Below are 71906 nucleotides of genomic sequence, written 5' to 3'. Positions count from 1 at the left end.
GGGAAACCGTTATACTCGAGAACAGTATTTGTCAGCACGGCAGGAATCACCGCCTTAAGAAAACTTTCTGTAGGGCATCAAGATTACAAGGTGGAATGAACATGTGCATTCTTCTCCTCTCTCTCCAGAAAGTCCACTAACATGACTGTAAATACACGTTAAGTAGCGTAAATATACACGGATAAAGTGAACTTGAGAGGGGACAAGAGTGGGTGACAAAACTGACTTGGCAGGATGGAAAAAGCTGGAATTAAGCACCCACACTGGCAGACACAAAAAAGGAGCAAGCAAATTTGTTCCAAAGGAACGTGGAAGGCCTGGGACTTGGGGGTACCAGGCACTTGCAAGAGGTGAGTGCGTGGCATAAAGCTAAATACAGCAGGATTGGTTAAAAGTCTACTTTTCTCGTCCTGCACTGCCAGGACATCCCTTCACCCGCTTCCAACCTACCCTCTCAAGTGTCACGATGAAAATACCTTCAATATGAAAGAGAAGCAAACACAGTGTTTGGCTCCAGAGGGAACATTAGTCTAGTTCATTCCACTGCCCGTAGTGACCAGTCAGTGATGGCCATTTTACCTAGTTCCAGTGAAAGTCACCCTCGGAACCTTTTTTTTTTCTTTTAATGATTGGCACCTGGGCTAACAACTGATGCCAATCTTTTTTTTTTTTTTCCTGCTTTATCTCCCCAAACCGCCCCTGTACACAGTTGTATATCTTAGTTGCAGGTCCTTCCAGTTGTGGGATGTGGGATGCTGCCCCAACGTAGCCTGACGAGCGGTGCCATGTCCGCGCCCAGGATCCGAACCCTGGGCCGCCGCAGCAGATCGCGCGAACTTAAACCACTCAGCCACGGAGCCGGCCCCTCAGAACTTTTGCTGGAAATATTAAGCAAAAGACACATTCCTTCTGCCGGGATTGCTAACCCGGTAGCATCGAGCCTGCAGCTTCTGGTGGTTGTCTTTGCACAGGGGACAGCTTGCCTGAGATCAATGTCAACAGGAGAGCCAGTCCAAAAACTGGCAGAGGCAGATTCATGCAGGGCATTGTTGGAACACCAGTTACTGCGGGATAAAATTAGCCAACGCTTACTAGCAGTTACTCTGTGTCAGACCCTGTTCTAAGAGATTTACTGATATTAAATCAATTAACCCTCATGCAGCCTTATGACGTAGGCACTATAATTGTCTCTGTTTTCCTGATGAGAAAACTGTTTGGATAAGTAAGTAGCGGAGCAAAGATTCTAACTCAGGGTGTCAGGTTCCAGAGCCTAAAAGTTTAAACATTATACTGCATAATCCCTGGTGGGGAGTTCCGTGAGTCAACACACTCGTTTAAGTCAGCTGGAGGTGGATTTCTGTCCCTTCTGTCGGAGAGAGACTTAACCAGTCAACTATCTCGTCTACCCGGAAATCTTTACTGATGGGAACCTGACAAGCAGAGAAAGACTATTTGTGCAAAATACCTTAATAAACACTTCTGTCACTCGTTTTCAAGTAAGGAACTCTAGCGATGCGTTTGGGCAGCGAAAGTCCTTTCTCTGGAAACATGGAATGATCCAATTCTTGTGTTCTGTCTAAAGGCATATGTCCAACAGCTCTTATTTCTGGATAGCCCCCAACACCTAGGCCCACCTTTCCACCATTCGCCTGGATTTGCCAGCTACTCAGATTTCTGGTCAGCAAGGAATTTAAGTCTTAACCTCTTCCACTATTTCTGAGTTATTTCCTCGATAATAAACAAACTAGGACTTTGCCCAACTTGTCCCACTTGGCTTCATGAGATATATTTCAAGCGTGGTGAATTTTTATTGTCCCAGGAGCTCTGGAGTGATCCATAAAAAGCAATGATCCCAGAGTCCTCTCCTTTTTCATGCCTCCACTTTTCCTGAGGAAGTCCAGCCGTCCCCAAGGCTTTATGACCACCTATGCCCTGAGGATCCGCAAACTTCACAGGGCGTCTTGACTCTTCTTCTCAACACCATACCTCTCATTCCAATCTCCTACTCAATACGTGCAACTGGAAATCCCTTAGAGGCAACAACGCCAAAACAACCTCATTCTCTTCCACGTTGCTCCAGAAGCTCCATCCACCCACTTCTCTACCTCTATTTCAGTTCCGCTAATGGCATTATCATTCACTCAGGATTCGACAGCAGACAACTTGGCTTTTTCATCATCCTTGCCCCGGCTTCCATGTTCAATTAGTTACTAAGTCCTGACAATACTCCCTTAAATATCTCCCAGAGACATTCTCTCTTCTCTTCCCCTCATTGTTTCTTGGCAGAACTATTGCCAAGAGCTCACTAAATACCCTCCCACCTCCAGGTCATCTCCATTCTAATGTGCCCTCGCCATCGGGGAAACAGCACAATCTCTCTTTAAAAGGTGTTTCCGATTTGTAGAGAAAAGGGCACAGCAGATACAAGCAGTGAGGAAACCCTTTCCTGAATTCCTTTAAAATGCCCTCAAACAACCAATAAGAGCATGGTGTGATATCTCTGCCAACAAGATGAAATCAATCGCGTTCTGAATCAGGGCTGAGTTGACATTAATTGCAGTGTCTTTTGAAATAGATTTAAAAATGTATCGTATATCACAAGCTTGTTGAAAAACTTCAATTACTTTGCTATTGCCTAAAGAAAGACAAATCCCAATATATTTTTAAACGTTCTATTTGGAAATAATTTAAAACTTACAGAAAAGTTGAAAGAATAAAAATATTACGAAGAATACCTGTATACGCTTTACTCAGATTTACCTATTGCTAACATTTTACTTTATCATTTGCTCTATGTAAATATTCAGACACACCACACAATTATTTTCCAGAACCACTTTAGAGTATGTTGTATATATCACGGCCTTTTACCTTTAATAGTTCAGTGTGTATTTCTGAGAATAAGAGGTGTTTTTATGTCACCACTGTCCAGTTATCCTCTTCACTAAATTTAACACTGATTGAATACTTTTATCTAATCTACCGTCTGAATTCCAATATCATCAAGTGACCCAATAAAGTCCCTTATTGCAGTTTTCTTCCTTCTAGTACAGGACGTAGTAGATCACAGATTGCATTTACTTGCTGTGTCTCTGGTTTCCTTTAATCTGGAACATCCCCACAACCTTTCTTTATCTTTTATGACATTGACATTTTTTTTGTAGAGGCCATTTTTTTCTTTTAAATGGAACTTTCCTCATTTGGGTTTGTCTGATGTTTCCTCATGATGAGATTTAAATGAACCATTCCCCGACTGGATGCCACATAAGTAAAACCCTGTCCTCCTTAGGGTGACATGTCTAGGAAGCCCAAATATTTTCAATGTGGCATTCAAGGTCTCTAAATTTTGACTCTTCCTAGAGTCCACACATTCCTCCTTTTGATATTACCCATGAACCCTGTCTGACTGAACACCTAGGGATCAGCCATTGTGGAATCTGTTTGCCTGTCCAATATCCATTCCTTTGGGGAACGCCCCCCCAACCCTGAATTCCTTACTAATGCTGCTCAATCTTCATTTTTTCCATGGGGTAGATCCCACTTCTGTGGTTCTAGAGATATCATCAGGGACCAGGAATGGCCAATCAAGGTCCTTCCTCTCCTTAGCCACAGAAATGCAAGGATGGGCACATATCCCAAGTTGAGCTGTCCTGGGCTTTCTCCGGACTTCACAGGACGTACCTCTTTTCCTCAAGCCTTGTGAATTATAAGGAGTGCATGTGTGGATCTGTAGAGGAAGGGCAGCTTATTACAATACAGAGAGAGAGGATAATAAGGGAAAACATAGCTACAACTTGAAGTGTGTGTGAAAGAGAAAAAGAGAGGACGAGATATGTGATGACATCATTTAAGCAGCTGATTGCGTCATGCCTGTATCCTTCATTACCCAGGACTTTTCAGTTGCATGAGTGGGTAAATTCCTGCGTGGATTAAGCTAACTTGTCAACTGCAAGAATCTGACTTGATGCTCTTTTTTCATACTGGCCTGTGTTGCTGAAGTCCAAGCATGGTTACAGACTCAGATGATAATACACACACTTACTCTTCAACGTTGTGCACATTTATCTACAGAACAGATCAACATTTCTTAGATTCTGCGTTCACATATTTCTGTAAACACTGTTCAGCTTTGCTCATGAGTAGTCAGGTAGAAGACGTAAGTACATAATTATTTAAAATTATACTTTAAACAGAAAGTTCAATATGAATTCCTGAGAACCCCTACGATGTATCAAAGGAGGTCTCAGAGGAAAATTCATAGTTCTAAATGTTATGAATTTTAAATTATACAAATGAAAATAAATTATACTTAACTCAAGGAAAACAGATGGCAGCACTTTCCAAAGATAAAAGCAGAAATTACCAGATTATGAAATAGAAAAAAAAAAAGTTGAAATGATGAATACAACTCCAAACATGGTTTTCTGGGGGAAAAAAAAATCTGTTCACTTAATAAAGAGAAGAAGAATAAAATTCAAATTCTCAATATTGAAGAATGGAGAAAGAGTCTCACACAGAGGCAATCCAACTTTGCAAGAAAAAATACATGCCTAGAAAGCTTCAGAAGTGAATTCTGTCAAATCTTCAAGAAATAGAAAAGTCTTATGTCATTTAATCTGTTATAGAACATTCTTTTAAAGCATAATGTGATAAATGCTCACAGAGAAATATTAAAAACTTATCAGGGCACTTCAGCAGGAGCATTTTGCTAGTTCTCAAAATTAGACTATGGATTCATCAAATGGATGGGAGAGGGACGTTCATCCCAGGCAATGGGAATCTGGAGGGCAAAGGCTCGGAGGGATGAATACATGGAGGAAATAAATATTCATGAAATGACACAAGCCTGAAAAGAATGAAAAAAGGACTAAATGTCAGGACTAGGAATGGAAAATAGTCCAATAATCTGGAGTGATGGAGCTGATTCTAAAAATACCAAATATGATACTAAACTTTGGTAGATAAGACCGGGAAAGTAGTCACATCTGTGATGTCAGTTATTCAACACTAACTCAAAAGGACTCAGAAATATGACGTGGTTAGCAAAAAGGTGAAGAATCTTAGGTTATACTGCAAAAGTATACTGTCTAGAAAGAAGAAGATGATAGTCTCCCTCCACAGTGTTCTGGTCAGTACACTTTAATATAGTACTCAGTTTTAAAGGAATATTAATTTCTTAAAAAGAGAGAGAACATATCCAGAGGAAGACTAGGATAATGAGGAGTCACTCGGTGGAACGTGTTGTTTCGCTGATTCTCATTCTTTAGGGAACAACACTTCATTTTTCCTTAGGGAATCATCTCTCCCATCCCCATTCTTAGCCCATGCTGGGCCTTAAAATCAGCCAGAGCAATAGGCATATAATCCAGGCATGTCCCGTCACAGTTTTATCCTCTGGGCAAAAGCGACTGATTAGTTTTGAGGCTCATGATCACCAAATCAGGTCAGGACTTCAGTTGGAACTATTAGGAAAATGAGCACTTTCTGTTTGCCTTGCTGCATTGAGGGGACGTAAGTCTGGGGTTACTAGAGGACAGTGTGGCCATGAAGCCAGTGGAGAAAATATCACAGATGGAGAGAGACAGGTTCCTGATGTCATTAATGAGAACCTTGGTCCAATCGTTCCTGAAGCCAACATGAACTTTTCAGTTATTTGAATTTACAAATGTTCTTTACCTAGTTTAAGTTCAGTTTCTGCCATTTGCCGCCATAAGATTTCTACCTAATTCAGCCTTAAAACATGTCTTATGAGATACGAGTAAAGGAACTGTTAATTTTGAAATTGAAATGGCACATGGACATCAGGACTGCTCTCCTTAAACTCTCAAAAACCATTTCATTGACATCAAGAACAAGGTAAAGATGCTCTGCACACGAGCATTATCTTTCATTTTGGGGGAGGTTTTATAAAATACAATAAGACAAGAAAAATAAATGATTGCTGAACTATTGGAAAAGAAGAGAAAATTTTTTTTATCTTTGCTGATACGATTATAAATATAGAAAGTCTAAGAGTCTACAGACAAAAACCATTTTAGCAGCAGTTAGCTCAGGGCTAATCTTCCTCAAAAAAAACAAAAACATTTTAATTTGATAAAGTGGCCGGATGTAATATAAATACACAAATATCAATACATTTCTAAATTGAGCACTCAGAAATAAAAATGGGAAAAACATTCATAAATATGATAAAAGCTAGGAAATATTTAGAAATGCATTAAACGCAAAGATATGGGAATTAAATGAAGAAATCTATAAAATTGTATTTAAGAATATGAATGTAGATACAGTAAGTGGGAAGATAAATGTCCATGGATGGCATGACAACGTATTAAAATATCAACTATTTGAAAATTATCATATTAATTCAATATAATTTCAATTTGGATACCAAACTTTTGTCAATTTTATAAAATGATGGTAATTTTCACTTGGAGAACTAATTTCCCCAAATAACCAAAAATACAATAAAGAAGAATAGCGACGAATGACATGCCTTGCAAGGTATTACAACATATAATGAAATTATCATAATAAAAACAATGCGGTATTAACATAAACAAATAAATAGATGGGGGGGTGAACCTTGAGATAAATTGCATTATAGATGACAATTGTAAACAATGAAAAATGCCAGTAACCAAAGCATACTTTTATTTAACAAATAGTGTTGACACAACTGCCTTTTATCTGGGAAAAAAATGAAATCTGTTACTTTATACTCTATATTAAATTTTAGATAGATTAAAAATCTAAATGTAAAGAAAAAATAATATAGTTAAATCCTATGTTATAATTTTAAATGATATGCATCTCTCTAGATATTTAAACCACACAAAACAGCTCTAAAATTCTCTCCTAGCACTTTCTCTTGTCCTCAGTCTTATCCCAGCCCTCTGGTAGAAGAGGACGAGTATAAAGCAATCAGTCACACAACAAATTAAGGATTCTCCTGAGAACCTAGGAAGGTATCAGGGTAGAATGTTACCACCACCAATGTCTGCAGAGAATTGCTATAAACAACAATTAGAAAGCATTTTCATCCCAAATCTTATCTGGTCTCGGATCACATTTCTTTTTTGGTTCTCAGCAAGGAAAGAATTTCCTGTATCATTATTTTTACTGATTATCTCCTGCTCCATCTTATCTACAAATATACCATTTTTTAAAAGGAGGAAGAACAAATCAACTAAAGCAACTACGCTTCTTACTAAGGTGACACACCATTGCTGTTCCAATACATACTCCTGGGAGAGTCTGGGAAAAATGGAGGTGGAAGCATCAGAAGAGAGTAAGAAAACTCACACTTATTGTTCACCTACTACATGCAAAATATTTTTGACATCTCATCCAAACCACAAGCAGAGTAAGTATGTCATTCTTCCTGTCTCATAAATAAGGAGACTAAGGCTCAGCAAGGTGAAGTAATTTGCTCAAGGTCATTGTGATAACTTTCTTGATGAAGCTTCCTGACTGTTCTCTCCTTTCAGGACTCTTGATTTCTCTTTGAGAAACTATCCACCCCCATTCTGAGTCCTTGTGCATCCAGGGATGCGCACATGGCTGAGGCACAGCCAATCACTGTGTTTCCCTCCCTGGACACAGAGATTGGTTCAGAGATAGGCACGAGACCTAGCAAATGCTACCTTTGAACTCTGCATATACATAGACTGATAAATTCATCTATTTACTTAAATCATTTTACATTGGGCTGCTGTCCCTCGTATGGAAAATGTCTTGATTAACCGAGTCACCACAGAGCCAAGAAATGATAAAGCCAAGATATAAACGTCTTTCTTCTTGACTCCAAAGGTCATGATCTTTCTACAAAGCCCTGTTTCCTGGTAAAACACTCTTAGCTGGAGGAAAATAGTATAATTCACTCAAGAATCTGCTGTGATACCTGACACGTCCTCAGCCTGCTGTGAACTCTACACTGTCTTTGATTAGTGAAGAACATTCTGGGAAATTTGATGGAAATGAGATTTCAATTGTCCTGAAAAAAACAGTGAAGTCCAGTTCCCAAGGATTTGGCTTTATTCAACAGGTGCATGGTCCTGAAGCAAAAGAACATGTTAACATGGAAAGAACAATGGGCTTTGAGTCAAAAGAAAAGAAAGAGAATTCTGCTTCCACCATTCAGCTATGCGATTTGAGTCAAGAGGGTGCACTTTTCTGAACTTTAATTTTTTCTCTTCCTCCTGGCAGAGCTTTTGCGAGACGAAAATAAGATCTTGGCTATTAAAGTACTTTTATTTATTTTTTTAATTGCAAAGGGCTCTAATGTAATATTGTTAAATGTTGCTGGGGTATCTGGGTACAGTTTAGAGTTCCAATGCCATTATTACAACAGATAATCACCGAGTATTTAGACCCAGCATTAAAAACAAATAACATATTTAAAGAAACGAATATTGGTTAAAAAATAAATAAGTAGGGTCAACTTAATTGCATTTACTAATAGAAGAAATTCGCTCAAAGGCAGTCTTAGAAAGATAAAAATGGTGACTAGAAAATAAACACTGTATATCATGTTCTCTTTACAATATCGTATGAAATGGTAAGCTATGTAGATAACAAGATAAAATGGGTAAATAGAGAGAATAAGTTATAATAAGATTGAAAAAATAAATCTAAAAGATTAAAAATACCAAACAAGACTACATAGAACAAAAAGAAAAATATGATAAGGTAATAATAGGAAAAAGGAAGATATCATACAGCTAACGGAGTTGAATAACATACTAAGAGGAGCAGAAGGATTCAAGGCCAGGCAGCTCACTGGATCTGCTGGCGGTTACCGCGTGGACGGTGTGTGACAGGTACCGGGGGTTTTATGTCCCGTATCCCATCTATCCTACCAATAGCACTGCAAACCCAGGATCAACATTCCTATTTCACAAAGAGGGAAGCTGAGGCCCGGAGTGACTAAAAGATGTGCCTGAGGTGTCACAGCGCGTGGAAGTGCAGCTTCGACAGGAACGCCGGTGTTGGGGTTTCTAGAGCAGACTGGCTTCCTTCCACGCGACCCCTGAAACAGCTGGGGCTCCCCCTCAGCGTTTCCCCAAGGCTGGTGTTTGTCGTGGGTGTCACTGGGATTTCAAGAGAGGACTGATATCCTTAGGGCATGAGATAGTCTCGCAAGAGCCCGAGATCCACCCCCCATCCTTTCAGTTACAGCCCCATTTCCCCCCACCGGAACCGTGTCTTGGACACGCGCAGCCCCTGCGCAGCTGGCGTGGAGCGCCCAAGCCCGGCCTCAGCCAATCAGCTTATCGCATTCCCTTCACAACAGCGAGTGTTCCAGGGAGAGCAGTCGGCTGAAGCCGGCCAATCAGAGCCAGGGGTCTCAGATGGCAGGGCTTCCATTTGAGCTTAGGTTGTCGCTCGCATCCCACCCCATCCTGCGTATATGGTCGGGACTTCAACCGACAATATGAAGAATCACAACGGCGAGAGCCATCCACCCCACAAGGGGGAGCACCTGCCTGGGAATGGGCCACACAGGGTGCAAGACGGAGCCAGGCAGTGGAGAAAGAACCACCATTCTGCTGGCACTGCTTTACCCTCAGTCATGCCAACGCGAAGGCAAAATGCTCCCCGCACCTTACAAGCGCTTGAGCTGGCGAGCCCGGGGATTCCTTCCTCACAACCTAACATTTACAGAGACATCCCCTTGAAGCCTTACATCGCTGTGTGAGAAACCATGAAGGAAGCCAAGAACAATTCTCACGCCTAGCTTCAAAGCCCTAAGATGCTGACTCTCTGGGACCACGGACGTCACTGTCAGACCACCAAGGCACGAAGTAGGAGCTGCTGGCATATCTCAGACTACTTGGATGCTTGCTTTGAGGACTAGATATTTTAATTATGTGGCTAAGAAGAGCACGTATTCCCTTTTGTATTGGGTTTCAATAGAAAGCGTCAGATAAACCTGGATTCAGACATTAGCTTTGTCACATACTAGAGACACGAGCCTTGGGAAGTTAGTGGTTCTGCCCTACCACTGTGCCTTGGTACATAATATTCCCTCTACCTGGCACATGCTTCCACCCCTCTTCCACCTCCCCTGTTTGCCTGGCTGAGCCCTGGTCATCATCCAGATCTCAGCTTAGACATCACTTCCTCCAGGAAGCCCTCCTTAACTTCTCACCCTAAGGTCTAAATGAAGTTTGCCTTTTCCAGGTTCCCAGAGAACCTCCATTCTTTCCTTGTCCCAGAACTTGTTTCACTATTATAATCATCAAAAATAATCATAAATATCTAGTTCCCCCACCAGAATAGAAGCTTCCTGAGGGCAAGGAGTGTATTACAGTATTCACGATCTAAGCCCCGTCGTGAACTAGCAGGGTGCAAAAGTTTTACTGAATGAGCAAGTATCTCAGTCTTTCCATTTCCTCCTCTGTGTAACGGACATCACTGTAGCCAGCCTCACAGGACTGCTTGGAGATTTAACTCAGTATGTAGATAGCCCAGCACACACCTGGCACACAGTAGGTGCTGAATAAATATTAATTCCCTTCTACTTCGTTTACCCTTTCCAAGAAATGTGCGTGTTAAGGACTCATTCTTTGCTAATCAATAACTTGATCTCCCCGAGTGCCATTAATAAAAACTAATAAAAATCCTCACTATTTCCTCAAAAGACCAAGGCAACTCAGGGGTTAATGATCATCTGTCTCAGCTTGACAGTAATTCCTGGGTCACACTCACCGTGGAAAGCTCTTTTTCTCTCAGTAGCTGTCAACATGGAATAAAGTGATTAAAAGTGTTAAAAATCATATATAATAAATGGCGCCAATATAAAACTTAATGCCCCTAATATTTCCTCAGAGTTGCTACCTTTTCATTAATTGAAGCAAGAAATGTTCCACTTAGTTAAAATAGCTACTTAGTATCCTGCTCATAAACACATCTGCAGCCCAAGTTCACTGGTTCAGTGGGTTTAAATTAGTTGGTATCAATGTTATTGATGATACGAGGATTCAGAGCGCATGCTGAGGCTATGAGGAGGGTGATGCTCTGGGCTTCCGTATTCTCTGCAGGCACGGACTCGGGGCTCTGCCGGGGTGTGCTGGCGAGCTGACCGCAGGGTCTTATAACAAAAGCTACAAGGAGGACCACCACAGGCCACCTGATGGAGACCCTGGCATCACAGTGGATCCTTTGCTGCAATGAATGGAAACTGATCCTGCTGGGTGCCTGAGGGAGAACAACGTTGTTATTGAACATCTATCTTATATACGAGGCAAGGCAGAGCCCAGTGGTTAAAGGCACTGACCCCAGAGTCAGGCAGCTTTGGGTTTCAATCTGGCTCTGCCACTCCCTACACATCCTTGGGCACAGCACTTAATCTCGCTGAGCTGCTGTCTTTATCTGCAAAATGGAGATAGTAACAGCACCTGAGTCCCGAGGTTATTGTGAGGATGAAGTCCACCTGTCACTTAGCACAGCGCCAGGCACATGCCAAAGGTTAGATATTCTCCTTTTCCTAATACATGTGTGATGTCATTTCATCTTCACACTGGTCCTATTAGATACACATTATTATCCCACTAGAAGGTTCACTGGATTTAGAGCCAAAACATCTGGGTTCAAAAGTTTTTTAGACTGGCCAAAATCCAGACCACTGACACCACCAAATGCGAGCGAGGATGAGGAGCAGCAGGAACTCTTGTTCATTGCTGGTGGGAATGCAAAATGGTCCAGCCACTGTGGAAGACAGTTTGGCGGCTGCTCACAAAACTAAGCGTACTCTTACCAAGGACCCAGCAATTGTGCTCCTTGGTATTTACGCAAAGGAGCTGAAAACTTATGCCCACACAAAAACCTGCACGTGGATGGTTACAGCGGCTTTATTCATAACTGCCGAAACCTGCAAGCAATCAAGATGTCGTTCCACAGGTGAATGGATAAATAAGCTGTGGGACATCCAGACAATGGAATATTATTCTGTGCTGAAAAGAAATGAGCTATTAAGTCATGAAAAGACACGGAGGAAGCTTAAATGCACATTACTAAGTGAAAGGAGCCAATCTGAAAAGGCTACATACTGTATAATTCCAACTATATGACATTCTGGAAAAGGGAACACTACGGAAACAGTAATAAGATGCGTGTTTCACAGGGTTGGGGGGCCGGGAGAGAAACAGGCAGAGCACAGAGATTTTTTAGAGCAGTGAAACTATTCTGTATGATACTACGATGGTGGGTATATGTCTTGAGAAATGTGTCCAAAGAAATTTATGTTGTACACAGAATGTACGACACCAAGAGTGAACACTAATGTATACTCTGGACTTTTGATGATTAAATAAAGAAACCTGTCCCAGAGATAAAGTAGCTGTGTCACCTTAGCTCATGCATTCAATCTCTCCCAAAGTCATGTTCTTATCCATAAAATGGGAATAAATAACCCAGGTGAGGTCACTATGAGTTTAACTGGGGTCATGCCTTAGAAAGGGTAAGGGGACCAATAGGTCACTGGTAGACCCAAAATAAAAGGCACCCACAGTTCCATGGGGCCTCAGCTTGGGGAGGGCACCTGTTTCAGGAGGCACAGCCTGGGGCTGGGAGACCTGGAGGCAGGCACAGAGCCAGCGCTGATGGGAGGAAGCTGGAGTTGTTTACATTCCTGATTACAGGAACCAAGGCTTCAGCACAGCCAGGTGTCATTCCAACAGACAAGGTTGATAGGATGTGAACGGGCCCAGCTGCCACCACTCTGCTCGCGGACGACAGGCGTGGAGACGAAGTCAGATGAATTAGCCTGCAGCCTGGCCGTGCTGGTCAACTTCAGCTGTTTGGAGGCACAGATTAAAATTCAGTCTTGCAAATTCTACGTTTCTCCCAAAACCTCCTCGCGGTTGCCTTAGGTCTGTTCCCCAGAAAGGCGCCGCCACGGGGAGCAGTGTGCAAGTCAGACATTTGGCCGGTGGCCTCAAATGCGGTCCCCTTTCCCACTCCAATGGTGAAGTTCAGGAAGGAGCAATGTACTAAGAGCACCAGCTTCAGAGTCCAAACCCTGCCACGTGCAAGGTGTGTGAACTGCCGCCGATCATTTAACCATTTTGGAATTCAATTTCCTCATCTGTAATATGGGAATAGTCCTTTTAGGGTTGCTGTGAGGATAAAGCACTTACAGGCACATAGGAATTTAGCTCAATAAATAGTAGTGAAAATTATTAGCAGTGTTGCTTTAATGGGCTACCTTGGCAAGTTCTGAGCCCAGGCATCCATCAATTTGTAGTCCGCGCCCTACCAGCCGGCAGCCGCTTTAACTAGACCGATTAACAACCTGTTTCTGATCAATGATTTATGGCTTATGTTTCCCTGTTAATGAAATGTAATTGCCAAGCCCGAGATGTAACGCGGCGGCAAAACAAACCACCATCTGAAAATTACATCCCTGGTCCCATAAGTAAAGCGGCAGCAACATGCCGGAATGCCTTATGATCAGAGGGAACGTCACCAGGCCTGGCCTTCGAGGCGCTTGTTCTGTTTGAAGGTGGAAGAGGTACTCCTCGCCAGTGTATTCTTCTCCATAAAAATTAACGCTGTAACAGGACGCCAAATGGCTTCAGCTAATGTGCTTTTGAATGAGGACTAAATTTTATTCATAAGCATCAGTGTCAGGACTAAAATAACATTTTTATGGACACTGCAAGCATAAACAGCAGTGCTGACTAAAACAGGACTGCCACTGAATTGACTTGTTTCCCTCCGCGTGGCTGCTCAGACAGCAGGGGACTGGGAACCAGAGACCCTGGCCATGGGTCTCGTTTCTGGTCTCTCCTGTTTTGTGACATTGGGGGCAAATTAACTAAAAACAAAAATGAAAACAAAGCACTCCCCCTAACCTTCAGCCTCATCGTCTGTAAAGGGGTAATAATACAACTGACCTCCCAGAGATATTGTGAATATTAAGCTCATTTATTCATTCATCCATAATGCCAGTTTCCAGGCTTGGTTCTGGGCACACGGAAGTAATCAAAACAGAAACAACTGCTTGTGTGGAACTTACATCCCAGTGGGAGAAGACAGACACTAGGAAATGAATAATTACGTTGGATGCTACGTTAGGGAGAGGTAACTGTTACTGAGAAAAATTAACTGAAAGAAGGAGACTGGGGATGCTAATGGGCGGTGGAGGATGCAGGCAATTTTAAATAGAGTGGTCAAGAAGGTCATACTGAGAAGGTGACATTTAAACAACATGGTGGGTCTACATACATCAGGACTTGAGCAGAGAGCCAGACTCACACAGTAAATATCCAATAGATGGTAGGTATTGCTGTTCCCAGGAGAATGGTATGAAAATACATATATGAGAGAGCTTTCAAAACGGCAGAGCTATATAATCCAGATGAGTGGGTTAATGTGTGTGAATGACTGAGTGGACTTCTGACACCCCATCCTGCAATCACGAGTGACCCTAAGATGGATGCCATGGGCAGGAAAAGCTGCGTTTGACCCCAGGAAGGCCAGAGGGTCCTGGGTCATGTATTGAACAACAGGCGGCCTCCTACCTCCTACAGTGTCCACATGTGGTGGGCGCTCAGCTGTTGGCCCAGAGACTGAACGAGGCCAAGGGGGTGTTGAGAGACAAGGAGGGGCCTTGGTTTCCCCAAGAGCTACCTGAATTCCTAAGGGCTTTTATGGATGGAGGAGGATGCTACCGTGTCATTTTAGCCCTTGAATTTCTAGAGATTCCTAGAGTTGAACATCCTAGATTGTGATTTCCCCTGTCTGGAATCAGAAGACCAACATTCAAATCTGGGCTTTGAATCTTCTTAACTGTGTGATATTGAAAGATGTCACTTATCCTAAAATGTGCACGGTGAGAGTAGCTCATGAGTCACAAAACCAGTACAGGGTAGAAGTGGGACCTAAAGGCAGGTGTTTCTGACTCAAAACCCCACATGGACATGGATTTGGGATGGTGGGAGAACAGCTCTGTTAGGACGAGGTAAGACTCCACATGATTCAGCCCTGCCTTAGCTATCTAATTGTCTTTCCCCCCAACAAAGAGCTTTCTGATAAGAGGAGGGCCATGTCTCTGGATTCAGAGCACATTACACGTGTTACTTACCTTCATCTGAAAGGGGGGAGTCAAGCTAACCTCATGTCACTGAGGGAAATAAAAATAATACGTTTATCGAATATTAATGTGACAGACACAATGCTAAGCACTCTCTGGGCATCACTGGCTTTAATTCTTTTTTCTTTTTCTTTCTTTTTTTTTTTTTTTGAGGAAGATTAGCCCTGAGCTAACTGCTTCCAATCCTCCTCTGTTTTGCTGAGGAAGCCTGGCCCTGAGCTAATATCTTTGCCCAGCTTCCTCTACTTTATACATGGGACGCCTACCACAGCATGGCTTGCCAAGCTGTGCCATGTCCGCACCCGGCATCCGAACTGGCGAAGCCCGGGCCACCGAGAAGCAGAAGGTGCACACTTAACCGTCGTGCCACCAGGCCGGCCCCCACTGGCTTTAATTCTTACAGCGAGGTGGTACTATTATTCCCATTTTTCAGAACAGGAGACTGAGCCCTGGAACGTGAAGATTTTGCCCAACATCACACAGCTTGAAAATGACGATGAAACTCAAGCATCCGCCTCCAGAGACTGTGCGATGACTCTCGACTATCCATAGCCCTTCGAGGAGCTCGATCACTTGTGGGCACACAGCAGGGACCTAATCAAGAGACACTAGCCCTAACCTTTCTGTGAGGGCAAACCCTCTCCTCAGTGCCCCTGCACACATCTTCCCACATCTAAGACTTTGCGAAGAAGGGGCTCCCTGCCTGAAATACCTTTCCTGTTTCTCTCCTCACCACAATACCCTCCATGTTTATCAAGGCCAAAGGGAAGATCTACTTCCTCCAGGAAGCCAACAGGGATCACACCGGGACAAACGGGTTAATCTGAAACTCCAAATATTCTATCTGTAGCGAAAGTATGTTTTCTGTTTTATTGCCTGCCTATGTCATTAATCACTCCTTCTGGAAGTAACCTCCAATCTTCTTTTGAGGGAGCCAGCACATCCAAATTATCAGTCCAGGTGATTTATCTGAAGCTCAACTCCAACCACAAGCTCCAAGAATGAGATACCACCCAACATGGGCCAACTACCGGACCTCAGGATGTTTGTTAAACCGATGTTGGGAAATAGACACAATTTTTATTCTGGGATGGACAAGCTGGTAGGGTGTAGACCCTGGAGATGCCTGTGCCCATCTTTTCCCTTACTGAGGAGAGACTGGATAAGAATCAAGAATAAAACAAAAGGAGACAGATGCCCAATGGCATTATTTGAACTCCTTGATCCAGCCATATCTGAATCAGTTAAGTGTTCCAATACATGTATTCTTTTCTCCTGAAGCCATTTTGAGTTGAGTTTCTACCACTTGCAACTAAAAGACTCTTAATGCACACACATTCTTCAACATTTTAGCCCTGCAGACTCACCCATTCATAATTTTCTATTACAAAGAATGTATTCTATTACCCCAGAGATCTCATAGGCTCCTTAAGTACAGCAGCAGATTCCTTTTCTAAGGGACCAAGAACTTATGAGAGAGTTCAGGGTACTTTGTGCCTGATGACGTTAAATGAAATAACCTGTTTAGCACCTACGGCACTATGCAGAGAGATGGGGATATAAAGTCAGGTTCTAATACTGATTCTACACTTTACTAACTGGGTGACCTTGGCAAAGACCTTTCATCCATCTAAGTCTCAGTCTCCTCATATAAACTGGAGACAATAATAATGTCCAGGACATTGGGTGTAAAAGTCAAGTGATCTAGGCTACTGAAAAGGCTTTTATTTCCCAGGGATATTTTGACAACATTAGATTGTTTTACCAAGAGGAGCCAAGTCGAGGGAGATTGGTTCTAATTCCACAGTGCTACAGATGCGCTCAGTAGCAACTGCAAGCTGGAAAGGAAACAAAGTTGGCTATAATCCATTCCAGTTCACACGCTTCACCAAGGACAGCCTCCGAGCCTTTAATACTTATGTACGCATTTATCCATTGATTTAATCAACCACTACTAACACCGACTAAAGGCCAGACACTGCTCTAAGTACTTTACGGATATGAAATATCCTCTCACCTTTACACTCACCTATGGAGTGTGTATGATAATCATCCCCGTTTGACAGATCAGGAAACTGACACACAGAAGGGTACGGTAACTTGCCCAAGTTCACACAGCCCGTAGGTGGCAGAGCTAGGACCCATCTGACAGAGTCTGGCTCCAGAGTCCACGTTCCCAATCACCACGCTTAGTCTCCAAAAACCTACAGAAAGCGCCAGCCTTAACCGAAAACTTGTGTTTTCCCCAGCCTACAGTCCCTACGCGGCCCCAGGCTCCAGGGCACTCTTTCAGCTCCTCTGACAGGCCACACTCCTCCCTTGCCCGGTCCCAACACTCTCCCGCACAAGTCCTCCTTTTCTTGTAGGCATCTGCTCTCAGCTTCAACATCACTGCCTAAGCCACAAAGTCTATCAGTAAATGCCGTATTTCTCAGCACCCAACACGAAATACTTTTTACGTATCTCCTAGGTAATGAGTTGCTGCCTATCTGTCCTTTCCAACTAGGCTGTGAGGCCCAGTACGTCAAACACCTTGCCAGTCTTGCTCACCAAGTGTCCAGACCGCTGAACACGCACCGACCAGAGGAAAGGAAGGACTTGGCCCAAAGTCAACTCTCCGGACTTTCTGTGGAAGGAGGGAACGGACGGAGCACCCTCGAGCCTCACGCTTTCTCTGCCAGACTTTCAAGTGTGGGACACATACCTGTGCTCACAACGCTCCCCGGACAGCCCCCACTGCACCCCTAACAGCTAGACTTCCGCACAGTCCAGGGCTTTGGAAAGCACTGGCTCTGCACACAAACGTCACGTGGCCCTCGACAGGCCACTTCCCCTGAACCGGCCTGAGCTTCAGGGGCACAACAGGCTTCAGGAAAACCCCAATGGAACGTAGCCTCGAAAAGAGGGAGACCTGCACTCCTCAGAACGCATGGAGACCAGGGTCCTTGTCGACTTCGCGTCTGTCCTTCCAAGAAGCCAAGACCACGGGGGCCGCTTCAGCGCCCGACTCCCGGGCACCGCATCCCCAGGCTGGCCCCTGGGCAGGTGCCCGGCACACACCGCCCGTGCCATGAACGCGTGACGCGCACGAAGAGAGCCCCCTCGCTCCGCGCGCCGCACAGCTGTCCCGCGACCTGACGGGCACCTCTCGGCGCACAAGCCTGTTCCTCAGGGACACGCTCGTCTCCCACCAGCCCCCAGGCCCACGCCCCCAGGTACCTCTCGCAGATGGCATCATCTTCGCAGGCGCCCTGGTCGTCCGTGTCCGGCGAGCAGGAAGAGCGGGAGCTGCAGGAGGGCCACCTCAGGCTAGCGGCCGTGGCTGTGGAGGGCCCGGGCTGCCGTGCCCAGCGGGGACACGGAGCGGCGTCCACGGACGCCGGCGGAACGGACGAGCCCGGCCCGGGAGAGAGCCGCAGAGCGCGGCCGGACTCTGCCGGGCTCGGCTCTGCGCAGGCAGGCGCGGCTCGCCGACGCCTCCCACGCCTCCCGCGACGGTGGCCCAGCAGCCGCGCGGGCTCCTCTCCTCGCGCGCGCGCGCGCGCGCGCCGCCGCCGCCCAGACGCTCCCCGGCCGCTGCCCCGCCCCGCCCCCCCCTCAGGCGGTGCACTGCACTGCGGACAGGGACAGGGACACCCTCCTGGGAGAACTCCTGGGGCCCCGCCCACATGCTTTGGACCTTCGCGGAGCCGCAAGGTGCGCTGACAGGGACTGCAGGGTCCCCGCCAAGCTCGCTCTCGGGGAACTGCAGCCTCCTCCCTCGGGTTTTACTTGAACGTCAGACCCGAAACCATGCAACGTCTAGAAGAAAACACAGGCAGTCAGCCCTTTGACATCAGTCTTAGCAGCCTATGTTCAAGTACCACGTCTGACTGGGCGATGGAAACAAAATACAAAATGAACAAATGGGACTACATCAAAGTAAAAGAATCTTCTGCACGGCAAAGGAAACCATCCACAAAACCAAAACGCAACCTAACACCTGGGAGAAGATACTTGCAAACCGTATATCGGATAAGGGGTTAATTAATACCCAAAATACAGAAAGAACTCATACACCTCAGCAACAACAAAAAAATCAACAACCCAATTAAATAAATGGGCAAAAGATCTGAGCAGTGACTTCTCCAAAGAAGATATAGGGATGGCCAACAGGCATATGGAGAGGACAGCCTCCGAGCCTTTAATACTTATGTACGCACTTATCCATTTATTTAATCAGCCACTACTAACGTCTACTAAAGGCCAGACACTGCTCTAAGTACTTTACGGATGTGAAATATCCTTTCACCTATTTTCAGATTTTAACAAAACTTCCCTATGATTTCTTTAGATTCCTTGCTCTGTGTGCAGCAATAGCTGTGGCCCTGCATCCATGCAAGCTCCCCCACAAGGAAACCATGGAGACCCAGTAAGGAGTCAGAACTTCTACACCAACCTACAGCGATAAGGAGATCTTCCCTCATCATGTGCCATCAGAGGCTGAGTAGAAAAATTTGATTTCTACCTCCCTTGCAGTAACAAGACAGTGTCCCCCACTCTTTCTCAGCCAGAACTATAGCAGACAAAGCTAGATAAAACAGAAGGTTTAAATAAAATCCAGAACCTCAAAAACCAAAAAAATCCAGGGCCTCATATCACAATACACAACTTGCTCCAGTTTCCATCAAAAATCACTCGTCATAGCAAGAAGCAGTAAGGTCTCAGACTGAATGAAAAAAGAAAACCAACAGATGGTAACATGGGGATCACAGAGATGTGAAAATTATCTAATAAATATTTAGAGTAACTATGATAAAAAATGCTCCAATCAGCGATTTTGAAGACACTTGAGACAAATGAAAAAATAGAAAGCCTCAGCAAAGAAATGGAAGATTTCAGCAATGAACATCAGTGTCAGTATCCTGGTGGTGACATTGTACTGGAGTTCTGTGCCATGTTACCATTGGACGAAACTGGGTAAAGGGTACACAGGATATCCCTGTATTATTTCTAACTGCATGCAAATCTGCAATTACCTTAAAATAAAAAGTTCAAGTTAAAAATTACGTAGCTCACATTTAGGAAAACAGACTGAAACACAGCATTTTAATGTCAATTAACACCCAGAAATTTAGGCTTATTGAAGATCAAGGTGTGGTTATTCTGTCCCATCTCATTGTTGATAATCAATTAGTTATTCAATAGGTAACTATTTGTATTCACCAATATGTATATTCAACAAAAACATATTGAGTGCCTATTGGGTGCAATATGCCATGTTAGGAGGAAGTAATACTAGCTACAAATACCAGTTACTGAGAGACTACAATACAGGAATATATATATGTACTCATTTTTTTCCATAAAAATACTTATGGGGGTAGACGTTATCATCATTACCTTTTTTTTCTGGGAGTTGAGTTTACTGTGACTATAAATATTTAAAAGTTAAGCCCATGACCCTCAAAAATACAAAATAAACTTCTATCAAATATTTTATTCAATTAAGTAATGTGGAAATCAATGAGATGATCAAAGTGGTTCCAAGAATCACAAACCCTTTTTGGGAAACAGGGGTTTATATAGTTTATCAGTAAAAGCACATTTGACAACACAACATCAACCAAAGAATGTTAGATCAAGGTTGTTATGTTATATAGAAAATGGTTAAGATCCTAAAGGTCAATAAAACTGTAATCTCTGCTTTATCTTTCTCCTGGACAGAAATCTACAGATTAACATATAACTGCACAATGTTTGGGTTCTAATCAAATAGTAAATCATAAAGTCAAACAGATACATTGTTCTAGATAAATGAATAAGCCTTAGGTTGGCTGTTTAGACGATGCTATGGTATGCCAATGAAAGGACATTCAGTCATCTTCTTACATTATTTCCAAGTTTTTAATAATTTTTATGAATGAAATTGATTAATGTTAGACCCCCTAATAAGTGGAAGAGCCCAAATTTCAATACTATTCTAACTCCAAATCTTCTTCTCTTTCAAATAAACCACGTTCCCGTTGAACATCTCCAGCCTAATGATATAAGCAGGAAAGTAAAGAAAAATTCCAATAAAGTATAAAAATTGATTATAGAAATATAAGTAGGATGTACTGGGGACATAAGGAGTCAATAAGCCTTACAAAGACAAGGAATGCTACTCAGGTGAGATGATTCAAGCTCAGTCTAGAGACAGGTGTTGATAGTTAGTCAGATGTAGAAGGAAAGACTGATGCCCCAGGAAGAAGAGAAAGCATGTGTTACATGCACTTGTACGAGGATAATGGAGCATTTTGAGAATTGAAGATAGATTTCTTTTAAGGTTTTAATAGTGTTTAAAGATTTCAAAGGGCTACCCACCCAAAAAGGCTCTAGGTCCAGATAGGTTCACATGGGAATTTCATCAAATCTTCAGGAAACAGATAATTTTCATGCAATTTGAACTAAACCACAAAATTAAAAAGAAGGAAAGCTTCAGGAATTTTCTTGTTTGTTTTTATTGATTATAATTCAATATAAAATTTATACCAATATTTGGACTGTCTTGAACTCATTTCTGCCTCACTATAAGCTGAATGTTCTTTGAAGTTTTTCCATTTGAAACACTTAAAAAGCCCTAATTGAGTGTAGTGTGCCATTTCTTTAACGTGCTTGATTATATTTTCAAATATTTTATTTAAGGATTTAGGCATTCATTAATGAGATTGGTTTATAGTTCTTTTTAGTGATGAATTAAATTTATGAAATTAAATCTTCAGAAATTCCTCTTGAGAAAAAATATCAAAATACAGAAATATCTATAAATCCTATAATTCTAAGAGTATGACAACTTTTTAAGAGAAAAGATTGTGATGAACATTAAAGTCAGCAAAAGGTATGTAATGGAAAGATCACTGGCTTTGGAGTCAGACAGTACTGAGTAAGGCCAGGACTAGGGAAAGGTAGGTGAGGTGCCTGGGGTACAAAATTTATGGAGCACTCACTCTCAGGGTCATTCAAGGTCAGGGTTGGCACATGAAAGTGAGTGCTTCCTTAAATTTTGCACCTCTGGTTTTTCATTCCCCTCACCCTAGTCTGGCCCCGTGCTCTTAAGTCTGGATCCTAGCCCAGCCCTCACTCCTTCAAGATCCCAGGTGAGTTATTCAAGCTCTTTAAGCCTCAATTATTTTCTTCTGCTAAATGTGTTGATACTGTCCACCTACCTCAAACGATTCTGTAAGAATTAAAGAAAGATATATTATGTGATATATCAAGCAAATTGCCTACAATACCACAGATCCACAATAAAATGTGTACTTTTATCCTCACTACACAACTCCTCTCAAAAAAGGTGCTACAGGAAAAGTAGTTAGAAGCAAGATAATCATGCACGTTTTCTATGTTGCTAGGAGTTTGGATTCCATCGAGAATGATGGTTCTCAAAGTGTAGTACCTATACCAACAGCATCAGCCTATCATGAGAACTTATTAAAATTGTAAATTCTGAGTTTCTGAATCAGGAACCCTGATAGCAGGGTGAAGCAACCTGTTTTAACAAGCCACCCAGGTGATTCTAACATGCACCAATGTTTGAGAATCAGTGGTCTAGAAGAAGACGAGTATAACTGTGATATTTTAAGCAAGGAAATTATGTGGATGGATTTAATAATAGAAATATGAATGGGTGTGATTGAATGGGTGAGAGGTGAGAGGGATTCAAGACAGAAGACAGGAAGACTTGTTAGGGAGTTATTTTGTTAAAATAGATGTTATTCAAATCTGAACAAAAATAATAGATGTGGGAATGAATAGGAGATAGGTGTGCAATAAATTGGATGGCAGAAATGTAATTTTGAAGCTTCAGTGACAGGTTATATCTTGGCCATCTCTATATCTGCAAACCTCGGGAAATTAGGTCACTGAAAGTTATCAACAAGTGCCTGCTTTTGAGGGAGCGAATCGAGGATATGTCCTACCCTACCCATATTTAAGTGGTATAAAAGGTGTAAGTTTTGTTTCTAAGAAAAAACTAATTCCCTTGCATACAGAAGATGAACAAAAGAGGTGAGGCTGGAGCTCCTTGACCTTTGTTATACCGAGAACACAATAGACACCATTATCTTGGAATTTCTCTCCCTATAGCATTCCTTTATTTGTTGTCTAATCATATCGATTTGGCCAAATGTGAATATTTTGAGGACTCTTAAGAATCATTGAACCCAAGTTAGTGGCACCATGCTTTTCTTGCCAGATATGAAGCAATGTATGAAGTGTCCAGACAATCAATACCCAAATAGTGATCGAGATCATTGCCTCTCAAAAGTTGTGATCTTCTTGGCCTATGGAGATCCTATGGGGATGGTACTTGCCTGTGAAGCTCTTTGCCTGTCTGTCCTCACAGCTGTGGTTCTTGGCATTTTTGTGAAGTATAGCGACCCACCCATAGTCCAAGGTATTAACTGGGCTCTCAGCTACTCCTGCTCACCTCCCTCATCCTCTGCTTCCTTTGACCTTACTCTTCATTGGACATTCCAACCCTCCACCTGGATCCTCCAACAAATGTTGTCTGGAATCATGTTTATTGCGGTGGTTCCCACCATTTTGGCTAAAACCATCACTGTTGTTCTGGCTTTCAAGTTCACAACCCCAGGGATAAAGATGAGGCAGTGGTTGCTGTCAGGGGCACCTAATTCCATCATCCCCATCTGCTCATTGATTCAGTTGACTTTCTCTACTGTCTGGTTGGGAAACTCTCCCCCTTTTGTTGATGTACATGCACCTTCTGAGCCTACCCTCCCCATAATTCTGTGCGATGAGGGCTCTGTCGTTTTGTTCTACCTTTCCTTAGGATACTTGGGCTCCTTGGCCTTCATGAGCTTCACCTTGGCTTTCCTGGCCAGGAGCCTGCCTGGCAATTTCAGGGAAGCCAAGTGCCTCACACTCAGCATGCTGGTGTTCTGTAGGGTCTGGATCACCTTCCTCCCTGTGCATAACAGCACCAAGGTGGAGGTCATGGTGGCTGTGGAGATCTTTTCCATCTTGGCTTCTAGTGCTGGGCTACTAGGATATGTCTTTGCCCCAAGAGCTATAAGGTTCCGCTAAAGCCAGATAGGAGTATCCTGCCAGGATTAAGGGGTAAAACAACTCTCACGGAAAATGAATATTCTATGGAATTACTGGATTATACAGTAATTTTATTTTCTCATTTTTGAGGAAACGTGAAACTGTTTTCTATAATGGTTGTGCCGTTTTACATTCCCACCAACGGTGCACAAGGGTTCCACGTTCTTCACCTCCTCACCAACACTTGCATTCTGTTTCTTTAATGATAGCCATCCTAATGGACATGAAATGGTGTCTCATTGTAGTGTTTGTTTGTTTGTTTTTATTAAAGGGTGAGATTTATTGTTTCCTGTTTTATTAGATATAGTTGACATATAATATTATATTAACCCAAGGTGTCCAACACAATAATTTATGTATCTATCGTGAAATGATGACCACAGTAAGTTTAGTTAACATCCATCACCTCACAACATTATACATTTTTTCTCGTCGGAAGAACTTTTATGATCTATTCTCTTAGCAACTTTCAAATATACAATACTGTTTTGTGAACTATAGTCACCATGCTGTAAACTATATCCATAGAACTTATCCATCTTATAGCCCTTACTGTCCTCGAATAAGTATCCATAATGTTGGCTTCAATTGTTTTGTTCTCAAATAATCTTATAGGATTCCTGACAAGGGCATTGTTGTGTGTGTAGAGAGGGAGAGGCAGCAGAAGAATAACCCCCTGTCTCTAACTGGGATTGTGAGCTAGCTGTTTATGAATCACTCTTGGGACTTCAGAAACAACCCAGGTATAGTTTGTGCAAAAATTAATTCTACTTGTCATTGGAGTATTACAAAGTAAATCCAACCTCAGGGCTAGGTGGGTAAGATGACACCCAGCTCATGAGGGGTGGCTCACCGATTACAGATGGCTAAAAAGCTGTTTCTCAGGGGAAAATACTTAGTTGTCGAAGACAGTATAACTTTCCTCTCAAATCTTAAGAGTTATTATTCTGAAGATGGTCCCAGGGATTCATGACATTTTTAACTAGTAGGGAAAGCAGGATATAAAAATTTGTCCCTCACTCTGGCATCCCTCAGACCATTAGACCCCAGGAAAGTTCACTGGGATGCCAGGCCTCTGCATATACACGCGATTAATATCTGGCTGAGACAAATGATTCTTACCAAGCTATCCACTGTAGTATTCTTTTTATAATATCTTCAGCTCTTTGAATTAATTACCTTGAATGTCATGTGGGACAGTAAAATAATCCAGGTCCTTTTCATTTATTAACCCATGCAACAAATAGTTATTGAGCAGTTGGTTCATGTCAGGCTCTTTTCTTGACTCTGGTGAAACAATAGTACACAAAGTAAAGTCCTTGCCCTCAGGGAGATTGCATACTTGTAAAATAGACAATAAGTATAATGTAAAGTAATTTTGTGTAACATCTTGTAAAGTAGTGCTACAAAGTGAAAGAAGGGCACACAGAATGGAGAGTGCTGCTTTGGATAGGGTAGTCAGGAACATGCTTAGAAATGCTTACATCTAAAAAGAGATAAAAAGGAAATGAGAGAGTGTTAAGCACTTTCAAGGCTTGATATTGGACTTCTCAGTTGGCAGAACTGAGAGAAAAAAATGTTTGTTGTTTAAGCCACCCTGTGTGTGGTATTTTTGGAATAGCAACCCAAATGGAGTAAGATAGTACTCTATGGTGCTTTGATGTCTGCGACCAAGTTAGAATACTGGAATTGTGTGCTGACCACTTCGTTTATGTAGTAGTCATCAGGAACCTGAACCCTTGAAAACTCTTAAAGGTTTACTCAGATCACTTTAAGGAGATTATCCCATTCTATTGCCATACTCAGGGCAACTCCAATTGCTGTCTTTGAGTGATATCTCTCCCCAGCACTCTCCTCAGAGCCTTAGCTACGCCCTTATTCCGGAGAGTATAAATCAAAGGATTCAGTGTGGGAGTAATGATGCTATAGAAAACAGAACCAACTTTGTCTTGCAATGGAGTGCACTGGGACCTGGGCCTCATATATGAGAACATGCAGGCACCAAACCAGAGGGAAACCACAGTGAGGTGAGAGCTACAAGTGGCAAAGGCATTTCTCTTACTCCCAGCTGCACGCATCTGAATGATGCTGTGGAGGATGAAGGCATAGGATGTAGAAACCAGCAAGATGTGGAGGAGGAGAAGTAGGACACTGCTGATGAACACTGTGGTCTCATAGACAGTGATGTCTCCACGTACCAACTTCACAACAGCTGGAAACTCACAGTAGAAGTGGTGGATTTTTTGAGGCCCACAGAAAGGGAACTGCGTCAAGATCACCGTGTGAATTAGGGAATTTATGGATGCCCCCAACCATGACACAAGAGCCATCATAAGTCCCACCTTTCTGTTCATGAGAACAGTATAATGCAGTGGATGACAAATGGCAACATAGCGGTCATAGGACATCAGAGCTAGGAGAAGACACTCAGCACCAGCCACAGACAAATAGAGGAAGTGCTGGGTGGCACAGCCCACAAAGGAGATGGACTTCTTGCCAGATAGGTAGTTGGTAGCCATCTTGGGGATGGTTGTGGAGACATGCATCCGATCCATGAGGGAGAGCTGGCTGAGCAGGAAGTACATGGGTGTATGAAGCTGGGAATCTGCACAGATGAGGAGAATGGTGAGGATGTTGTCACTCGCCGCAATCAGGAAGACCACCATGGTCAAGATGAAAAGAAAGAGGTGAGTGAGGGAGTCATCAAAGAGCCCTTCAAGGATGAAGTCTACTGGAGAGGTCTGATTCCTCTGCCTTATCTCCCCTTTCTCTGTCCCTGGGGAAACAGGAAGTGGAGAAGAATTTTGATATCAGAAATAGTGGAGTTCAGCATACCTTACAATAAGACCATTTGATTTACCACACAATTTTTGAAGACTTTTTTTTCTATTTCTAGTTATTCAACAGCCCAAATTCTTGAAATAGCCCTTTAAAATGAGAATGTCAAATCTTTCTTCACAAACATGACACTTAGAAATTCCAGAATTTCTAACCTCTAAGTGCCAAAAATCAAACAAGAGCCTCTCCTCATTAAGAAATACACACACACATATACTTTTTATAAGTATATATATATATATGCTTTATAGAGAGAGACTAAATGTTTACTAAACTAAATTATATTTAGTATAATATATATTATATATGTATATATATATATATATATATAAAGTACACATATATGCTTTCTTACTTACTATGTCAGAGTTTATCCAGAGAAGCTGAACCACTGAGAGTTTTATACATACATATGTATATATACATATATACATATGTATGTACTTAATGGGATTGTACAGAAATTTTGCATTATGCAATAGTGAAAGCTGCTTAAGCAGTCTATATAAGGCTGTCACCCCTGTGTCTGATGCTGGAACTTCAAGTCCATGGCACAAGCAGTCAGGAAGCTATAAAGTGGATATAAAGTGTGGTAGATCAAGGGCCTGCTGGAACCCACAAGAATGAGATATAACCCCAAAAGGGCAGACTGAAAGCCATGCCTGTTCTTGTTGCCACTGGAATTGGCGGTGTGAGTGTCTTGCAGAAGCTGAGGCCCATATTCAGGAGCCTAAACACACACACCTGGCCTGGAAGTCAGAGGCACTAAAGGAGGACCCAGGGGAAGGCAGAACAATTGCAGGCCCACCTGCTGCTTCCCACGGATGAGGAGAATCAGCAGATCAGATGCCATCTCTGCACACTACAAAATGGCTGCTTCTCTTCTGCCTCTAAAGCTCCGGGACAGTCTCTCCTGTGACCCACCTTAACCAGAAACACAAAAAATGGGAATTCTGGGAAATGTAGTCCATCCTAGCCAAGTTGACACATTACAAAGCCACCAGAGTCCATCTCCTGTCAATCTGGCACAGATGCACATCTCCTTAAGCCACACTTCATCCCAAAATAAACACAACAGTCATCCTTTTACCTAACATGATATCACTATCCCACATAGAACCAAAAACATGTGAAATAGTCATATAAAAACCAGGAATAAATATCCATTCCTGCTGTCCACAGAATGAGACATCCTATCCAAGTGCTAACCCATTCTGTGGAGGTCAGTTACACTCTTCCTCAGTCACTCTCGTTCATGATAATGGCCTCACAGACAGAGTAGCCACGGAAACCAGGATGAAGGCTACACATGGGCTCAGCAACATGGACTCCTCCTATCACTGAATCAACTAGCAAAGGAAGTTACTATACACTGCCTTGCATGGCTGATCCTGACTAGCAAGGGGTTACTGAGTTTCTACTACACCATGGGGATGAGGAGAAGCATGTCTGGAAGGCAGGAGATTTTCTAGGGGGCACCTCTGTACTCAAATGCCCTGTGATGAAAGTCAGTGGAAAACTATGCAAACCCAATTCACACAGGACTGGTAATGACCCAGATCCTTCAGGAATGAAAGTTTGGGTCATCCCACCAGAAAAGGAAACATGATGAAATGCAGACAAAGGAAATATGGAATGGTGTGAAAGAAGACATTATATACACCAGACATGACTACGTGAGCAGCTGCAGAAACAAAAACTGTAGTAGTAACAGGTATTTCTTCTTTCTTTTGTTATGAATATTTTCTAAATATAATTAACTGAATTGTTTGAGTTTTCCCCCTCAGATATCCCCTTTCTAACGTATGGTATATTAATGTAGTTAGGTTCATATCTAAGTATATCAGTCATAAGACATAAAAAGGGGAGTAGGAACCAGATAGAAGTAGAATGAATTTCAACCAAGACAAGGAAGCGATTTGGTATCTTCTTAAGTGGAAAGGGTTCGTGTGATTTATATCCTTTTCTTGGGAAAAGATTAACAAGTTTTTTATTGTATGTGGGGTAGTCGCACTATGTTATATGGAAGGAGAACTTGGTATGGTCTTTATTTGGAGATTAAGTATGGTTTATGAGATATATACGGGTGCCATGTTGACAAATAACAAAACCACCATTGTTATATACCTGAAAACAAACAAGAGATATGTCCTCAGTAGACCTGAGTCTCTTTAAATCATGGATCAGGCTGATCAAATTAAGATTATAACATTTAATCAACCAAATTCTATAACATTTAGTCAATCACATTCCCACTTGGCCCTTTATCTCATTCTCACAGGAATGCTGATCAGAATGAGCGCTTCATCTCCACGGTGAAGCCCAACTTGAAAAATTGATAATCTAAATTAATCTCCAAAATATCCACCCAATACCTCTTTGTATTTTTTCCTAAACATCTCCTAGATCTTCTTGCTTTCCCCATTATCTGCTTACCATTTAGAGCAAAGAAGTCAGAACTGAATGTTTTCTCCAAAGGATAAATTGACCAGTAAGAAAGAGGTCACATATATTATCTCTCTCCAATTAATGCAGCCTAGGGTCATCTTTTTGGCTATCTCCTCGTACTGTTATTTCAAACTCAGCTTCTTGTGAATGAAGGGCCCAATATCCCATGTTCCCCCTGGTCACTCCAACCCTATCAAGCCATCCATATATTTCCCTTGTATTAAAGTATTCATCTACGTCTCTATCTCTTTCCTCATTAATTTCCACCTTTTAAATGTCCATAGCATTGGTTTTCTCATCATCTGAGTCCTGTCTCTCTGCCTCCCTTAGACAACTTTCCTAATAATTTCCCATTCTGATTTGTGACCCTCAGTTGACTTTTTTCTCTGCTTTCTCAGCCAGCTTTCCTCACAGACTGACCAATATCACCCTCTGACTTTAGGGATGAGGGAATAAGCTAACAATGCCAGAGGTTGCCCTAGTTTATAGTGAAGGTTTCCTGAACACCTCGAGCCCCAAAATTATCTTACCTGGAATTTCTGCAGCAGAGAATTGTGGAGAGAACAAGTATAGAAGTGAAATGGCGAGGGCAGCATAGATCCACACTAACTCAAACATTGGCTACTGATCATCCAAACAAGTCTTTTCTGAGGTGCTCATCAGAGTTCCTTCTCTAACCCTGGTCATCTGCATTTACTGGTAGAATGGCATAGAACACCATGTCCTACACAGTCATCATTGTCTACACTAATTATCCTAGCGACAGAGCATCATCAGGAACAATAGCATCCGTAGTAATGCTCTTGCAATCTGGGCTCAGATTTTGAACTCCATCAGCACACATCAGGACAGATTAAGTAACTGAACCTATTGAACTTGTAATAGGTGGGCCTTTGAATAATGAATATCCTTCATCTGCCTCTAAATATATATTTCAGGTACCTCTCTATCCAAAAGGACAACAAGAGCTTGGGCAAAAAGAATTTCCATTAATGTTACCAGATTAAGAAGGTTCATTTAATACCAGCTTAATCATCAATAGGTCCAGAGCCAAAAGAAAATCTGTTTTGGAGTTTCTGCTATTTTGGATCACTCAAGGCACTCTCTTCTTAGCTTTACACCTCCTTTCCTACCAAATAAAACAAGAATTTGCCTCTAGCACTGGTATTTTTTAGTAGAATCCCCTTCTTGACTGCATGAATCTTTCCTCAGCAGGAATCATAGCGGTAAAAATGAGAAGAGACTTGGCCAGAAGGAGCTAAACATGAGGGAAAAGAAGCAAACATCTGTGAGAAATAAAACAGCCTTCTAACATAGAGGCCCTATTATGTCAGCTGAGGCAAATCAAGGGCACTCAATGTATGGCGTCAGGGATTCAACCCAGAGGACACATCCTGAGTCTCTTCTGGAGAGCATTACTTCAAGATGTCAATTACACTCCCCGTGTGCATTGAGATAAGCATTCCCAAAGGGCTTTCTTGGAGTTCGTTGGGAGGTGTCAGGGCATGAGATATTTCAAGGAGCATCACTCTGACGGTAACATGGGAATGACTTCTCCAAGGGCCAATTAAGCATGGAGAGAAACAATTCCTAGAGTCTCTGGCTTGTTTTTCATCTTGAAACACAGATCTTTCTAGCTCCTTTCTATCCAACCCTTTTGAGAAGACAGACTGCAAAAAATCTAGTCTCCTTTGCTCATAGGACACTTTTGGGGGTTCTGCCACATGCAATATCATAGAACAGAAGTCAAGGAATAGAGACAGGCAATTGCCAGTAGTGTTTCCCACTCTAGCTCTTGGTCATACTCCAGTTTCATATTCAACATTAATATAACATGTCAAAAGACTTCAGATACAGATATCAAAGAAGAAAATGGCATGTCCCTACATCTCCTTCATATTTACTCCCATCTGATTGTCATACACTGCTCTTTCTCTCCATTATATGTTGAGCTATTCCTTGTTTCTCTAACTCAACTCAGTTGCTAAAATGTCTTGTTTCACTGATCTTATCTTGTTTATTCTTGGTGTAGGTTCAATGTATCATCACTCTCTTCAAAACCTGCTCTCTAATGCTTTTACCTGGTGCTCTTCTTCTCACCAGAATATAATATCTCTGTGGTTAAGACAATGGTGGCATTTATATAATTCAGTAATTTATTTGACAAATATTTGATGAGCTTCTGCTATGTCCCCAGTGTCGTATTGGGTAGCATGATATGTGGTGATTAACAAGCAACCATGGTCTCTCCCCCCATGGAACTTACTGGTAAAACTAATAAATAAACATTGTATATCATATGGGGTTAAGAATTTGTAGTAATTAGAAGACATCATCATCATGGTGGTGTGAGAGGATCCTTGAGTCTCTGCTCTTCAATCTACAATGATTAAAACATTCGAAACTCAACAAAAGCTAAATTGCACCAAACATCAGGGTGATGGAAAGATATACACATCAGTACATGCAAAGAAAGTGAATTGGAGCACACAGAAAAGCCTAAATGAGGGAGCAGTGGAGGCAGCACCCAGGATCCTGGATCCCCAGCCATGGCAGATGAGCCAGCCGCCCCTGATCCCAGAGGACACAGTGGTCTGCAGCAGAGGTGTACGTGTGACTGCAGCCAGGCAGGGGCAGTGACACCTGTGGCTACAGGAAGCAGAGGAGCTACAAAGGTGGAGTCCCATGATCCCAAACCCCTGTCCTCAGCTCAGAGCCTGGTGGCACCAGGTGTGCACAGCACTCCCACTTCCCAACAGCAGTGTTTCCTGGGACCAAAGGGTAACAGGCAACAGCTGAGACAGTGTTGCTTGTACCAGTCTCTCTGGCCACCTCCCCAACCCCAATCCCCACAGCTGTGCTGGATCTTCCCACTCAGTAGATCTCAGATGTGGCTTTACATTGACCATTTCCGTGTCCTGAGAGCAAAGCCAGCAACCACAGAAATGCAAGCAATAAAAAGCCATCAGTGGGCCCCAGAAGGGCAGGCAGCAACAAAGAGAGTATCCATGTGACACAAAATAGAGGAGCTGGAGGATAGAACTTGCAGATCCACAGATATAGCCAGACACAGCTCAGGTAAGAGAAATCAAAAACAATTACTATAATGACACCTACTGAAAACAAAAAAAGGCTTCTAATCTCTAAGCAATTGAAAAGTTTGAATCAAAACAAAACTGTACCTAAATAAAAAATGTATTTGCTACAGAAAACAATCCTCCGAAACCCAAACATAAAGTCATGGGAGATTCCGATCTAATGGACAAAAAATTCAAAATAGCTATCATGAATAAACTCAGTGAACTTCAAGAAAACTCAGAAAGATGGTTTCATGACCTCAGGAATGAAATCAATGAACAGAAGGAATACTTCAATCTCCAAAGAGATCGAAACTTTCAAGAAGAACTAAGCAAAAATTCTGGAGGTGAAGAACTCGATGAATGAGATGAAGAATGCATTGGAAAACATTGTAAAAAGAGCATGTCATGTGGAAGAGAGAATTAGTGAGCTTGAAGATAGCTATAAATGGGGCAGGTAGAAGAGGAGAGACAGCTAACACTTTTTAAAATGTAGAAATTCTACAAGAACTATCTGACTCCTTTTGAAATGACAACATAAGGGTAATGGATATCACAGAAGGAGGAGAGAGAGAGAAGGGAGGAGAGAGCTTATTTAAAGAAATGGTAGCTGAGAACTTCCCAAACCTGGGGAAGGAACTGAATATACAAATCCATTGTGCAAGTAGAACACTCAATTATCTCAACACAAAAGGACCCTCTCCAAGACACGTGATAACAAAACAGTCAAAAATCAATGGCAAGAGGATTGCTGGGAAGGTGGTAACACAGGACTCTGAACTGACCTTCTCTGATGGACACAACAAATTTACCCCTGTGGAATGATTACCTCTGAGTGAGAACTGAAGACTGTATAAAAACAACCCTGACAACAAAGAACAACACTGACTGAGTTGTAAGAGGCAGAGATACCTTCCTGCTGAGGAAAGAGTCAAATTCTTGCCATGGTGCTTCAAGCCAGAGACATTTTAAGGTATGAAGCTTTTCCTGAAGGAGCAGGGGATCTGAGGGGGAGAGTGATGTCATAATAAGCAGCCTTCAAATTCAGCACAACCAAAGACAAACTGGCTTTGCTGGTTATTAAACCCAAAGGAGAATACCCCCCAGAAAACCTATTGAAGAGAAGAGAAAGAAAAGCCTGCTTTCAAGGGGCCCATGGAGAAATTCACCCATTCTAAAAACCAAACAAAATCACCAGAAAGAAAGGTGCATAGTCCTTTGGTTAAAAAAAAAAAAAGACTCACTGGATAAGCTCTGAGCACATCTCAGAGAGGCAGAAGGTGATTGGGATCACCACCCCAGGGAGTGAACACTGGTCGGAGCCATTATTGTGACATAATACAGGCCTCTGAGACAGACAGTGGCAGATGCAATTGTATTTCTTCCCATGGTCTGTTAGCTGAGGGGTTTAGCCTACCCACTAGAGCAGTGATTTAATCCAGCTCATCCAGGGAAGGCGCCCTGCCCTAGGGACTCACCCCACCCACTAGCCAGCCAACAGGGAACTTGTGGGGCTGTGTAGGTGGTGTGTTCTGGACCTCTACAGCAAGACAAGCAGGTCTGCTTCAGCAGAGCAGGGCATGTACACAGGGTGGGCCTGTGTTGATGGCGTTTATGGTCCCACAGTGGGGTGGTGAGACTTCTCAGGTGCAGCAGGCTTGTGCTGTTGGCCTTCTTATACAACAAATAGGGAATCTGCCCACCTTCCAACACCTGAAATGATTGTGTGCTCCCATCCCTGAGTCTGGCGTCACAAGGTTGAGCTCCTGAGAGAGCTAACAACAGCCCCGCAGACCAAAGGCCCAAAGAAAATGTGAGGCCGTGACACTAGCAACCAGCCACACTGGGGCCTGACTCACTTTATAGCAAAACAACAGCAGGTATGTGCTATTAGACCTTTCAGCCAGCTGTGTTGGGGCTCACTTCACCCAATAAAGTGAGTAAAGTGACCATAGCAGCAACACACAGCTGAGGCTTACAATCACCTGGTCAGGGGGTCAGCCTCACTTTCATATGCACCTTCAGCAAGACCTAACCTGCCACAGCTTCTAGTCTGTAAGCCTGGCCTGCAGACTGTGGACTTGCCAGCCCACATGCTCACACAGGCCAGTATATTAAAGTCAGTCTCTCTCTCCACATGCCTATACACACATCTGTGTATGTGCGTGGGTGTGTATCCTGTTGCTTGTTTTTGGGAGAAGCCTGGCAACCACATTGCTGAAGTCCCTTTGTCCTTCACTTTTCCATTTCAGAATCCATGTCATTCGAGGGCTTTAGAAACTCAGCGCCATAGGAAGTTTGCAGATGAAGCGTTTGTCCAATCCAGACCTTGTACTGCATGTCGGGTGCTCCCAGCACCGCCAGGGAATTCTGGGGAAAGCCCAGGTGACCCTTTCCTAGCTGAAGACACACAAAGGACCCCAAGGCCCCTTACCTGCAACAGGCCGAACTGAGGAACAGAAAGCTCACCCTCCTGAGGGCCGTTCGACAACATGGTCAGCAACCAAACTCCTGCAAGACAAAAGCAATATATGAGGCCTCAGGAAATAAACCCAAAGCAGTATTTGCAGAATGCGGACTTCCATGCCAGAAAGGGCTGTCGAGAATATGTCACACTTCCTTTAACACACTTCTTGGGGAAGTCAACATTTTGCCTGTCTATTGTGACCCTTTAGCACTCGCACTTGATACATGCTCCTTCCTGCACGGTCCTCTCCTTTCGTGCTAAATGCTTCCACTCTACAGTCAGTCAAGAGAAGAAAAATGATGGCGTGTGCATGCCAGAGGGAGTCAGCACCCTCGCAAATCATCAGGAGCATGTGAATTTCTGCCATCACTTGTGTGGAGTGGGGGCCGCCCCTAGCTACGCAGCAGCCAGGCAAGGATAACCGGGAGCAAGGGGTCTAGATGACTCCTTCGACAACTTTTAGCAAGGATTTGCTGGGTGGATTCTGATTTGCTTCCAGAGAGGTCTGTGTGTTTGTGTGAGGGAGAGAGATGGAGGGAGAGGGAAGGGAAGATGATTTCATGGTTTGAAAGCTGCTGGGAAAGCTGATTCCCACTAAATGCAGAAAATCCATTGGACAAAATCCAATGCCCTTTGTGATCAAAACACTCAGGACACTAGAAACACAAGGCAGCTCCCTGAGCCTGGGAAAGGGCATCTGTGAACAAGACAGAGCTCACATGCATCATACTTCACGGGAGAGACTGGAAGCCTCGTCCCTGATGTCAGGACAAGGTGAGCAAGGGCCACTCCCATCAATTCTATTTTACATTTACGGGAGGTTTTAGCCATGTCAGATAGGCAAGAAAATGAAATAAAAGGCATCCAGATTGGACGGAGTGAAGTAAAACTCTCTCTATTTGCAAATGACATGACCATGTATATAGGAAATCAGAGAAAACACAGAAAAAGCATTGGAACGAATAAACGACTTCTGCAAGATGGCAGGATACAAGATCAGTAAAAAAAAACAAAACCACCACCAATCTACGGAACTACAAGTTGGTGCAGCCACCATGGAAAACAGTATGGAAGTTCCTCCAAAGATTAAAAATAGAACCACCATATGATCCAGTAATTCCATTTCTGGGTATTTACACAATGGAAACAGAAGCATTCCTGCAGACAGACATCTGCCCCCCATGTTCACTGCAGCATGATTCACAGGAGCCCAAACACAGAAGCAACCCACGTGTCTGAGCTATAGATGCAGAGAACAGGTTGTCAGCTGCCAGGGGGAAGGGGTGGTGGGTGGGCAAAGGGAGCAAGGGGGTCAAAAGGTACAAATTCCCTGTTCTAAAATGAAGAAGTCCTGAGGACTTAACGTGCATCATGGTGACTAGAGTTAGCAGTACTATATTGTCTACTGGAAAGTTGCTAAGAGAGTCAATGTTAAAAATTCTCAAGACAAGAGGAAAAATTTTGTAACTATATGAGGTTGCAACAGCACAGAAAACACTGACCATCTTAAACCAGTTTTTCTCCATTAAAACAGGTTGTTGATTAATCAATCCTGGTGCTCAATTGCACAGACAGCACTGTGCACACGCCAGGCAGGAACCCACGGCCCCAGGAGGTCCCCAGAGACAAGAATCCTCAGAAATGCTGACACCGGAAGCAAGCAGCCCTTCAGTAAGGACAATCTGGCTTCCAGCAGCCCAAGTAGCTTGATTACTGAGTCAAGGCCAGCCCGGCAGCCCAGGTGGTCCCAGCAGCAGCTTACTAATCCATCAGTGCTGAAATGTGACCCCAGACCTGCATTGGGAAGACAGATTGGAGAGATTTGCCCCTGTTACCTTGCGAGTCGACCTTGCAATGAAGATCTTCTTTTCTCAAAAACCAAGGCCATAGTCCTGGCTTCTATGCGCATCAGGGAGCAAGCCCTTGCTCAGTAACAAGGCGATGGATTCAAACTTGACTCACGGCGGTAGGATTTGGGAATATACACATATATGGAATCATTATATTTTACACCTGAAACTAACATAATATTTCAATTAAAAAGTCAATTTTATTTCTCCATGCTAGCAATGAAATACTGACAATGAAAGTAAGAAAATAGGTTAATTTACAATAGCATCCAAAACAATAAAATCCTTAGTAATAAATCTAGCTTAAGAAGTACAAGACTTGTACAACAAATGCTGCAAAACATTATTGAAAGCAATTAAAGAGGGCCAAAATACATGAAAAGACTGCCAATACTCATGGATCAGAAGACTTTATACTATGAAGATGGCGATACTGCATGGAGAGAACTGCAGAGTCAATGCAATCTCAAGCAAAATCTCAGCAGCCTCTTTTGCAGTAACTGACCAGCCAATCCCGAAATTCATAGAGAAATGCAAGGGAGCCAGAGGAGCCAAAGCAACCTCGAAGAAGAAGAACAGCATGGAGGGCTCACACTTCCCGACTTTAAAACTCATTGTGAAGCTGCAATAATGAAAACAGTGTGGTACTGACAGAAAAATAAACACACAGATAATGGAACAGAACTGGAAGACCAGAAATAAATGTTCATGTTTACAGTCAGTTGGATTTTGAAGAGAGATGAGACAGTTCAAAGGGGAAAGAAGAATTTTTCAACAAATGGGATCGAGACAACTGGATATTCACATGCACAGGAGGAAGTCAGACTCCTTCCTCACAGCACCTCCAGAAATGACCTCACAGAGATCCAACACCACATAGGAGGCAGAACTACACAACTCCTACAGGAAAACACATGGGATCACAACTTCTGACCTGGAGACAGGCAATTGTTTCCCAGGGATGACACCAAAAACACTAGTATAAAATAGAAAATAAATTAATTGAACCTCAACAAAATTAAAACCACGTGTGTCTCAAACGAGAGTATCAAGAAGGTGAGAAGACAACCTGCTGAATGGGACAATACCCAAGCGAATCACAAGTATAATAAGAGACCTGCGTATAGAAAACATACTGAACACTTAAAAGTCAATAATAAAGAAACTACAGGTGTGGACTGAGCAAGACGGCGGGGTGAGCTGACCCGGGACTGTCTCCCCTCCAAACTGCAACAAAGGACTGGAAAAAAACTCAATTTCAGCAAATAAACCTAATGCCAGGACGTTGGAGACCTACAGTATCAAAAATATGGAGGACAGAGACCCTGCTGCTGGCCTCGGAGGAGCTGGAACGCGGTAGGAGAGAACTTCGCTCCCTCCCATAGAGTCGGGGATTGCTGCCGCGAGTGAGGGAAGGAGCAGGGGAGGGGCCGCACAACAGGGGTATCATCCAGGACTCCCGCTGGCAGTACAGTGGAAACCTGCTGACGGAGGAAAGCTTCCGTGTGCGGGGACCCCACATACCTAGGGCCCCAGGAGACCAGAGAACAGAACTGATCTGAATCCAGATCGGCCTGAGAGAAAAACCGCCCCTCCCCCAGGCGAACTGAGCTGGGCGCCGCCATCTTGCCCGAAGGCGGAGAGCTCAGAACATGCAGCTCTCGACCCCCATCTAGTGGCGACAGGCTGTAACTGCAACCGAATTCTACCACCATGCGAAAAAACCGCTCCTCTACCATCCAGCAACTTATAAAAGCCCCAGACCAGAAGGAAAACAATAAAAACACAGAATTAAGTCCTGAGGACTTGGAAACAGGTAACTTAAGTGAAAATGAGTTCAGAGCAGCTATAATCAAAAAACTCAATGAGGCAGAGAGAAAGATAGAGAAACAAGCCAACGAGTTCTGGAGTTGCTTCACAAAAGAGATTGAAATTATAAAGAAGAATCAAACAGAATTATTAGAGATGAAAAACACAATGGACCAGATAAAACGGAATACGGATTCCCGGAGTGCCTGGGTAGACACCATAGAAGAGCAAATTAGCATAATCGAATATAGACAGGCTGAATGGCTCCAGACAGAGGAAGAAAGAGAACTAAGAATTTAAAAAAATGAGGAAAATCTCCAAGAGATAGTGGATTCAATGAGGAGAAAGAATTTAAGGATCAGAGGAATTCCCGAGAATGTGGAAAAGGAAAATGGAGCAGAAAGTGTGCTTAATGAAATTATAAACGAGAACTTCACAAATCTAGGGATTGAGGGAGAAATGTGTGTAGAGGAAGATTTCAGATCTCTTAGATTTGTCAATGTAAAAAGACCTACTGCAAGGCATATAGTAGTACAAATGGCAAAAATGAAAGACAAAGAAAGAATACTCAGGGCAGCAAGACAGAAGAAAATAACCTACAAAGGAACTCCTATCAGACTTTCAGTGGTTTTCTCTACAGAAACCTTACAGTCTAGGAGAGAATGGAGTGACATATTCAAAACTTTAAAAGATAAAAATCTTCAGCCAAGAATACTCTATCCAGCAAGAATATTCCTCAGATATGAGGAAGAAATTAAATCTTTTCCAGACAAACAAAAGTTAAGGGAATTTGTAATCAAAAGTCCTCCACTACAAGAAATCCTCAAGAAGGCTCTCATACTTGAAAAAAGAAAAAATGGAGAAAGGGGTCACAAACCACAGAGTAGCGAGACAGATAAATAGAACCAGAATAGGATAGCAAATATTCAACTATAGCATTAGGATAAAGGGAAGGAAACTACCAAAGCAAAGAGGATCTTATCACTCTAACTACAAACTCATAACACGAGTTGGAATAAGAAACAAAGATAATAATTTAGGAGGGGAAGAGCAAAGGGACTAAATCAGTCTAGGCCAAGTAACTAAGAGACCACCAGAGAATAGACTATATTATACACGAGATTCTAAATACAAACTTCAGGGTAGACACTAAACTAAAAAACAGAACAGAGACACAAATCATAAATAAGGAAAAATCTATGAAACCCAGCGTAAGAAATTGCCGTACCACATGGGTAGGATAAAGCACAGGAAGAGAAAATCAGGAAAGCCAGATAATGAGCAACAGATTGACAGCTTTAAGTCCACATGCATCAATAATCACTCTCAATGTAAACGGATTGAACTCTCCAATAAAAAGACACAGAGTGGCAAAATGGATTAAAGAAAAAGATCCAACAATTTGTTGCCTCCAGGAAACACACCTCAGCCCCAAGGACAAACACAGGCTCAGAGTCAAGGGGTGGAGGATAATACTTCAAGCTAATAGCAAGCAAGAAAAAAAGCAGGTGTTGCAATTATTATATCAGACAAAGCGGGTTTCAAAATAAGACAGGTAAAGAGAGACAAAGTGGGACAATATATAATGATCAAAAGGACACTTCATCAAGGAGAAATAACACTTATAAATATCTATGCACCCAACATAGGAGCACCAAGGTTCATAAAGCAACTATTAACAGACCTAAAGGAAGATGTTAAAAACAACACAATAATGGTAGGGGACCTCAACACGCCACTCACGTCAATGGACAGATAATCCAGACAGAAAATCAATAAAGAAATAGTGGAGCTAAACGAAAAGCTAAAACAATGGGACTTAGTAGACAGATATAGATCACTTCATCCTAAAACAGCAGAATACACATTCTTCTCAAGTGCACATGGAACATTCTCAAGGATAGACCATATGTTGGGAAACAAGGCAAGCTTCTACAAATTTCAAAAAATTGAAACAATAACAAGCATCTTCTCCGATCATAATGCTATAAGGCTAGAAATTAATTACAAGAAAAAAGTTGTGAAAGGCACAAAGATGTGGAGACTAAACAATACACTACTGAACAAGCAATGGATCATTGAAGAAATTAAAGAAGAAATCAAAAAATACCTGGAAAGAAATGAAAATGATAACATGCCATATCAGCTCATATGGGATACAGCAAAAGCTGTATTAAGAGGAAAATTCATCACAATACAGGCACATCTTAACAAACAAGAAAAATCCCAAATAAGCCATATTAAACTACACCTAACTGAACTAGAGAAAGAAGAACAAATAAAGCCCAAAGTCAACAGAAGGAGAGAAATAATAAAAATCAGAGCAGAAATAAATACTAGTGAAACGAAAAAGGAAGTAGAAAGGATCAATGAAACAAAGAGCTGGTTCTTTGAGAAGATAAATAAAATTGACAAACCCCTAGCCAGACTTACAAAGAGAAAAAGGGAGAAAGCTCAAATAAACAAAGTCAGAAATGAAAGAGGAGAAATAACAACAGACTCTGCAGAAATACAATGGATTATAAGAGAATACTACGAAAAACTCTATGCTAACAGAATGGATAACCTAGAGGAAATGGATAAATTCTTGGACTCCTGCAATCTCCCAAAGCTCACTCAAGAAGAGGCAGACAGTTTCAACAGACCAATCACAAGGAAAGAGATTGAAGCAGCAATCAAAAACATCCCAAAGAATAAAACCCCAGGACCAGATGGCTTTCCTGGGGAATTCTACCACACGTTCAGTGAAGATTTAATACCTATCCTTTTCAAGCTATTCCAAAAAATTAGGGAGGATGGAACACTTCCTAACACATTCTGTGAGGCCAAAATCACGCTGATACCAAAGCCTGACAAGGACAGCACGACAAAAGAGAACTACAGGCCAATATCACTGATGAACATAGATGCAAAAATTCTAAACAAAATTTTGGCAACCAGAATTCAACAATTCATCAAAAGGATCATACATCATGATCAGGTGGGATTCATACCAGGGACACAGGGATGGTTCAACATCCACAAATCAATCAACGTGATATGCCACATCAACAAACTGAGGAATAAAAACCACATGATCATCTCAATAGATGCAGACAAAGCATTTGACAAGATCCAACAGCCATTTATGATAAAAACTCTGAACAAACTGGGCATAGAAGGGAACTACCTCAACATAATAAAGGCCATATATGACAAACCCACAGCCAACATCATACTCAATGAGCAAAAACTGAACGCCATCCCCCCAAAAACAGGAACGAGACAAGGATACCCTCTTTCACCACTCTTATTTAACATAGTACTGGAGGTCCTGGCCAGAGCAATCAGGCAAGAAAAAGGAATAAAAGGAATCCAAATAGGGAAGGAAGAAGTGAAACTCTCGCTGTTTGCAGACGACATGATTTTATATATAGAAAACCCCAAAGAATCCATTGGAAAACTCTTAGAAGTAATCAACAACTACAGCAAAGTTGCAGGGTGTAAAATCAATTTGCATAAATCAGTAGCATTTCTATATTCTAATAACAAACTAACAGAAAAAGAACTCAAGAACACATCACCATTCACAATTGCAACAAAAAGAATAAAATACCTCGGGGTAAATTTAACTAAAGAAGTGAAGGACCTATATAATGAAAATTACAAGGCCTTTCTGAGAGAATTGAATGATGACGTAAGGAGATGGAACTACATTTCATGTACATGGATTGGAAGAATAAACATAGTTAAAATGTCCGTTCTATCTAAAGCAATCTACAGATTCAACACTATCCCAATCAGAATCCCAAGGACATTCTTTACAGAATTAGAACAAAGAATCCTAAAATTTATACGGGGCAAGAAAAGACCCCGAATTGCTAAAGCAATCCTGAGAAAAAAGAACAAAACGGGAGGCATCACAATCCCTGACTTCAAAACATACTACAAAGCTACAGTAATCAAAACAGCATGGTACTGGTACAAAAACAGGTGCACAGATCAATGGAACAGAATTGAATGCCCAGAAATAAAACCACACATCTATGGACACCTTATCTTTGACAAAGGAGCTGAGAGCATACAATGGAGAAAAGAACGTCTTTTCAATAAATGGCGCTGGGAAAACTGGAAAGCCATATGTAAAAGAATGAAAATTGACCATTCTTTTTCACCATTCACCAAAATAAACTCAAAATGGATCAAAGACCTAAAGGTGAGACCTGAAACCATAAGGCTTCTAGAAGAAAACGTAGGCAGTACACTCTTTCACATCAGTAGTAAAAGGATCTTTTCGGACACCATGTCTTCTCAGAGAAGGGAAACAACAGAAAAAATAAAGAAGTGGGACTTCATCAGACTAAAGAGCTTCTTCAAGGCAAATGAAAACAGGATTGAATCAGAAAAACAACCAACCAACTGGGAAAAAGTATTTGCAAGTCATATATCTGACAAAGGCTTAATATCCATAATATAAAGAACACTCACAACTCAACAACAAAAAATCAAACAACCCGATCCAAAAATGGGCTGGAGACATGAACAGACATTTCTCCAAAGAAGATATACGGATGGCCAACAGGCACATGAAAAGAGGTTCATCATCGCTGATCATCAGGGAATTACAAATCAAAACTACACTAAGATATCACCTTACACCCATTAGAATGACAAAAATATCTAAATCTAATAGTAACAAATGTTGGAGAGGTTGTGGAGAAAAAGGAACCCTCATCCACTGCTGCTGGGAATGCAAACTGGTGCAGCCACTATGGAAAACAGTATGGAGATTCCTCAAAAAATTAAAAATAGAACTACCATACGATCCAGCCATCCCACTACTGGGTATCTATCCAAAGAGCTTGAAGTCAGCAATCCCAAAAGTCCTATGCACCCCAATGTTCACTGCAGCATTATTTACAATAGCCAAGACATGGAAGCAACCTAAGTGCCCATCAACAGATGATTGGATAAAGAAGATGTGGTACATATATACAATGGAATACTACTCAGCTGCAAAGCAGAACAAAATCATTCCATTTGCAATAACATGGATGGACCTTGAGGGAATTATGTTAAGTGAAATAAGCCAGTTAGAGGAGGATAATCTCTGTATGACTCCACTCATATGAGGAATTTAAAAAGATGGACAAAGAGAACAGATTAGTGGTTACCAGGGGAAAGGTGGGGTGGGGGGAGGGCACAAAGGGTGAAGTGGTGCACCTACAACACGAATGATAAACAATAATGTACAACTGAAATTTCACAAGATTGTAACCTATCATTAACTCAATAAATATAAATAAAAAAATAAAGAATTAAAAATAAATAAATAAATAAAAAATAATAAAGAAACTAATAACTCAACTTAAAAATGGGGAAAGGAGCTAAACAGACATTTCTCCAAAGAAGATACACAAGAGGCTGAAAAGCACAGGCAAAATGCTCAAGATCCTTATTCAGAAGGGAAAAGCAAATCAAAGCCACAATCAAGATATCACTGCCCATCCACTAGGACGGTGGTAATTTAAAAGGTAGACAGTAAGAAGTGTCGACAAGGATGGGCAGAAATTCAATCCTCATATGTTGCTGGCTTGAAATAAAACATGGTGCAGCCCTTTGGAAAACAGCCCGGCAGCTCTTCAAAATCTAGACGCAGTTTCCATACGACGCCACAATTCCACTCCCAGGTATGTACCCAAGAGAAATGGAAACATATGAAAAGTTTGAACACGAATGTTCATAGCGTCAGGATTCACAAGAGCCAAAAGTTGGAAACAACCCAAATACCCCTCCACTGGTTAGTGGATAAACAAAACATGGTATATCCAGACAACAGAATATTATTTGGCATAAGAGAGAATCAATTAGTGACATGTGTTATAAATGCGGATGAACTTTGAAACATCCTACATTAAAGGAGCCATCAAAGGACCTGTATTGTATTATTCCGTGTATATGAAATGTCCAAAATAGACAGAGAGAGACAAGAGTAGTTGAGGGGTTGCCTAGGGCCCTGGGGATGGGGGAATGGAGAGTGACTGCTCAGGGGTACAGGGTCTCATTTCGAGGGGATGAACACGTTCTACTATCGTGGGGATGGTTGCACAGCTCTGTGAATATCCCACAAACCACTGAATCGTACACTGAAAATGGGTGGATTACACGGCATGGCAGTTATATGTCAACAAAGCTGTTTCAAAAAAGAAAAAGAAGAGCAATTTTCTTTTAACTTTGCGATGTGTCTTTGTCCCACGATAAGTAGCACGAGGCACTGGCTACAGCTGAGTCCCAACCAATCCAAAGGATGTGGGTCACAGCCCCACAAAGCCCATCCCCAGGGAAATGGGCAAAGACATCCTCGGAAGGAAAGGATGGGGGATGCTGGTGTCAGGAAGGGGGTGCAGACTTGCTCCAGCCAGCAGCATGGGCGGGAGCAGCCCTAACCCGACCCTTCACACTAAAGAAATGTTGCCTTGAATTTATGCCTCGATCTTCCCAAGGGAAAGCAGGTGCAGCTTATGGTGTCTCTCTAGGCAAGAGGGTAGCTGGCAGAGGACAGAGTGGAAATTTTATCTTTTGATTTTCAAAGCAGCTATTCCATGTGGGAAACACACCGAAAGGGAGAAAACGAGAGTGCATAGGCTGTAACATTCTCTCTAATTCAATCACTCCAAGACACGGAGGTTTCCTTAGAAACTTGCCCAGAACAGAGCTGGAGATGGGATTTTAAACAACAGGACTTGGAACAAGTGAACATTATTGACTCATTAGTGTGATAGTCAGGGACCCACGAGGGTGAACACAGATCCTGCTGAAAGATGAATGAAAGTGCCCAAGGGCATCGATGAACTCTGGTGAGACGGAAGGAGCAGGACCTGTGCAGTGAGCACAGAAATGGGAACTTTCCATGACACACAGGCTGTGAGCGAGTTGCACTGGAACCACTCATCTGAGAGCTCGGCCTCTCTCGTCTGTCTGTTTACCAGTTTAGACCCTCAAGGGGAAAAAACTATTTTTGTCCCCTGTTTCATGTCTTCAGGAACATTTGGTAACTTAAGGCATCAGCTGTCAGAGCTGCAGGAACTTCTGGAAACCACTTAGGCCCTCCAGCCGAGCCCGATGTTACAGATGAGGAAACTGAGACACAGGGAGGCTGGTAGTGTCTCTGACAGCTGGCCCAGGGCCTTTCAACCTGGTGAGACATGAAAATCTCTGCTCCCTGTGCCAGGAGTGGCCGGATCATTAGAACAAGACATTTTCGAAGAAAGCTGCCTGTTTACCATCAAGTGACCCCCAAACAAAACTTGAAGGATACCAGTAACTTTTCACATCATTTTAAAGAAACAAAGGTTGGTGCTTTATTTTTGCAAAGGGTAAAATATACCATCATTTTTGTTCTTTCCCCAACACAGAAAGGAAACAGTCTACTGGACAGGAGAAAACTCTAGGGCGAGTTGCCATTTTCAGTTTATCCCCACGGACATTTGAACCAAACGACTTGAGTCCTGACCCCTTCGTCCCTATAGTCCCCCACAGTAAACGCATCAACTCATCATAAATGAGCAGAGACACATTGGTCTCCTCGCCCAGGTAGCATCCACATTTGCGACAGGTGTGCTCCTGCCACCAGGTCCCTGTCCCTCCCTCAGGGGTCCAGACAGGGCCGGACACAGGGGTGGCAGCATGGTGCCGCCTTTGGTGGTGGGCAGCAGCGCTCTCACCTGTGGGCTCACGAGGCCAGGGCCGTGTCCTTCACCGAGGTGACGGAGGTCTCCTGCTGTCCCTGCAGATGCCGACCAACAGCCCTCGGTGATAAAGGACCGGGACACGGAGCAAAGGGCACCTGTCCCCTGCGTCCGGCCCACAGGGCGAACCACAGGCGGGTCTCCGGGCTCAGAGGCCTTCTCTCCAGCCCCGGAGCCTCTTCTGCCGGCCTCCGGGCGCCGGCTGGCCCGGGACGCGGGGCCGAGGCTTCTGGGGGAACAGGCCACCTCTCTCTGCTCCCCTCGCCGCGCCCACAGCCTGGCCCCTGGGACCCAGGACCTCTCCGCACGCCCCACCCAACCTGGCCATGGAGCAGAAGGCGGGACAAGACCCTTGGGAGCGGCCCTTGGGCGCCATTGGCGGTGCACATGCGCGCGGCGGGCGGTCACGGGCACGCGCTTTCTCTGGCCGTTGTGCACAGGGCCAGGAAGCGAGCCCGGCCGACCTTGGGGTCCGCCCATGTCCGCCGCTGGAGGGAGGCCGTGCGGCTCCGAATGCGTCCCCGCCACAGCCCGCGGGGAGAGCCCGGCCATGGCCACGCCAAGCTGGACTGCTGCAGCCCCACCACCCGCCCCTCAGGGGACAGTGGGGAAACGGAGGCCAGGAGCGGCAGGGACTGGCTGGGCGCTTGAGCTGGGCAGAGGCCCCAGGACAAGAAATAGAGCCTCCTCCCGTTTGCATCGCGGGCGTCTGTGTTTCCGTTCACTGGCTTATTCATCCACTCATTCACTCATGGCCTCACTCACTCAGTCATTCATTCATTCAGGCCTTCACTCATTCATCATCCGTTCATTCGTTCAGGTAGGAATTCATTCTTTTAATCATTCAGCCAGCAGCCTCTATTCCCTGCTTGTGTGCCCAGCACTGTAACTTCACCAGGGAGCAAAACCCAATATGTTTCCTGCCCACGTGGAGCTCAGGTCCCTTGTGTGACATGAAGAAAACGTCAGAGAAATCCCATGCTGGGCGCTGCCATCTTGGGTGACCCTTGATCCCATGTTCAGGCCCAAGAGCCCATTACCACGTTTCCTCCAGGCTGCAGGCAAAGGCGGACCCTGAGGGCAGCCGTGGCTCAGGGAGGCCTGAGGAAGATGCCCCATGGGGGCTGAGGGTCTCTGGGCTCAGGGTGGGGAGGCAGGCGGCACAGGGAGGGAAACGGGGTTCCTGGGCCAGGCTGCCGAGAGGCGGGGTGAGTGGGCGCCGGGAGCCGCCACCTGGGCTCTGAGCTTGTGTCTTTGCCTCTGTGCCTCTCCCTGGTGGGAAAAGCTCAAACCATCTACACTACCCCCACCCCTCGCCCCTCGCCCACCCCATCCCTGTACAGTCCAGAGTGGTGAGAGCCAAGGAGGGGAGAGGCAGGGACAGGGGAGCCCTGGGCACTGCTTCCCTCACTCCAATTAGAAGTGTCTGCTCTGGCTCCACCCTCGGCATGGGCTCCCCTGGTTCACTACAAACCTCCTTCTCCCTCAGCCCCAGTCCTCACCCACAGAGAGTTGGGCAGGGCTGGCTCTGCATCTCCATCCTCCACGGGGGTCTCCCAAGTCCCCCAAGAGGTGCTGCCCATGCCACTGCCCTCCGCCCAGGCACTCATCCAAGCTGGAGAGGTGTGCACACCTCAACTCTCAAGATTCAGGGGTTCCAGACCCCCCAAGCACCAGCAGGCTCCCCTCCCACCCTCTGCAGGCCACAGGCCTCTGGTGGAAGAGAGGGAGCCGGGGAACTCAGAGATGCCCACTGTGGCCTCCCCACCAGGCAGCATGGCCTCAGTGACCAGTGTGGTGTCCACAAGGAAATGCAGGGTCTGGTGGGGCTCATCCCCTGTGAGGTGACAGAGGAAGCCAGGGAGGTCAGCAGAGAAGGCTCTGGAGAGACAGGAAAGTCGTGGCCCCCACCCCAAGCTGATGGCACCAAGAGAAACTTGCCCACCTACCACAGGACCCTCCTGGCAGCATCTCCCAGGCTGACCTTTAGGACCCCATGGCCATCTTGGGCCACCTTTCTGAGCCACTGGGTCTGGATGTGGGGACATGTAGGGTCCTTCCCAGCCCCAGCTAAGAGAGGGGACCTTGGGGAGCTCACAGATGAGAGCAGAGCATGCCAGTCCTGGGACTGAGGAAGTTTTGATGCCACTCTGTGAGTGGACACTGGGCAGAGGTTGGCAGGAAACCCCCCAATATATCTGTGCCCATTGTAATCCAGGGCAGGGGGCAGCTGGGCACTGCTGTCACAGCCACAGGTTGGCTTTGTGAGCCGAGCTTGGGGGAGGGAGATGGGGTCTGCCAGCACTGGAAAGACACAGGCTTTGACTTTTCAGTTCCTGCTAGGGCTGTGGAGCCAGCTGAAGACAGGGCCCAGGAGCTGGGAGAGCCATCCCCTGCTCCGGCTCCTGCTGGGACTCTGGCCTGGCTGAAGACGCAGCCATGGAGCAGGGAGAGCCATCCCCTGCTCCAGCTCCTGCCAGGCTGTGGAGCCAGCTGAACATGTGACCCCGGAACAGGGAGAGCCATGCCCTGCCCCAGCTCCTGCCAGGGCCCAGGAGCAAGCTGAAGTCGCAGCTAGGGAAGAGGGAGAGCCATCCCCTGCTCCAGATTCTGCCTGTGCCTGGGAGACTGCTGAAGCCCCAGCCACGGTCCAGAGAGAGCCATCCACTGCTCTGCCTCCTCCTGGGGCTGGCGAGCCAGCTGAAGCCACAGCTGGAGACCACGGACAGCCATCCCCTGCTCCACATCGCCTGGAATCCTGGAGCCAGCTCAGGCCCCAGCCCTGTCCTCGGGAGAGCTCACTCTCCAACGCCCATCATCCCCAGCTCCTGACCCATCCCTTCCACCTTCTTCCTCACCACAACCTCCCTTCCTCTCCCACCTTAACCTGTATGTCTGTGTGGCCGTTTATAATTTTCGTTTTCTTGTCTTGTTGTGGTGTTTGTGTCACCTTGAAATAGATTTATGGATTTATATTTTAAGACATCTGTGTTTTCTCCTTTTAAATTCTACAATTCCTGAGCATTAAGTTCCCAGCAGCTAAGGACAGCCCCCAACAGCTCACTCATCTAGCAGTTGTCTAGAAGGAGCACCATGATTTCGTGCTGTCTTCCCATGTGCCAGGGCCGCAGCCTCAGCAGAGCCCGCAAGGAGCGCCCTGGACGCAAAGGCGGGCTCCTGTCCCGCTCAAGACGTCTCTGGACGTTCGTGCGGAGGGACACAAAGGTAACACAGGGACGCCCGGGGTGGGCCAATCCAGGCCAGGCCACCACTGTGGTCCCACTTGGACAGCCCTACGTCCCCTCCCTGGGGGGGGTTGTGTGTGTGTGTTAGTGTGTGTGTGCGTGTGTGTGTGTGTGTGTGTTTGTTAGTGTGTGTGTGCATGTGCGTGTGTGTGGAAGGGTGGTTTGTGTGAGTGGACCACCGCGAGGAGGAGCAGGCTGATGAGGGGTTAGAAGCCTGGTGGGCCGGGCCCATTCCCACCCCAGCTCATGGCTGATCGGGTGGGACGTGGAGTGCCGGGCAGCACCGTCTGCCGGGGTTTCTCCCGAGCCCCTGAGGTCTATCTGTTTCATCCCGGGGAGAATTCTGCGCAGACACAGGGTGGTGCCTGATGTGGGAGCATTAGGCGCAGAGGGCAGAAGAAAGAGCAGGGGCAGCTGAGCAGGGCTCTGATGCTTCTGGGCTGACTGTTGGTCACTGTCTTTGCAGAGGTCCACTCGGGACACGGAGTCCAGCTCCCCGAGGGAGGAGAAGCTGGGCGGGAACAGCGTAGCGGCAGGCGTGGGGAAAAGGCTGCCGTCCTCAGGGACTGTTGCACAAAGATCAGAGCCAGCACAGGCCCCAGCCCGTGTGCGGGGAGCACAATCACCTCCAGCAGCTCCTGCACAAGGGCAGGAGACAAGCGGCGCCCCAGGACAGGAGCAGGGAGAGCCAGCCCCTCCTCAGGCTCGGGCAGGAGCCATGCAGCCGGCTCTCATGGAACCAGCGGAGCAGGGAGAGCCATCCCCTGCTCCAGCTCCTGCCAGTGCCCCGGGGCAGGCTGAAGTGGTCGCCAGGGAGCAGGGAGAGCCATCCCCTGCTCTGGCTCCTGCCAGTGCCCCGGGGCAGGCTGAAGTGGTCGCCAGGGAGCAGGGAGAGCCATCCCCTGCTCTGGCTCCTGCCAGTGCCCCGGGGCAGGCTGAAGTGGTCGCCAGGGAGCAGGGAGAGCCATCCCCTGCTCCAGAGCCTCCTGGAGCCCTGGAGCCCGCTCAGGCCCCAGCATTGTCCCCGGGAGAGCTCACTCTCCAACCCCCGTCATCCCCAGCTCCCGACCCATCCCTTCCACCTGCTCCCTCACCACGACCTCCCTTCCCCTCCCTGCTTCCCCTGTATGTCTGTGTAGCCGTTTATGTTGCTCGTTTTCTTGTCTTTCTTTGGTCTTTATGTAAATTGTAAAATAAATTTCTTTATATTTTAAGAACTCTGCATTTTCTCCTTTTCAAGTGTACAATTCCCGAGCGTTAAGTACAGTCCCAATGCTCGGCCTCCATCACCACTGTCCGCTTGCTGAACATTCCCTTCACCACAAGGGAAGCCTTTTCCCAAAGCGCTCATGCCTCATTCCTCCTTGGCTCCCTGACAACGCCTATTCTGTGTTCTGGCAGGTTTTTGTCAGTCTTTTCTGGATGGCTCCTATCAGTGGAATCATGCAATATTTTCAGAAGCGCTGATCGAAAGCAGCCGTGTCAGGAGCCTCTTGTGGTCCACAGGCGTGCTGGGGGCGGGGACCCCCACGTGTGCTGCCGGCAGGGCTGCTCTGTGTGCCTGGCCGGGGACAGGAGGCCCGGCTGCCCCGAGGGAGAGAGGACTGGGAGCCCCGCCACACCCAGGGGGGCAGGAGGCCAGGGCTGTGTCCATGCCGAGCAGGGCTGATGCGGTTCCTGCGCAACCCTCACGGGACAGTTGGGAAGCTGAGGCCAGGGGAAACAGGGACCGGCCCTGGGCCCACGAGGTGGGCAGAGTCCAGAGGAGAAGCGAGGCTTCCAGGCCCCTGGGCCAGCTCTAGCGTCCCAGGAGATTGGCCTTGGGAAGGAGAGCCCCTAAGATCCTGGGGGACCTCTGTCCACGCCCTCCCATTGGGGGCCCTTTCCTTTGGGCATCCGCACCTGGGCGCACACTCACTCTCACACTCACACACACTCTGCCTGCCCAGGGTGGGGGTCAGGAGGGGAGTGCACACTGGGGAGGTGACAGCTGGAAAGAAGAAAGAGGTTGGAGCTGGCTCTGCCTCGGCCCAGGGGTTTCCAGTCCCCTAGCAACATGCCCAGGTCTGCAGCATGAGGAGGAGAGATGCCTGACAAGGTCTGGGGTCCTGTGTCCACCACTCTGGGCACCTGGATGGAGGATGTCCCCGCCCCCAGTGTGGAAGGGGCTAGTGGATAGAAGGCCTGAGGTTACTCCTCCGTCAATTGAGGAGCCTAGAGGAGTGACTCCAAGGACCCCACAAGCTTGTAGAAGAGTCTATCGATCTCAGTTGTCCATCCATGACCCACCGTGCTCCGAGGCCTTGGACTGGGCCTTCTAGTCCCTCGAGGCCTTTCTGGGCAGAGGGCAGCCTGAGCTGTAGGTGGGCTGGGCACCTGGCTCCTGCAGAACGTGGCAGAGCACAGGACCCCTCCTCTGCAGAGCAGGACCGAGGCCATCCTTGTTGGAGCCTCGGGGCCCTCATTTGGACGTGGAGTGGAGTCAGTGCCCTGGCTGCAGTGAGGAGGCCTCGTGGGGAAAGTGCACACGCCGGGGCCAGTGCAGGGAGAGAGGGAGCAAGAGAGGCTTCGCAGGTCCCTCACATCACCCCCGGAGCCTGCACAGCCTTCTCCTCTGCGCCCTGGGCCCTGCTGGAACCGCTGCCTCCAGGCCCCGAACCAAGGTGTGTCTTTCGTGGCCTGCTTTCCCGCCTGTTGCTGCAATGCTGGGCCTGACCACCAGGGGCTTGGTGGCCACTCGTGCTCGTGCTCAGAGGAGTAACTGGAAGAGGGAAGGCACACTCAGCGGTCCTTCTGGGGCTTCCCCTGGCCAAAGCAACAGGTACCTTTCATGATTGGCGCCCATGGCCACGATGGGAGGTGCTCAGAGGCGGAAGGGGGCTCTGAGGTCATCCCCTTCTTTCAGCTGCTGTGGGCCCTGCGCTCACTCTGGGAAGGCGCGGTGTGAGCCTGGGGGCGGTTCTGAAAGCCCTCACGCGGCCCGGCCCGTGTCCTCCAGGACCTCACCGCCTGCAAGGGGAAGGGACCGAGTGAGGGAAGCAAACCCATGTGGAAAAGACGCGCAGGTGCTAGAGGGCAAGGAAGCAGGGTGCTGGAGGGAGGGCCTGCAGCCCTGAGGTGGGTCGAAAGTCCTCTGAGCGGACATTGGTGCCACGAGCAGAAGGACACGAAGAGCCAGCCCTGCACACAGCCGGGTGCAGTGTGCCAAGGGAAGCTCCGAGGGCCAGACACTCGGAGGCGCAAGGGAATCTGGCCGAGAGGAGGTGAGAAAGGAGCTAGAGTGGCTGCAGAGAGCTGGGGAGGAGAGGAGGCTGGAGGGGAGGAGGGCAGGGCCAGACTCAGGCCTGGAAGGAGCTCCTAGCTGTCTAGGCTGGGTGTGAGCACGACCCTAACTTAGTACTCGTAAGAACAAACAGGCACCACCTCCTCGTTTCTCTCCCAGGATCCAGGCTCAGCTCTGCTAGGAACCTCTGCCTCCAGGTCTCCCGGGAGGCTGAGGCTGCAGGCTCAACGGAGGCTAGAGGGGCGGGGCCTGTCTCGGACACCACTGCCCGACTATTGGCAGGACGCCATCTGCATGGATTTGGGAGTCTTTTCCGTCTGGGAGCCGGGACCCTCTACTAGCTCTTTGCACGAGGGCCACCAAGCGCAGCTCCTAAGATCTCGTCTTGCTTCTCCTGAACAACGGATCAGAGAGACAGAGAGAAAGACGGAGAGAGACACAGACAGAAAGCCAGAGAGGAGAGACAGAGAGACAAAGAAGAAGAGACGGAAATGGAGAGAGAAAGAGACAGAGAAACAGAGACCGGGAGAGACTGAGAGAGACAGAAAATGACACAGCCCCACAGAGAGACACAGAGGCCCAGAGAGACGCAGAGAGAGACAGAGAGAGAGAGAGAGAGACGGAGAGAGAGAGATGGAGAGAGAATGAACACAGGAGAGAGGGCGGCAGGCAGAAGCCACAGACATGTCCTGAACTCCGTCTTGGAAGGGACATCCCATCCCTTTGCCGTATTCTACTGGCTGGAACCCAGTTCCTTCCCCGCGAGGAGGCCGGATCACATAAGATGTGGCTAGGGGGTGGGAACACTGGGAGCCATTCTGGGGTCTCCCACGCACAGAGGCGGACAGGAGGCCGTTGGACCTGAGTCTGAACCTAACAGGAGGCCCCGGAAGGTTGTGAGCCAGAGGGAGATGATGTCTGAACAGCATTTCATGACAACGCTCCCTGGGGACACTGGGAAACAGGCAGGAGGGGCAGTGCCTTTCCCAGATGCCAGAGCAGCCCCAGGTCTGTTGGAGTTGTCTTGTCTGTCCCGCCCAGCCCTTTGGGGAACCCTTCCCGTGCTAAGTCTGGGCAGGAGCTCCACGGGGTAGCGGCCCATGGGTTGACAGGCGCTAGAGGGATTGATAGGTCTAGACACCTGAAGACACCCTTAGCAAGTAGGTACTAGAACGACCCGCGCTGCACACGTGGGGGCATGGGGAGGCCCTGAGAGGCACATGGCTGTCCAGGGGGACATCACTGGCAAGAAGGAGGAGCCAGGTCTGACCAGCTCTGCGTCCCCAACGCTGGCTTCTGACTCAAGCCAGGCCTCCTCGGGGGCGGTGGGATGGGCTGTGTTGGTGCAAGTGTGGATGGCTGTGGTGTTGGGATGGAGGGTGAGCCGTCAGCGGCCCAGGGGGCCCTTAGGGAGGTCTCGTGTGAGCAGGAAGCCTAGGGAAGGGGACCCCAGGCAGTGACCTCACTGGGCCCAAGAGAACTTGGAACCCTGGTCTCTAGGCACCCAGCTCCTAGAGACAGCCCCCAACAGCTCACTCGTCTAGCACTCGTCTAGAAGGAGCAGCATGTTTCTCTGCTGTCTGCCTATCTGCCGGGGCCGCAGCCTCAGCAGAGCCCGCAAGGAGCGCCCTGGACGCAAAGGCGGGCTCCTGTCCCGCTCAAGACGTCTCTGGACGTTCGTGCGGAGGGACACAAAGGTAACACAGGGACGCCCAGGGTGGGCCAATCCAGGCCAGGCCACCACTGTGGTCCCACTTGGACAGCCCTACGCCCCCTCCCTGGGGGGGGGTTGTGTGTGTGTGTTAGTGTGTGTGTGCGTGCGTGTGTGTGTGTGTGTGTGTGCGTGTGTGTGGAAGGGTGGTTTGTGTGAGTGGACCACCGCGAGGAGGAGCAGGCTGATGAGGGGTTAGAAGCCTGGTGGGCCGGGCCCATTCCCACCCCAGCTCATGGCTGATCGGGTGGGACGTGGAGTGCCGGGCAGCACCGTCTGCCCGAGGTTTCTCCCGAGCCCCTGAGGTCTATCTGTTTCATCCCGGGGAGAATTCTGCGCAGACACAGGGTGGTGCCTGATGTGGGAGCATTAGGCGCAGAGGGCAGAAGAAAGAGCAGGGGCAGCTGAGCAGGGCTCTGATGCTTCTGGGCTGACTGTTGGTCACTGTCTTTGCAGAGGTCCACTCGGGACACGGAGTCCAGCTCCCCGAGGGAGGAGAAGCTGGGCGGGAACAGCGTAGCGGCAGGCGTGGGGAAAAGGCTGCCGTCCTCAGGGACTGTTGCACAAGGATCAGAGCCAGCACAGGCCCCAGCCCGTGTGCGGGGAGCACAATCACCTCCAGCAGCTCCTGCACAAGGGCAGGAGACAAGCGGCGCCCCAGGACAGGAGCAGGGAGAGCCAGCCCCTCCTCAGGCTCGGGCAGGAGCCATGCAGCCGGCTCTCATGGAACCAGCGGAGCAGGGAGAGCCATCCCCTGCTCCAGCTCCTGCCAGTGCCCCGGGGCAGGCTGAAGTGGTCGCCAGGGAGCAGGGAGAGCCATCCCCTGCTCTGGCTCCTGCCAGTGCCCCGGGGCAGGCTGAAGTGGTCGCCAGGGAGCAGGGAGAGCCATCCCCTGCTCTGGCTCCTGCCAGTGCCCCGGGGCAGGCTGAAGTGGTCACCAGGGAGCAGGGAGAGCCATCCCCTGCTCCAGAGCCTCCTGGAGCCCTGGAGCCCGCTCAGGCCCCAGCATTGTCCCCGGGAGAGCTCACTCTCCAACCCCCGTCATCCCCAGCTCCTGACCCATCCCTTCCACCTGCTCCCTCACCACGACCTCCCTTCCCCTCCCTGCTTCCCCTGTATGTCTGTGTAGCCGTTTATGTTGCTCGTTTTCTTGTCTTTCTTTGGTCTTTATGTAAATTGTAAAATAAATTTCTTTATATTTTAAGAACTCTGCATTTTCTCCTTTTCAAGTGTACAATTCCCGAGCGTTAAGTACAGTCCCAATGCTCGGCCTCCATCACCACTGTCCGCTTGCTGAACATTCCCTTCACCACAAGGGAAGCCTTTTCCCAAAGCGCTCATGCCTCATTCCTCCTTGGCTCCCTGACAACGCCTATTCTGTGTTCTGGCAGGTTTTTGTCAGTCTTTTCTGGATGGCTCCTATCAGTGGAATCATGCAATATTTTCAGAAGCGCTGATCGAAAGCAGCCGTGTCAGGAGCCTCTTGTGGTCCACAGGCGTGCTGGGGGCGGGGACCCCCACGTGTGCTGCCGGCAGGGCTGCTCTGTGTGCCTGGCCGGGGACAGGAGGCCCGGCTGCCCCGAGGGAGAGAGGACTGGGAGCCCCGCCACACCCAGGGGGGCAGGAGGCCAGGGCTGTGTCCATGCCGAGCAGGGCTGATGCGGTTCCTGCGCAACCCTCACGGGACAGTTGGGAAGCTGAGGCCAGGGGAAACAGGGACCGGCCCTGGGCCCACGAGGTGGGCAGAGTCCAGAGGAGAAGCGAGGCTTCCAGGCCCCTGGGCCAGCTCTAGCGTCCCAGGAGATTGGCCTTGGGAAGGAGAGCCCCTAAGATCCTGGGGGACCTCTGTCCACGCCCTCCCATTGGGGGCCCTTTCCTTTGGGCATCCGCACCTGGGCGCACACTCACTCTCACACTCACACACACTCTGCCTGCCCAGGGTGGGGGTCAGGAGGGGAGTGCACACTGGGGAGGTGACAGCTGGAAAGAAGAAAGAGGTTGGAGCTGGCTCTGCCTCGGCCCAGGGGTTTCCAGTCCCCTAGCAACATGCCCAGGTCTGCAGCATGAGGAGGAGAGATGCCTGACAAGGTCTGGGGTCCTGTGTCCACCACTCTGGGCACCTGGATGGAGGATGTCCCTGCCCACAGTGTGGAAGGGGCTAGTGGATAGAAGGCCTGAGGTTACTCCTCCGTCAATTGAGGAGCCTAGAGGAGTGACTCCAAGGACCCCACAAGCTTGTAGAAGAGTCTATCGATCTCAGTTGTCCATCCATGACGCACCGTGCTCCGAGGCCTTGGACTGGGCCTTCTAGTCCCTCGAGGCCTTTCTGGGCAGAGGGCAGCCTGAGCTGTAGGTGGGCTGGGCACCTGGCTCCTGCAGAACGTGGCAGAGCACAGGACCCCTCCTCTGCAGAGCAGGACCGAGGCCATCCTTGTTGGAGCCTCGGGGCCCTCATTTGGACGTGGAGTGGAGTCAGTGCCCTGGCTGCAGTGAGGAGGCCTCGTGGGGAAAGTGCACACGCCGGGGCCAGTGCAGGGAGAGAGGGAGCAAGAGAGGCTTCGCAGGTCCCTCACATCACCCCCGGAGCCTGCACGGCCTTCTCCTTTGCGCCCTGGGCCCTGCTGGAACCGCTGCCTCCAGGCCCCGAACCAAGGTGTGTCTTTCGTGGCCTGCTTTCCCGCCTGTTGCTGCAATGCTGGGCCTGACCACCAGGGGCTTGGTGGCCACTCGTGCTCGTGCTCAGAGGAGTAACTGGAAGAGGGAAGGCACACTCAGCGGTCCTTCTGGGGCTTCCCCTGGCCAAAGCAACAGGTACCTTTCATGATTGGCGCCCATGGCCACGATGGGAGGTGCTCAGAGGCGGAAGGGGGCTCTGAGGTCATCCCCTGCTTTCAGCTGCTGTGGGCCCTGCGCTCACTCTGGGAAGGCGCGGTGTGAGCCTGGGGGCGGTTCTGAAAGCCCTCACGCGGCCCGGCCCGTGTCCTCCAGGACCTCACCGCCTGCAAGGGGAAGGGACCGAGTGAGGGAAGCAAACCCATGTGGAAAAGACGCGCAGGTGCTAGAGGGCAAGGAAGCAGGGTGCTGGAGGGAGGGCCTGCAGCCCTGAGGTGGGTCGAAAGTCCTCTGAGCGGACATTGGTGCCACGAGCAGAAGGACACGAAGAGCCAGCCCTGCACACAGCCGGGTGCAGTGTGCCAAGGGAAGCTCCGAGGGCCAGACACTCGGAGGCGCAAGGGAATCTGGCCGAGAGGAGGTGAGAAAGGAGCTAGAGTGGCTGCAGAGAGCTGGGGAGGAGAGGAGGCTGGAGGGGAGGAGGGCAGGGCCAGACTCAGGCCTGGAAGGAGCTCCTAGCTGTCTAGGCTGGGTGTGAGCACGACCCTAACTTAGTACTCGTAAGAACAAACAGGCACCACCTCCTCGTTTCTCTCCCAGGATCCAGGCTCAGCTCTGCTAGGAACCTCTGCCTCCAGGTCTCCCGGGAGGCTGAGGCTGAGGCTGCAGGCTCAACGGAGGCTAGAGGGGCGGGGCCTGTCTCGGACACCACTGCCCGACTATTGGCAGGACGCCATCTGGATGGATTTGGGAGTCTTTTCCGTCTGGGAGCCGGGACCCTCTACTAGCTCTTTGCACAAGGGACACCAAGCGCAGCAACTAAGATCTCGTCTTGCTTCTCCTGAACAACGGATCAGAGAGACAGAGAGAAAGACGGAGAGAGACACAGACAGAAAGCCAGAGAGGAGAGACAGAGAGACAAAGAAGAAGAGACGGAAATGGAGAGAGAAAGAGACAGAGAAACAGAGACCGGGAGAGACTGAGAGAGACAGAAAATGACACAGCCCCACAGAGAGACACAGAGGCCCAGAGAGACGCAGAGAGAGACAGAGAGAGAGAGAGAGAGATGGAGAGAGAATGAACACAGGAGAGAGGGCGGCAGGCAGAAGCCACAGACATGTCCTGAACTCCGTCTTGGAAGGGACATCCCATCCCTTTGCCGTATTCTACTGGCTGGAACCCAGTTCCTTCCCCGCGAGGAGGCCGGATCACATAAGATGTGGCTAGGGGGTGGGAACACTGGGAGCCATTCTGGGGTCTCCCACGCACAGAGGCGGACAGGAGGCCGTTGGACCTGAGTCTGAACCTAACAGGAGGCCCCGGAAGGTTGTGAGCCAGAGGGAGATGATGTCTGAACAGCATTTCATGACAACGCTCCCTGGGGACACTGGGAAACAGGCAGGAGGGGCAGTGCCTTTCCCAGATGCCAGAGCAGCCCCAGGTCTGTTGGAGTTGTCTTGTCTGTCCCGCCCAGCCCTTTGGGGAACCCTTCCCGTGCTAAGTCTGGGCAGGAGCTCCACGGGGTAGCGGCCCATGGGTTGACAGGCGCTAGAGGGATTGATAGGTCTAGACACCTGAAGACACCCTTAGCAAGTAGGTACTAGAACGACCCGCGCTGCACACATGGGGGCATGGGGAGGCCCTGAGAGGCACATGGCTGTCCAGGGGGACATCACTGGCAAGAAGGAGGAGCCAGGTCTGACCAGCTCTGCGTCCCCAACGCTGGCTTCTGACTCGAGCCAGGCCTCCTCGGGGGCGGTGGGATGGGCTGTGTTGGTGCAAGTGTGGATGGCTGTGGTGTTGGGATGGAGGGTGAGCCGTCAGCGGCCCAGGGGGCCCTTAGGGAGGTCTCGTGTGAGCAGGAAGCCTAGGGAAGGGGACCCCAGGCAGTGACCTCACTGGGCCCAAGAGAACTTGGAACCCTGGTCTCTAGGCACCCAGCTCCTAGAGACAGCCCCCAACAGCTCACTCGTCTAGCACTCGTCTAGAAGGAGCAGCATGTTTCTCTGCTGTCTGCCTATCTGCCGGGGCCGCAGCCTCAGCAGAGCCCGCAAGGAGCGCCCTGGACGCAAAGGCGGGCTCCTGTCCCGCTCAAGACGTCTCTGGACGTTCGTGCGGAGGGACACAAAGGTAACACAGGGACGCCCGGGGTGGGCCAATCCAGGCCAGGCCACCACTGTGGTCCCACTTGGACAGCCCTACGTCCCCTCCCTGGGGGGGGGTTGTGTGTGTGTGTTAGTGTGTGTGTGCATGTGCGTGTGTGTGGAAGGGTGGTTTGTGTGAGTGGACCACCGCGAGGAGGAGCAGGCTGATGAGGGGTTAGAAGCCTGGTGGGCCGGGCCCATTCCCACCCCAGCTCATGGCTGATCGGGTGGGACGTGGAGTGCCGGGCAGCACCGTCTGCCCGAGGTTTCTCCCGAGCCCCTGAGGTCTATCTGTTTCATCCCGGGGAGAATTCTGCGCAGACACAGGGTGGTGCCTGATGTGGCAGCATTAGGCGCAGAGGGCAGAAGAAAGAGCAGGGGCAGCTGAGCAGGGCTCTGATGCTTCTGGGCTGACTGTTGGTCACTGTCTTTGCAGAGGTCCACTCGGGACACGGAGTCCAGCTCCCCGAGGGAGGAGAAGCTGGGCGGGAACAGCGTAGCGGCAGGCGTGGGGAAAAGGCTGCCGTCCTCAGGGACTGTTGCACAAGGATCAGAGCCAGCACAGGCCCCAGCCCGTGTGCGGGGAGCACAATCACCTCCAGCAGCTCCTGCACAAGGGCAGGAGACAAGCGGCGCCCCAGGACAGGAGCAGGGAGAGCCAGCCCCTCCTCAGGCTCGGGCAGGAGCCATGCAGCCGGCTCTCATGGAACCAGCGGAGCAGGGAGAGCCATCCCCTGCTCCAGCTCCTGCCAGTGCCCCGGGGCAGGCTGAAGTGGTCGCCAGGGAGCAGGGAGAGCCATCCCCTGCTCCGGCTCCTGCCAGTGCCCCGGGGCAGGCTGAAGTGGTCGCCAGGGAGCAGGGAGAGCCATCCCCTGCTCTGGCTCCTGCCAGTGCCCCGGGGCAGGCTGAAGTGGTCGCCAGGGAGCAGGGAGAGCCATCCCCTGCTCCAGAGCCTCCTGGAGCCCTGGAGCCCGCTCAGGCCCCAGCATTGTCCCCGGGAGAGCTCACTCTCCAACCCCCGTCATCCCCAGCTCCTGACCCATCCCTTCCACCTGCTCCCTCACCACGACCTCCCTTCCCCTCCCTGCTTCCCCTGTATGTCTGTGTAGCCGTTTATGTTGCTCGTTTTCTTGTCTTTCTTTGGTCTTTATGTAAATTGTAAAATAAATTTCTTTATATTTTAAGAACTCTGCATTTTCTCCTTTTCAAGTGTACAATTCCCGAGCGTTAAGTACAGTCCCAATGCTCGGCCTCCATCACCACTGTCCGCTTGCTGAACATTCCCTTCACCACAAGGGAAGCCTTTTCCCAAAGCGCTCATGCCTCATTCCTCCTTGGCTCCCTGACAACGCCTATTCTGTGTTCTGGCAGGTTTTTGTCAGTCTTTTCTGGATGGCTCCTATCAGTGGAATCATGCAATATTTTCAGAAGCGCTGATCGAAAGCAGCCGTGTCAGGAGCCTCTTGTGGCCCACAGGCGTGCTGGGGGCGGGGACCCCCACGTGTGCTGCCGGCAGGGCTGCTCTGTGTGCCTGGCTGGGGACAGGAGGCCCGGCTGCCCCGAGGGAGAGAGGACTGGGAGCCCCGCCACACCCAGGGGGGCAGGAGGCCAGGGCTGTGTCCATGCCGAGCAGGGCTGATGCGGTTCCTGCGCAACCCTCACGGGACAGTTGGGAAGCTGAGGCCAGGGGAAACAGGGACCGGCCCTGGGCCCACGAGGTGGGCAGAGTCCAGAGGAGAAGCGAGGCTTCCAGGCCCCTGGGCCAGCTCTAGCGTCCCAGGAGATTGGCCTTGGGAAGGAGAGCCCCTAAGATCCTGGGGGACCTCTGTCCACGCCCTCCCATTGGGGGCCCTTTCCTTTGGGCATCCGCACCTGGGCGCACACTCACTCTCACACTCACACACACTCTGCCTGCCCAGGGTGGGGGTCAGGAGGGGAGTGCACACTGGGGAGGTGACAGCTGGAAAGAAGAAAGAGGTTGGAGCTGGCTCTGCCTCGGCCCAGGGGTTTCCAGTCCCCTAGCAACATGCCCAGGTCTGCAGCATGAGGAGGAGAGATGCCTGACAAGGTCTGGGGTCCTGTGTCCACCACTCTGGGCACCTGGATGGAGGATGTCCCTGCCCACAGTGTGGAAGGGGCTAGTGGATAGAAGGCCTGAGGTTACTCCTCCGTCAATTGAGGAGCCTAGAGGAGTGACTCCAAGGACCCCACAAGCTTGTAGAAGAGTCTATCGATCTCAGTTGTCCATCCATGACCCACCGTGCTCCGAGGCCTTGGACTGGGCCTTCTAGTCCCTCGAGGCCTTTCTGGGCAGAGGGCAGCCTGAGCTGTAGGTGGGCTGGGCACCTGGCTCCTGCAGAACGTGGCAGAGCACAGGACCCCTCCTCTGCAGAGCAGGACCGAGGCCATCCTTGTTGGAGCCTCGGGGCCCTCATTTGGACGTGGAGTGGAGTCAGTGCCCTGGCTGCAGTGAGGAGGCCTCGTGGGGAAAGTGCACACGCCGGGGCCAGTGCAGGGAGAGAGGGAGCAAGAGAGGCTTCGCAGGTCCCTCACATCACCCCCGGAGCCTGCACGGCCTTCTCCTTTGCGCCCTGGGCCCTGCTGGAACCGCTGCCTCCAGGCCCCGAACCAAGGTGTGTCTTTCGTGGCCTGCTTTCCCGCCTGTTGCTGCAATGCTGGGCCTGACCACCAGGGGCTTGGTGGCCACTCGTGCTCGTGCTCAGAGGAGTAACTGGAAGAGGGAAGGCACACTCAGCGGTCCTTCTGGGGCTTCCCCTGGCCAAAGCAACAGGTACCTTTCATGATTGGCGCCCATGGCCACGATGGGAGGTGCTCAGAGGCGGAAGGGGGCTCTGAGGTCATCCCCTGCTTTCAGCTGCTGTGGGCCCTGCGCTCACTCTGGGAAGGCGCGGTGTGAGCCTGGGGGCGGTTCTGAAAGCCCTCACGCGGCCCGGCCCGTGTCCTCCAGGACCTCACCGCCTGCAAGGGGAAGGGACCGAGTGAGGGAAGCAAACCCATGTGGAAAAGACGCGCAGGTGCTAGAGGGCAAGGAAGCAGGGTGCTGGAGGGAGGGCCTGCAGCCCTGAGGTGGGTCGAAAGTCCTCTGAGCGGACATTGGTGCCACGAGCAGAAGGACACGAAGAGCCAGCCCTGCACACAGCCGGGTGCAGTGTGCCAAGGGAAGCTCCGAGGGCCAGACACTCGGAGGCGCAAGGGAATCTGGCCGAGAGGAGGTGAGAAAGGAGCTAGAGTGGCTGCAGAGAGCTGGGGAGGAGAGGAGGCTGGAGGGGAGGAGGGCAGGGCCAGACTCAGGCCTGGAAGGAGCTCCTAGCTGTCTAGGCTGGGTGTGAGCACGACCCTAACTTAGTACTCGTAAGAACAAACAGGCACCACCTCCTCGTTTCTCTCCCAGGATCCAGGCTCAGCTCTGCTAGGAACCTCTGCCTCCAGGTCTCCCGGGAGGCTGAGGCTGAGGCTGCAGGCTCAACGGAGGCTAGAGGGGCGGGGCCTGTCTCGGACACCACTGCCCGACTATTGGCAGGACGCCATCTGGATGGATTTGGGAGTCTTTTCCGTCTGGGAGCCGGGACCCTCTACTAGCTCTTTGCACAAGGGACACCAAGCGCAGCAACTAAGATCTCGTCTTGCTTCTCCTGAACAACGGATCAGAGAGACAGAGAGAAAGACGGAGAGAGACACAGACAGAAAGCCAGAGAGGAGAGACAGAGAGACAAAGAAGAAGAGACGGAAATGGAGAGAGAAAGAGACAGAGAAACAGAGACCGGGAGAGACTGAGAGAGACAGAAAATGACACAGCCCCACAGAGAGACACAGAGGCCCAGAGAGACGCAGAGAGAGACAGAGAGAGAGAGAGAGAGATGGAGAGAGAATGAACACAGGAGAGAGGGCGGCAGGCAGAAGCCACAGACATGTCCTGAACTCCGTCTTGGAAGGGACATCCCATCCCTTTGCCGTATTCTACTGGCTGGAACCCAGTTCCTTCCCCGCGAGGAGGCCGGATCACATAAGATGTGGCTAGGGGGTGGGAACACTGGGAGCCATTCTGGGGTCTCCCACGCACAGAGGCGGACAGGAGGCCGTTGGACCTGAGTCTGAACCTAACAGGAGGCCCCGGAAGGTTGTGAGCCAGAGGGAGATGATGTCTGAACAGCATTTCATGACAACGCTCCCTGGGGACACTGGGAAACAGGCAGGAGGGGCAGTGCCTTTCCCAGATGCCAGAGCAGCCCCAGGTCTGTTGGAGTTGTCTTGTCTGTCCCGCCCAGCCCTTTGGGGAACCCTTCCCGTGCTAAGTCTGGGCAGGAGCTCCACGGGGTAGCGGCCCATGGGTTGACAGGCGCTAGAGGGATTGATAGGTCTAGACACCTGAAGACACCCTTAGCAAGTAGGTACTAGAACGACCCGCGCTGCACACATGGGGGCATGGGGAGGCCCTGAGAGGCACATGGCTGTCCAGGGGGACATCACTGGCAAGAAGGAGGAGCCAGGTCTGACCAGCTCTGCGTCCCCAACGCTGGCTTCTGACTCGAGCCAGGCCTCCTCGGGGGCGGTGGGATGGGCTGTGTTGGTGCAAGTGTGGATGGCTGTGGTGTTGGGATGGAGGGTGAGCCGTCAGCGGCCCAGGGGGCCCTTAGGGAGGTCTCGTGTGAGCAGGAAGCCTAGGGAAGGGGACCCCAGGCAGTGACCTCACTGGGCCCAAGAGAACTTGGAACCCTGGTCTCTAGGCACCCAGCTCCTAGAGACAGCCCCCAACAGCTCACTCGTCTAGCACTCGTCTAGAAGGAGCAGCATGTTTCTCTGCTGTCTGCCTATCTGCCGGGGCCGCAGCCTCAGCAGAGCCCGCAAGGAGCGCCCTGGACGCAAAGGCGGGCTCCTGTCCCGCTCAAGACGTCTCTGGACGTTCGTGCGGAGGGACACAAAGGTAACACAGGGACGCCCGGGGTGGGCCAATCCAGGCCAGGCCACCACTGTGGTCCCACTTGGACAGCCCTACGTCCCCTCCCTGGGGGGGGGTTGTGTGTGTGTGTTAGTGTGTGTGTGCATGTGCGTGTGTGTGGAAGGGTGGTTTGTGTGAGTGGACCACCGCGAGGAGGAGCAGGCTGATGAGGGGTTAGAAGCCTGGTGGGCCGGGCCCATTCCCACCCCAGCTCATGGCTGATCGGGTGGGACGTGGAGTGCCGGGCAGCACCGTCTGCCCGAGGTTTCTCCCGAGCCCCTGAGGTCTATCTGTTTCATCCCGGGGAGAATTCTGCGCAGACACAGGGTGGTGCCTGATGTGGCAGCATTAGGCGCAGAGGGCAGAAGAAAGAGCAGGGGCAGCTGAGCAGGGCTCTGATGCTTCTGGGCTGACTGTTGGTCACTGTCTTTGCAGAGGTCCACTCGGGACACGGAGTCCAGCTCCCCGAGGGAGGAGAAGCTGGGCGGGAACAGCGTAGCGGCAGGCGTGGGGAAAAGGCTGCCGTCCTCAGGGACTGTTGCACAAGGATCAGAGCCAGCACAGGCCCCAGCCCGTGTGCGGGGAGCACAATCACCTCCAGCAGCTCCTGCACAAGGGCAGGAGACAAGCGGCGCCCCAGGACAGGAGCAGGGAGAGCCAGCCCCTCCTCAGGCTCGGGCAGGAGCCATGCAGCCGGCTCTCATGGAACCAGCGGAGCAGGGAGAGCCATCCCCTGCTCCAGCTCCTGCCAGTGCCCCGGGGCAGGCTGAAGTGGTCGCCAGGGAGCAGGGAGAGCCATCCCCTGCTCCGGCTCCTGCCAGTGCCCCGGGGCAGGCTGAAGTGGTCGCCAGGGAGCAGGGAGAGCCATCCCCTGCTCTGGCTCCTGCCAGTGCCCCGGGGCAGGCTGAAGTGGTCGCCAGGGAGCAGGGAGAGCCATCCCCTGCTCCAGAGCCTCCTGGAGCCCTGGAGCCCGCTCAGGCCCCAGCATTGTCCCCGGGAGAGCTCACTCTCCAACCCCCGTCATCCCCAGCTCCTGACCCATCCCTTCCACCTGCTCCCTCACCACGACCTCCCTTCCCCTCCCTGCTTCCCCTGTATGTCTGTGTAGCCGTTTATGTTGCTCGTTTTCTTGTCTTTCTTTGGTCTTTATGTAAATTGTAAAATAAATTTCTTTATATTTTAAGAACTCTGCATTTTCTCCTTTTCAAGTGTACAATTCCCGAGCGTTAAGTACAGTCCCAATGCTCGGCCTCCATCACCACTGTCCGCTTGCTGAACATTCCCTTCACCACAAGGGAAGCCTTTTCCCAAAGCGCTCATGCCTCATTCCTCCTTGGCTCCCTGACAACGCCTATTCTGTGTTCTGGCAGGTTTTTGTCAGTCTTTTCTGGATGGCTCCTATCAGTGGAATCATGCAATATTTTCAGAAGCGCTGATCGAAAGCAGCCGTGTCAGGAGCCTCTTGTGGCCCACAGGCGTGCTGGGGGCGGGGACCCCCACGTGTGCTGCCGGCAGGGCTGCTCTGTGTGCCTGGCCGGGGACAGGAGGCCCGGCTGCCCCGAGGGAGAGAGGACTGGGAGCCCCGCCACACCCAGGGGGGCAGGAGGCCAGGGCTGTGTCCATGCCGAGCAGGGCTGATGCGGTTCCTGCGCAACCCTCACGGGACAGTTGGGAAGCTGAGGCCAGGGGAAACAGGGACCGGCCCTGGGCCCACGAGGTGGGCAGAGTCCAGAGGAGAAGCGAGGCTTCCAGGCCCCTGGGCCAGCTCTAGCGTCCCAGGAGATTGGCCTTGGGAAGGAGAGCCCCTAAGATCCTGGGGGACCTCTGTCCACGCCCTCCCATTGGGGGCCCTTTCCTTTGGGCATCCGCACCTGGGCGCACACTCACTCTCACACTCACACACACTCTGCCTGCCCAGGGTGGGGGTCAGGAGGGGAGTGCACACTGGGGAGGTGACAGCTGGAAAGAAGAAAGAGGTTGGAGCTGGCTCTGCCTCGGCCCAGGGGTTTCCAGTCCCCTAGCAACATGCCCAGGTCTGCAGCATGAGGAGGAGAGATGCCTGACAAGGTCTGGGGTCCTGTGTCCACCACTCTGGGCACCTGGATGGAGGATGTCCCTGCCCACAGTGTGGAAGGGGCTAGTGGATAGAAGGCCTGAGGTTACTCCTCCATCAATTGAGGAGCCTAGAGGAGTGACTCCAAGGACCCCACAAGCTTGTAGAAGAGTCTATCGATCTCAGTTGTCCATCCATGACCCACCGTGCTCCGAGGCCTTGGACTGGGCCTTCTAGTCCCTCGAGGCCTTTCTGGGCAGAGGGCAGCCTGAGCTGTAGGTGGGCTGGGCACCTGGCTCCTGCAGAACGTGGCAGAGCACAGGACCCCTCCTCTGCAGAGCAGGACCGAGGCCATCCTTGTTGGAGCCTCGGGGCCCTCATTTGGACGTGGAGTGGAGTCAGTGCCCTGGCTGCAGTGAGGAGGCCTCGTGGGGAAAGTGCACACGCCGGGGCCAGTGCAGGGAGAGAGGGAGCAAGAGAGGCTTCGCAGGTCCCTCACATCACCCCCGGAGCCTGCACGGCCTTCTCCTTTGCGCCCTGGGCCCTGCTGGAACCGCTGCCTCCAGGCCCCGAACCAAGGTGTGTCTTTCGTGGCCTGCTTTCCCGCCTGTTGCTGCAATGCTGGGCCTGACCACCAGGGGCTTGGTGGCCACTCGTGCTCGTGCTCAGAGGAGTAACTGGAAGAGGGAAGGCACACTCAGCGGTCCTTCTGGGGCTTCCCCTGGCCAAAGCAACAGGTACCTTTCATGATTGGCGCCCATGGCCACGATGGGAGGTGCTCAGAGGCGGAAGGGGGCTCTGAGGTCATCCCCTTCTTTCAGCTGCTGTGGGCCCTGCGCTCACTCTGGGAAGGCGCGGTGTGAGCCTGGGGGCGGTTCTGAAAGCCCTCACGCGGCCCGGCCCGTGTCCTCCAGGACCTCACCGCCTGCAAGGGGAAGGGACCGAGTGAGGGAAGCAAACCCATGTGGAAAAGACGCGCAGGTGCTAGAGGGCAAGGAAGCAGGGTGCTGGAGGGAGGGCCTGCAGCCCTGAGGTGGGTCGAAAGTCCTCTGAGCGGACATTGGTGCCACGAGCAGAAGGACACGAAGAGCCAGCCCTGCACACAGCCGGGTGCAGTGTGCCAAGGGAAGCTCCGAGGGCCAGACACTCGGAGGCGCAAGGGAATCTGGCCGAGAGGAGGTGAGAAAGGAGCTAGAGTGGCTGCAGAGAGCTGGGGAGGAGAGGAGGCTGGAGGGGAGGAGGGCAGGGCCAGACTCAGGCCTGGAAGGAGCTCCTAGCTGTCTAGGCTGGGTGTGAGCACGACCCTAACTTAGTACTCGTAAGAACAAACAGGCACCACCTCCTCGTTTCTCTCCCAGGATCCAGGCTCAGCTCTGCTAGGAACCTCTGCCTCCAGGTCTCCCGGGAGGCTGAGGCTGAGGCTGCAGGCTCAACGGAGGCTAGAGGGGCGGGGCCTGTCTCGGACACCACTGCCCGACTATTGGCAGGACGCCATCTGCATGGATTTGGGAGTCTTTTCCGTCTGGGAGCCGGGACCCTCTACTAGCTCTTTGCACGAGGGCCACCAAGCGCAGCTCCTAAGATCTCGTCTTGCTTCTCCTGAACAACGGATCAGAGAGACAGAGAGAAAGAGCGAGAGAGACACAGACAGAAAGCCAGAGAGGAGAGACAGAGAGACAAAGAAGAAGAGACGGAAATGGAGAGAGAAAGAGACAGAGAAACAGAGACCGGGAGAGACTGAGAGAGACAGAAAATGACACAGCCCCACAGAGAGACACAGAGGCCCAGAGAGACGCAGAGAGAGACAGAGAGAGAAAGAGAGAGATGGAGAGAGAATGAACACAGGAGAGAGGGCGGCAGGCAGAAGCCACAGACATGTCCTGAACTCCGTCTTGGAAGGGACATCCCATCCCTTTGCCGTATTCTACTGGCTGGAACCCAGTTCCTTCCCCGCGAGGAGGCCGGATCACATAAGATGTGGCTAGGGGGTGGGAACACTGGGAGCCATTCTGGGGTCTCCCACGCACAGAGGCGGACAGGAGGCCGTTGGACCTGAGTCTGAACCTAACAGGAGGCCCCGGAAGGTTGTGAGCCAGAGGGAGATGATGTCTGAACAGCATTTCATGACAACGCTCCCTGGGGACACTGGGAAACAGGCAGGAGGGGCAGTGTCTTTCCCAGATGCCAGAGCAGCCCCAGGTCTGTTGGAGTTGTCTTGTCTGTCCCGCCCAGCCCTTTGGGGAACCCTTCCCGTGCTAAGTCTGGGCAGGAGCTCCACGGGGTAGCGGCCCATGGGTTGACAGGCGCTAGAGGGATTGATAGGTCTAGACACCTGAAGACACCCTTAGCAAGTAGGTACTAGAACGACCCGCGCTGCACACATGGGGGCATGGGGAGGCCCTGAGAGGCACATGGCTGTCCAGGGGGACATCACTGGCAAGAAGGAGGAGCCAGGTCTGACCAGCTCTGCGTCCCCAACGCTGGCTTCTGACTCGAGCCAGGCCTCCTCGGGGGCGGTGGGATGGGCTGTGTTGGTGCAAGTGTGGATGGCTGTGGTGTTGGGATGGAGGGTGAGCCGTCAGCGGCCCAGGGGGCCCTTAGGGAGGTCTCGTGTGAGCAGGAAGCCTAGGGAAGGGGACCCCAGGCAGTGACCTCACTGGGCCCAAGAGAACTTGGAACCCTGGTCTCTAGGCACCCAGCTCCTAGAGACAGCCCCCAACAGCTCACTCGTCTAGCACTCGTCTAGAAGGAGCAGCATGTTTCTCTGCTGTCTGCCTATCTGCCGGGGCCGCAGCCTCAGCAGAGCCCGCAAGGAGCGCCCTGGACGCAAAGGCGGGCTCCTGTCCCGCTCAAGACGTCTCTGGACGTTCGTGCGGAGGGACACAAAGCTAACACAGGGACGCCCGGGGTGGGCCAATCCAGGCCAGGCCACCACTGTGGTCCCACTTGGACAGCCCTACGTCCCCTCCCTGGGGGGGGGTTGTGTGTGTGTGTTAGTGTGTGTGTGCATGTGCGTGTGTGTGGAAGGGTGGTTTGTGTGAGTGGACCACCGCGAGGAGGAGCAGGCTGATGAGGGGTTAGAAGCCTGGTGGGCCGGGCCCATTCCCACCCCAGCTCATGGCTGATCGGGTGGGACGTGGAGTGCCGGGCAGCACCGTCTGCCCGAGGTTTCTCCCGAGCCCCTGAGGTCTATCTGTTTCATCCCGGGGAGAATTCTGCGCAGACACAGGGTGGTGCCTGATGTGGCAGCATTAGGCGCAGAGGGCAGAAGAAAGAGCAGGGGCAGCTGAGCAGGGCTCTGATGCTTCTGGGCTGACTGTTGGTCACTGTCTTTGCAGAGGTCCACTCGGGACACGGAGTCCAGCTCCCCGAGGGAGGAGAAGCTGGGCGGGAACAGCGTAGCGGCAGGCGTGGGGAAAAGGCTGCCGTCCTCAGGGACTGTTGCACAAGGATCAGAGCCAGCACAGGCCCCAGCCCGTGTGCGGGGAGCACAATCACCTCCAGCAGCTCCTGCACAAGGGCAGGAGACAAGCGGCGCCCCAGGACAGGAGCAGGGAGAGCCAGCCCCTCCTCAGGCTCGGGCAGGAGCCATGCAGCCGGCTCTCATGGAACCAGCGGAGCAGGGAGAGCCATCCCCTGCTCCAGCTCCTGCCAGTGCCCCGGGGCAGGCTGAAGTGGTCGCCAGGGAGCAGGGAGAGCCATCCCCTGCTCTGGCTCCTGCCAGTGCCCCGGGGCAGGCTGAAGTGGTCGCCAGGGAGCAGGGAGAGCCATCCCCTGCTCCAGAGCCTCCTGGAGCCCTGGAGCCCGCTCAGGCCCCAGCATTGTCCCCGGGAGAGCTCACTCTCCAACCCCCGTCATCCCCAGCTCCTGACCCATCCCTTCCACCTGCTCCCTCACCACGACCTCCCTTCCCCTCCCTGCTTCCCCTGTATGTCTGTGTAGCCGTTTATGTTGCTCGTTTTCTTGTCTTTCTTTGGTCTTTATGTAAATTGTAAAATAAATTTCTTTATATTTTAAGAACTCTGCATTTTCTCCTTTTCAAGTGTACAATTCCCGAGCGTTAAGTACAGTCCCAATGCTCGGCCTCCATCACCACTGTCCGCTTGCTGAACATTCCCTTCACCACAAGGGAAGCCTTTTCCCAAAGCGCTCATGCCTCATTCCTCCTTGGCTCCCTGACAACGCCTATTCTGTGTTCTGGCAGGTTTTTGTCAGTCTTTTCTGGATGGCTCCTATCAGTGGAATCATGCAATATTTTCAGAAGCGCTGATCGAAAGCAGCCGTGTCAGGAGCCTCTTGTGGCCCACAGGCGTGCTGGGGGCGGGGACCCCCACGTGTGCTGCCGGCAGGGCTGCTCTGTGTGCCTGGCCGGGGACAGGAGGCCCGGCTGCCCCGAGGGAGAGAGGACTGGGAGCCCCGCCACACCCAGGGGGGCAGGAGGCCAGGGCTGTGTCCATGCCGAGCAGGGCTGATGCGGTTCCTGCGCAACCCTCACGGGACAGTTGGGAAGCTGAGGCCAGGGGAAACAGGGACCGGCCCTGGGCCCACGAGGTGGGCAGAGTCCAGAGGAGAAGCGAGGCTTCCAGGCCCCTGGGCCAGCTCTAGCGTCCCAGGAGATTGGCCTTGGGAAGGAGAGCCCCTAAGATCCTGGGGGACCTCTGTCCACGCCCTCCCATTGGGGGCCCTTTCCTTTGGGCATCCGCACCTGGGCGCACACTCACTCTCACACTCACACACACTCTGCCTGCCCAGGGTGGGGGTCAGGAGGGGAGTGCACACTGGGGAGGTGACAGCTGGAAAGAAGAAAGAGGTTGGAGCTGGCTCTGCCTCGGCCCAGGGGTTTCCAGTCCCCTAGCAACATGCCCAGGTCTGCAGCATGAGGAGGAGAGATGCCTGACAAGGTCTGGGGTCCTGTGTCCACCACTCTGGGCACCTGGATGGAGGATGTCCCCGCCCCCAGTGTGGAAGGGGCTAGTGGATAGAAGGCCTGAGGTTACTCCTCCGTCAATTGAGGAGCCTAGAGGAGTGACTCCAAGGACCCCACAAGCTTGTAGAAGAGTCTATCGATCTCAGTTGTCCATCCATGACCCACCGTGCTCCGAGGCCTTGGACTGGGCCTTCTAGTCCCTCGAGGCCTTTCTGGGCAGAGGGCAGCCTGAGCTGTAGGTGGGCTGGGCACCTGGCTCCTGCAGAACGTGGCAGAGCACAGGACCCCTCCTCTGCAGAGCAGGACCGAGGCCATCCTTGTTGGAGCCTCGGGGCCCTCATTTGGACGTGG

The 71906-nt window shown here is 49.3% G+C and overlaps 1 protein-coding gene across 1 annotated transcript; it reads right to left on the bottom strand.

Annotated features, from left to right (window-relative positions):
• Window positions 1-24003: 24003 nt before the first annotated feature.
• Window positions 24004-46955, bottom strand: LOC123275641 (olfactory receptor 2AE1-like). The gene is made up of 2 exons (XM_070485383.1): window positions 46868-46955; window positions 24004-26963 (listed from the first exon to the last, which is right to left on the bottom strand). The coding sequence occupies exons 1-2, from the start codon at window positions 46953-46955 to the stop codon at window positions 25990-25992; spliced, it is 1062 nt and encodes a 353-aa protein (XP_070341484.1). The 3' UTR covers window positions 24004-25989.
• Between the last annotated feature and the right edge of the window lie 24951 nt (window positions 46956-71906).

The sequence above is a fragment of the Equus asinus genome, chromosome 14, assembly GCF_041296235.1.
Source record: "Equus asinus isolate D_3611 breed Donkey chromosome 14, EquAss-T2T_v2, whole genome shotgun sequence".
NCBI lineage: Eukaryota > Metazoa > Chordata > Mammalia > Perissodactyla > Equidae > Equus > Equus asinus.
This window is presented reverse-complemented; position numbering and strand designations above follow the sequence as displayed.

What these genes read in the sequence shown, in the direction of transcription:
- LOC123275641 (XM_070485383.1), bottom strand. Translation starts at nt 46,955, where the DNA reads ATGGCCGGGCTCTCCCCGCGGGCTGTGGCGGGGACGCATTCGGAGCCG. An exon ending in GGACATGGGCGGACCCCAAG is followed by an intron (nt 26,964 to 46,867) that starts GTCGGCCGGGCT and finishes CTGTTTCCCCAG; the next exon opens with GGACAGAGAAAGGGGAGATA.